Here is a 72089-nt window from a genome sequence, read left to right as displayed (position 1 = left end):
TTGAGAAGCCACACCAGCCACTTTAATTTACGGCAAGTTAGATAAGTAATTAAAGATAATTGAGGCTCACTGTAGACCATTTTGATAGTTTTCGCTTTTGTGAAACTTAATTTAAACCTAGATTATAGATGTGATATGGCATAGGTCATCCTTCGGTCCATTGTAGAACTTGGAAATCCATTCAGGGAATATACGTTTTTGTTGAACGCAGTTGGTTTTTACCATCCTGTATTAAAACACTTCCTTTTATCAATAGTGCAATTTATAAAGAATGCTTTGTGAGTAGAATAAAATTTCCAATGGTAAACGTAACTGCTTTTTCGATGTTATTTTACCAGCTAACTAAAAATAGGAAAGCCTTGAACCCCTTCCACTAAATTTAGTTAGAATTAAGATTCTTTTACAGGGAGTGCAGTGGAGTTGACGCTGAAATCATTAAGTACTTGATTATATCATCGTTAGTCTCACTGAACCCTTCTGAATTCTACATGTCATGTGTGGTCTGGCGTCTTCTTACCAGGAACAGGTCCCAAGTTCAAACTAGTCAATTTCCTAAAAAAAAACACGCTCAGAGCGTCGTTGCGCGAAAGTGGTAGGGAGACACGATATAGAACAAACAGACACCACCCAGAATGTTAGAGCTTTGATTATCAATCTAATACGCTGCACCTAGACCATGGGTGCGAGGTTGCTCTTAGGAAAGGTATAGGCGCCAGAGAGGGGATTTTTAAGTTTCGGCTGATAATGAGAGCAAGACTAAAGGAAAACCAATTAACGTTCATAGGATGTATCGACCTGTAAAAAGCGTTCGGCAGTGTAAAATGGAGAAAGATGTTCTAAATTATGAGGAAATTAAGAATATGCTATAGGGAGAGACGGATTATATAAAATATACGCAAGAACAAAGAGAGTATAATAAGAGTGGACCACCAAGAACGAAGTGCTCGGATTAGAAAGTGTGTAAGACAGTGATGTAGTCTTTCGCCACTACTGTTCAATCTGTACATCGAAGAATCAACGACGAAAATAAAGGACTGGAATTAACATTCAAGGTGAAGGGATATCAATGATACGATTCGCTGATGCCGTTCCTCTTCTGGGGTGAAAGTGAAGAATAATTACATAAACTACTGAATGTTTTGAACAGTCTCATCACAGAATATATGGCCTGAGAGTAAATAGATGAAAGACGAAAGTATAGAGAATTAGCAAAAATCAAAACAGATAGAAACCTAATATCAAGTTCCATGTTCACGAATTAGGTAACTTTATAGAATTCTACTACCTAGGCAGCAAAATAACCAACGGCAGATGGAGCGAGGAGGACATCAAAAGCGGACTAGCAATGGTAAAAAGGGCATTCCCGACGAAGAGAAATCTACTGCCATCATACACAGGCATTAATTTGAGGAAGGAGTTTCTTTGAATGCACATTTGGACACAGCATTGTCTGGTAGTGAACATGTACTGCGGGACGCCGAAAGAGAAGAGAAATGGTTCAAATGGCTCTGAACACTATGGGACTTAACATCTGAGGTCATCAGTCCCCTAGAACTTAGAACTACTTAAACCTAACTAATCTAAGGACGTCACACACCCATCCATGCCCGAGGCAGGATTAGAACCTGCGACCGCAGCTGTCGCGCGGTTTCTGACTGAAGCGCCTAGAACCGCTCGACCACCGCGGCCGGCAAAAGAAGAGAATCGAAGCATATGACTTGTGCTGCTACAGACGAATGTTGAAATTTATGTGGAATGATAAGACACCGAAGGATGTGGTTCTCCACGAAATCGGAGAAGAGATATGTGGATAACCCTGACAAGGAGAGAGGCAGAATGTTAAGACATCCGTTATGACATCATGGAATGACTTCCAGGGTACTAGAAGGAGCTTTGGAGGGCTAAAACTGCAGAGGCAGAAAGAGGCTAGGTTACATCAAACCAGTCAGAAGACTGATAACTCAAAAAAAAAAAAAAAAAAAAGATAACAGATCCTTACTTTAAGTAAGCAATATCTCAAATTCTTAAGCGTAGTTAGAGAAGGGCTAGACACATCATTGATCTGGCGTATAGCAGACAGATCTAGTGTATCGCAGATAGACTGGTCGTTACAATCACAGGAGAAGCGAATTGAAGGTCAAGGTTGGTAATCGAGTTTTCGTTCGCTACTTCAATATTTAGATGCGAGGTTGGTCTCGCACATCTGAATCCTGTGTGAGGTATTTTTAACTATTTGAGTCAATTGCTGGTTCGTAATCTGTCCACCGGGAAGAAGTCTACGATCCATATTAATGGTAAGCGGAGGAACGAAGAGTAAGTGTGGTGGCAGCGAGGCGAGTGCACCAAGCTTTTCAAGAGCATTATGGGGAAGTGTCTGTTACTGGATATGCTGTGTAGGTGGTAGCCCGACGAGCTGTAGCAGCTGGCAGCCAGTTTCAGTTGTCACTATCATCGTACTCGTCGGTATTTTGCTTTCACGATGGCCGATGGGGAGCGCTGATGTTTGACGCCTTCCGTTTGTCCATTAAAGGTTTATTTGCGAAGGATAAGGCAAGTTTTCTTGTCATGAAATTATTAGTGTTCCGAACTCAGCATCTGAGCATTGTCTCAAGGAATTCCTTCTGCATTTTCATTGCCACAGTTTCTTTTGATTGTCTTTCAAACTAGTGGATTCACCTCCTACTGCTCAGGCAGTGAGTAATGTGACATTATTTAAATTTGCCTGTAAATAATTTGTCCTAAACTCATGTATTCATTTGTATTGAATAGTTATGGAAATCATGGTATGTTCTATTATAGCCCACGTAAAATTCAAAGTTTAAGCTATGGTTATATCACTTGACAGTTGTTCCCTTGGGTGTTGTTGGCTCCCTGATGGAACTGTAGTAAAACTACTGAAGCTCAATTTGCCTTGTTTTAATTTCTTAAATTTTACGTGTAGCATGCAGCGCAGCGTTGCAGGATTTGGTGATGTGAATCTGTGACCTACCTAATTTTTATTTATTTACTTTTTTTGCTAATGATATGCTTACAATTTATATAGGTTAAATTTACCTTGTTTTTAGATCTGAAAGTTTAGGTGCAGCATACATCGCAGCACTGCAGGACTTGGTGAACATGTAACCTACATTATATTTTTTTGCAAATTACTTGTTCAAGATTTCTGTAAATTTCTTGTGCTTCCTAACCATCAGGCTAATTGCTTTTTGTCATGTTTTCAAACTTGTTCATGTTATTGAGGTTTCAAGTTAGTAAGGCCAATGCATTTCGATCGATAATTAAAATTTCTGTCAGTCTCAAGCATAGTGGCCTAGTACAAGGTTTTAGTAACGAACATTCAATATTCATACTGTAGTTCAAATTTGGCCTACCCTTCTGCTAGTTTTCGCTCTTATATCTTTACTAGTATGTTTTTGCGTCCTAGGTTGGCCTCTCGTCCTAGCTGTTAACGTATTTTCTTGGCTCGGGCTACCTTGTTTGCGTCAATCGTTGCTAAGTATGTCGCCGGGGCCTGTCGGTTCAAGTGTCTTCCGGAAGAGGCACCTAGACATCGGCCGACACATGTTGTTGTGGGTAACCATTCCAGAGGGTCTCCGTCTGTACATTGTACCTGCTGACACTAATCCACGCAACTAATTGGCAAAAATTATTTGGTCGCTGTCGTTAGAATGTGGCCTTGGACTTTTAATAATTCATGTGATAACTGCACCTCATTTGTTTCTAGTGTTCCCAGAGGTTTCTTACTGTAGTGTTTCATGTCCTTGCATCTGGTCTGTTACTGTGTCGGTTAACAGTTTTCTGGGCCTAATCTCCCGTTAATTATATGCTGTCCTAACCCTTTCGTCCCTGAGGCAGTATTATTAATAAAACATTAATTATTCTTTCAGTTTTTATCCAGTTAATTGTTGTTCATTTAGTAATGCTTAAGTGGCTGGCTCATGATGGTAAACTAATTGGATTTTGTCTTCAAGTAAAAAAAATTATGTACAATTTCAGTCTGAGTATTAGCAAACCTGTGATCCTTGATTTGGATGTTATTAAGTACAATCATATTACATAATATTAAGGCTGGTAATAGGAAGTTTGGATTCAGTGATGGTTTAAGGTAGCCTTCTTTTAATTAATTCATTGTAAGATTAAACTGATCTTTTCTGAGTGGCTTTGATAAGTATATACTTGTCTTTGAAATTAAACAGTGAATGCTCTTGAACATCGCTGGAATCAAGAACTCCAATGTGAATGTTTTCCTAGAAATTCCTTGGGGCGTAATTTGCCCACTTTAGATTGTTGTCTCAAAGCATGGCTATTTTGGTAAGACGTGAAAGGGGATACCGCTCCTTACCTTGTTAGCATCATTCACCGATTTTTGTATTAGTAATTATACCTGTTAGATACTAGTGCTAACTGACTGTGTATTTCAGACAGCCATTACAAGCAAGGTGGCCAGAAGTTGTGTGAGAATTGCTTTTCTGAAGGGGGCAGTTAGCAGCTGGAAGCAAGTTAGCCCCAAGCAAAAAAGTACATCAATAACTATGATGTGAGACACCTCTAGGATACAATAAAATATTAGTAGAGATTCAAGAGGGAAAACTCGCGTTCAGTGCGCAGAGGGGTATGTTAAATTTGAACTATTATATGACTTCTTATAATTCATTAGCAAGTGGCTGGTGGTACCGTAGCAGAGTTATCTGCCCGTTTGCGAGCAATCTTGGCTAGACCCTTAACCCTGACCCCTGACCCTGCTCCCTGACAGTCTTGGCGAGGTAGGCAAAGTGCTTAGTATATATTTAGCACCTCTTCAAGCGTTACATCCCAATATGAAACTCTGGCTGGTTACGAACCTACACCATTGCTGGTGTATAGTATTCAGATTCAACTCATCCATTGGGTTAATCACCTTGTGGATATAAAGCATCGGCAAATTAGTTGCGAACAAGATAATTCTCTTGATCAGCTGTGCGATCAGTTACAGGGGGCCATAGGTGTTCTTGGTGTAGATGATATATTTGGATGTAGCGAGGAAAGTGAATTGGCCATTGGCCAATTATTCCCACCTCATGGTCAAGAAGGGGACGTGGCAGGTATTAGATTGGTTATTGACTGTTTCGCTTGACTGCCTAATCCCATTTTTCATTTGCGTCAGGGAATTAAGCTTTCCGTTGAACAGATTGCTCCAGTTAAGGCTAGTTTTGAATTTCATACCGATGCCTTGAGGAAATCGAGTCGTGTCGTTAGCCAGCTCTGTGCCTGTCAACCTGGTAGGATATTTTTGGAGGTTTTACGCGATTTGAGAAATCGCATTACTGAGATAAAATTTTCTCCCCCCACTGGAAGTGAGCTTGAAGGTAGACAGTTTAAAATTACAGGTTACTGGAGAGGAAATGATTAGCATATTTGAAAGCATGAAACCTTATGACAGTCTGTATGTAAACGTCTCCCAGAACCAACTTCGTTTATGGAGGTTCATGCTACATTCTCTGGGGTCGAAGATCCTAGGTTTTCGGGTGACCAGCGACAGTTGGATAGTGAATCTCACTCATCCCCACTCCAAGTAGAGGAATACTAAGTGTCCCTTTGAATGAATTCAAGCCAAAGGGGTGTTTCCTATGTGGGGACTGGGGACACTTTGTGCATGGCTATTCAGTAAGATGCGGCCTGCGTCCAGACAGCTAAAGCCATCAAAAACAAGGAAAGAGACTTGCTATGTCCATATAAGTGAGATACCTACTAAATGCTCTAGTATGTTTATGCTCAGCTTAATTGGGAGCCAGTATGTGCTTTGCTTGTGTCTGTTATCGCTGTTCCCCTGCTGGACTATGACTGGTACCTTCAGTTTAGAACCATTTGTAAGATGCCCTCCTTGCGAACATCCTCTCAGAGATGTCGCTCTGTCAATGGACGGGTGTCAACTCTGGTGGGAGATTTGCAGGACAAGCTCAGTACACTCAGTTTTTGATGGTCTGTTGATTTAATTATGACTGACAAGCTGTCAATTGACTTTATTTTGGGATACAATAGTTTGCAGCGAATTGGCTGGTTCTGGATTACGGAGGTGGAAAATATACGGGATGAGTTAGGAGGAAAGGTAGTTGGTGGGAGGGGTGATAGTATTAGTGATTCTGAACGAAAAACTTAATACTGACGTATGCCCTATTCCGAATGATTTCCGAGATAGAAAATTTTTTTATATCACTTCTGTACGTTTTTGTTGAATAACTCGAAAAACGCATCCTCCAGCGAAAACGTGTCGCAATACGAAATTAAACTATATTAAATTTCCCACAAAAAATCTCGTAAGCATTTTTTTCTCTAGGACTAATGGTTTGTGCAATGAGAAAGAGCGAGATTGTTGAAAAACTCGTTCGACGCGAATGCTCTGTAGCTTACCTAGCTTTTGTAGGCCAATCTGAGGTAGTTTCCCGACTCCACAAGTGTCCTGTATCAAACTGTTCGTCTCAATTTGCTACCTCAATATGCTACCTCAAATTGGCCTACAAAAACTACGTAAGTCTAAGCATTCTGATTTTGTTGCTGCTCGTCTGGTGCTGGTTAAAGCTACCCAACTTTTGCCGTTTTCTGCCAATTCCCCTGATCTCCTAACTAAAAAACCGTGAGCTAATAACAAAATTAAGTTCAAAATCCACCTAATGGGCGAGGTTCTGATCATGCAAGCACCGCATGGGCTTTCTCCTACCAAGATGAAAATTCGGGGGAAGGATTAATGGGGCGGGGTGATTTGAATGTCCACACCACCTTATGCTTCCCCTATATTTCTTGTTAGGAGCTGGCTATAGCTTATCGGTTCGTAGTGGAATATAGATCATCAAACGAGGAAGTTGTTTTGGGATTTGTTCCGCTCCACATAATTGTTTTACGTAGTTCACAGGTGAGTGTTTCTTTATTGTGCTCAATCTTAACCAAGCGACTTCTCATATCCCATTAACTGAGGAGTCTATCCACATGAGTGCCTTCTGCTCGGAGTGGAAATTAGTTCAACTGGATTTCTTTTGGGTTCTCGACCAGAGCTCCTATATTTCCATACTTCTTAGTCAATGTGCTGAGCAATCTCAAATTCAAGTGAGTTTACCGTTATTTAGATGACGTCGTTGTCTATAGTGCAACATTTTCCGAACATCATGATTTAGAAGAAGGGTTGGTCTGCCTTAGACGAACTGCGCTCGCTATTAAACCGACAAAAATAGCCTTGTCCTGTAAAAGATGTGGGGCATTTAGTTGGATAATGGGGTGAGTATTGCCCAATTGCATACTTCTGTGAAATTTTCCCCCTCCGAAGGCCAAGAAAGATGTTGCCAATTCTTAGGGACAGCAAAATATTTTCACAAATTTACTCCAAATTTTGCAGTATGAAGGATGAGTTGGATGACGACCAGTTTGGTATTAGGAAAGCGAAAGCCACCAAAGAGAGAAATTTATCGTTTCCGTTGATAATGGAAGGAAGACTTAAGAATAATCAAGACAATTTTCTAGGATTTGTCGACCTCGAAAAAGCGTTCGACAATGTAAAATGGTCCAAGGTGTATGAAATTCTGAGAAAAATAGGGCTAAGCTATAGGGACAGACAGTTAATATACGACATCTACAAGAGATAAGAATGAATAATAAGAGTGGACGACTGAGAAAGAGGTGCTCGGATAAAAAAAAGGGCGTAACACAGGACTGTAGCCTTTCACGCTTACTGTTCAATCTGTGTATCGAAGAAACAATGATGGAAATAAAAGAAAGGTTCAAGAGTGAGGTTAAAATTCAATATCAATTATAAGATATTATCAGTACAGACCAGACTGAGAGCAAATCGGGGAAAGACGAGAATAACGAGATGCAACAGAAATTGGAACAGCAAGAAACTTAACATCAGGTTTGATGAAGTTAAGGAATTCTACTACCCAAGCAGCAAAGTAACCAACAACGGACGGAGCCAGGAGGACATCATAAGCAAACTATCAATGAAAAAAAAGTATACCTGGCCAAGAGAAAACTAGTATGAAACACAGCCCCTAATTTGTGGAAGTAAATTATGATAATTTACGTCTCGAGCACAGCATTGTATGATTGTGAAACATGGGTTGTGGGAAAACCGCCAGAGAAAAGAATCGAAGCATTTGAGATGTGGTTTTACATACAAATGTTGAAAATGAAGTGGACTGATAAGATAAGGAATTAGGAGACCTTGCGCAGAATTAGAAATGAGAGGAATACGTGGAAAATACTAACAATGCCAAGGGACATGATGACAAGAAATCTGTGAAGACATCAGAGAAAGACTTCCATTGTTTCAGAGGGAGCTGTAGAGGGCAAAAGCTTTAGGGAAAGACGGAGACTGTAATTCATCCAGCAAACAATTCAGAATCGTAGGTTGCAAGTGCTGCTCTGAGATGAAGAGTCTGACACAGGAGACTAATTCGTTGTAGGCCGCATCAAACCAGCCAGAAGACTGATGATAAAAAAGGGATTAGCCTTCACCTCCAAAAATAGAAATTCCCCCTCCCTCTCCAGGAGAGGACGGGAAGGAGAAGCTTGTCGACTGTCATTAACGTGACTAATATGGGCACTGGGCCTCTTACCAGGTGCGAAATTCCGAACCAGGTGATTAACTGGGATCTAGAAGCTTAATTCCTAGTCAGTGGGAGTCCAACTTATAAAAAGACAGCAGCAGCAGCCCTTCTTTTCGTCCTGACACTGGAGCTGGGAAAAAAAACAACAAAAAAACAACGCCATCACCAATGTTGCTCTTAGCTCTTAAATTCGCTTCTCCCATGATTTTAATGAACAATCTGACTACGATACGCCAGGTAGAGTCCAGCCCTTCTCCAATTAAGCTTGATAGCCAAAGGAGTTACTTTATTACTTTATCAGGAATTAGCTCATTTATGGATCATGAACCGTACAAAGGAGACTGGAGTGTGTAATCAAACATTAAGGAGGCAGGATTTGCTTTGATCGCTTCATGCTGAGAAGAATGAAAGATATAGCTGAGCCAAGGAATTGATACGTCCCATGTCATGTCCGACCTTGTGTGAAATATAATTATCACAGATTTAAGATCTGTGTTCGCACTCTCCACGAAGGAAGACTGAAGGTGATAAGAGGTTGTGGTAACGTGCTGGACCGGGTTTTCAAAACAATACTTCTTAAATTCCTTAAGAAATAAATGGGGGAGCGTTGTCGCTCACCAAGCACTTCAGTGGACCAAATATGGAAAACTTCTTGGAGAAATACTACGGCTTGCAAATAATCATTTATACCTAGTGACGGCATCCTATACAACGAGAATATCGCTATTCCCATACAGAGTTCAATGGAGGGGCCCCGTGTACTGAATAAAGGGCCTATCAATAGCACAGCTCTCCTTGGGTTGCCTTCTAGCGGGGGTTGGGTTGGGGTGGGGTTGGGTTTTACAACTTTACTTAATTCACCCTCCTCCACAGAAATCTAATATCCTTATACATGGAGCACCAAGTTACATGCTCTCGGATCTTGGTAACAGTTTTGTGAACGCCCAAGTGTACAACGAGCAAGAAATAATGGGTATAATGGAATATTGGATCTACCAATTCATTAGGCCAGCAAATTTTAAAATACTTTTCTCTCTTTCTTAAAACAGCTTTATTTAAGGCATATATGGAGACTTGCTCTCCCCAGTTAAGCTATCCTTAGTACACATACTCAAGGGATCCCATTCCCAATTGCTCTTAAGGCATGAAACAATTCTTGCACCTCCCTCAAGATACAAGATGTGGTACCCTACGTCGGTACCATATGGGCGTCACAGCAGGGAACGGAAATCTGCGTTTCCACCCATCACCTATAGCAGTTGTGTCTGGTTTAATCAGCCCAATGGTGCACACCCAATGAGCGAGGTTTCCAGGAGCTCCGTACCAAGAACACTCTCTGCCGCCATGATATAGGATACCCAGCGGCAAGAAGACTATCCACTTGCGGCTGGGGCTGCTTAGCTGTGGGACGCTATGCGGACGCCACCTAGTAATGGCTCTGACTCCATCCTTCATGTTTTAGTAGAGACAGCCTCTTTCTTGCTGACACTGAGAGCTGGTACTACGAGGGCTGTCCAGAAAGTAAGTTACGATCGGTCGCGAAATGGAAACGACTATGAAAATCCGATAAAGCTTTCCAAAGACGTGTTGGGCAGTGTCTCTAGTATGAATCTAGGTAGAATTATGTCCCTCTTTTTATTCCTGAGCTCTTAGTGAGTGCGTAAAGGTGTTATAGAAAATACTGTCTCCCGCCAAGTACGAGGGCCTGGTGAGAATTTTTCCCTGAAGCTATGCAATCAACATTACATAACTGTCGTGCGGTTTCTTCTTCAAGACAATTCTCAGCCTCATTCTGCAGGGGGAATGAAGATGTTCCTGCATCGTTTCAATTGGAAATGTTTGGTTACCCACAATACAGCCCGTAATTGTCTCCCACTGAGTTTCATCTCTGCTCAAACGAACCGCTGGCTATGAAGACAACATTTTGGCACAGACAACGAGCTTTAGGCCAGCGTAGAGAATTAGCGAAAAGCACTGGCGGCTGCCTTCTATGATGAGGGTATTGGAAAGTTGGTATAACGCTACGACGAATGTCTCAGAACGGCGACTACGTAAAGAAGTAGCTGAAAGGTGTAGCTAACTGTTACAAATGAAACATTTCTGAATTTCACTGTGATTTTCATTTCGCGATCAATCGTAACTTACTTTCTGGACAGCCCTCGTATATTAACTGTAATGATTCTTTTTACGCTTAGAGAAATACAAATTGAGTAAATCTTCTGTTTCCTGTGTTACCTTTTCGGTGGTTGCTTCTGCTTCCTGCCAGCTGTCCTAAGACGTCAGCTGCCACTGGATTCTGTCGACTTTCTCTTATTACCGTCGAATACGAAGTCGTATAGAACACCGAGACTCATACAAGCGGTTGTGCGTTACACTCTTCGTGCCCATAGTTACCTTCTTCAGACTTGCGGCTTAAGGCATCTGCTTGATCACAAACCGCAAGGAGGAAATGTGGTCAGCCCACCTCGCAATACTGCATATTTCCTAGGATGCGCTAGCTAAGGAACGAGGCTTCGTGACCACCTCATAATGTAGGCAAATGATATGTCTTTTCCACAAGAAAAGACCAAATAGTTGCTGTAGTTTCTTCGCCATTATCGAGGGAAGCCGATAAACTTTAGCATAAAACATATGTATCCAGTACTCGGAGTTTCTGGAGCAGAGTAAGAGAACGCCTTTCACGTTCTAGTATCGCTCCCTGAATTTATTCCGTAACAGACTTCCTGTTAAGCGTTGCCATTTTGAGTGGACAACGATCAATACTGATACCGAGAGACGTATGCCCATCCAGCACAGTAGCCCATGGAACAATAGCGTCTTAAAAACCTCACAAACTAAGAAACCTTCAATTACCTTCATTAATTAGTGCACCTGAACTCAGACAATAATTATCGACTACAACCTTCTGTCGAGGTATCTCCGCAGAATTGCGGAGTAGAACCATTACGTCATCCGCGTATGCACGAACAGGTAAAGTTCCTTCGGAAAGCCGGCCAGAGTGGCCGTGCGGTTCTAGGCGCAACAGTCTGGAACCGAGCGACCGCTACGGTCGCAGGTTGGAATCCTGCCTCGGGCATGGATGTGTGTGGTGTCCTTATGCTAGTTAGATTTAATTAGTTCTAAGTTCTAGGCGACTGATGGCCTCAGAAGTTAAGTCCCATAGTGCTCAGAACCATTTGAACCCTCCGGAAAGGGTTCAACCTTCCAGCTGGGATGCTAGCATCCGAAGTAGGGGCTCCAGAGACAACACAAAGTTATTGACAGTAGACTTCCTTGAGGCACTCCATGACGAATATTTATCGGGGGCGTCAGTTGGACATTAACAACCACAGAAGCTCAAATACCCGTAACACGGATTTGAGAGCACACGCCATGTGTCAGCAGTAAAATCAACTGCCTCTAGAATCCGAAGCAAAAAGTCGTGATTAACACGATTAAATGCCTTATCAGAGTCTAGGAAGGCAAGGGCACGAGGGACGGACGTTACAGCAACAACCGAAACCACATCACTACACTCGACTGTAGGAGTAAGAATGGTTCTACCAGGTACGCAGCATTGATGTTAGCAGCAATCATCTCCATTAGAGCCGACATCCTACTATTAATTGCCCTCGACAGTCTTATAATCACAGTTTAACAAGTATATAATATTTTTTCCATAATATGGGGCCACAGACATAATATATTTCTTTAATGTTTGTACCGCCTTTAGATTGTTGTTTATTTACGGTGTTACATTTACACTTACACAATCATGATTTCGGCTTCAAAGTGCCATTATCAAGTGTTTTAAGTGTCGTAAATTACCTAAGAATGGCATACTGTCCTGTTAAAATACACTATTAGACACACTGTCGATGAGTACGCTTTGCCAGAAATATCGACTCTTATACAGTGTGTCTACTAGTGTATTTTAATACGACAGTATGGAATCTTAGGCAATTTGTAACACTTGATAATGGCACTTTGAAGCCGAAGTCATGATTGTGTAAGTGTAAATGTAACGCTGTAAGTAAACAACAGTCTAATGGCGGTACTGTCTTTAAGAGATTTAACAAAGTAGTTTGTCAAAGCTGTCGGGGCTAGCCACCACAGGGCGTTTAGGGATAAAAACAATTTTTTCCACTTTAAACGAGCTGGGTACTACTCTGCCCTGTAACACTTCATTCAAAAGAGGCGTAAAGGTAGCACCCAACAGCGGCCAGAAGCACACATAAAATTCCTTGGGAAGTACTCCAGATCCGGTGACGTTTGAGAAGGCGATCGCTCAATAAGTGTGTAAACGTCGTCAGGCTGAAATGCACGTAAGAGCGTTTTATTATGTACAGGTGTAATGATGACTAGTTGGTCGTAAAAGGGTTGCACTGGACTCATTGATGTCTTAGATGTCTACATAGTATTGATGTAAGACACGCACTATATAACTTGCTCCGATACGATGCAACCATTATTTGTCGTGTGAGAATGAACACAAGCCCGTCGGCGAGGGGTCTGATACCGGAATAAATGATATAAGGAAGTCAGTTCTTCCGTCACCAATGATCAGAATTCTTCTCATGGTCAACAATTTTGCCTTTACACTATTCGAGAGGGGCGTGATTCGCTGCAACATAACGTTCACGCAGGATGGAATAGTAATATTCTTAAGTTCTCCGAACGTCTCGTGCTTTGGCAGTACAGAAAAGTATCAAAGTTTGCCCGAGCCTCGGTTTTTCCAACTGTGTCCACCAGTCAACAACGGAACAGTACTTCACAGTGGACCTTCAAGTACGCTCCTACATGGCACGCATCAGGTCGATCGAGAGAGGGGTCAGGTAGGTGAGCGACGTTTAACATCCACGAAATGGAAAAGAATTTGGCTGGATGCCGTTCTAGATTGAGGGTTGCAGTCACAGCAAAGTCATCCGTAAAGCACGCTGAGATGACTGCAACACTAAGAACGCAATCGTGGAAGCAGTCTAACAAGTACATCTACATCTACATCCATACTCCGCAAGCCACCTGACGGTGTGTGGCGGAGGGTACCCTGAGTACCTCTATCGGTTCTCCCTTCTATTCCAGTCTCGTATTGTACGTTGAAAAAAGGATTGTCGGTATGCTTCTGTGTGGGCTCTAATCTCTCTGATTTTACCCTCATGGTCTCTTCGCGAGATATACGTAGGAGGGAGCAATATACTGCTTGACTCTTCGGTGAAGGTATGTTCTCGGAACTTTAACAAAAGCCCGTACCGAGATATTGAGCGTCTCTCCTATAGAGTCTTCCACTGGAGTTTATCTATCCTACCTATCTAACCGGCTACTAGAAGTCGCAGTAAACTGAGTAAATTTAACTAACGTCGAGTATTTACATACACAGATGTCTTGAAGGCGTAATGAGCGGGCCAGTTCATGTATTTCCCGACAGAAATTAAAATTTGGAGATTGATCTGCAGGACGCAACATACAGTCAAAATCATCACCCAACAAAATACCCGGAGGACTCTTGCGTAACAGATAAATAGCATCCTCTTTCTAAAAACGCGAATGATCCACTGCGCGACCAGTCCATAAGCAGCATATAAAAGAACTAAAGTGAGGTTAAAAAGGTAACAACTTATGCCCCTGCCAGAATCCAACATTTCCACCTCAGTTGTAGGAATGCCTTCGTGAAAGAGTAAGGGCGGACCCCGTAGAATATTCTGGTGCTACACATGATAACCAGGTAAAGATAAATGCCTAAAGAACACCTCCTGTAAGAAGACTATGTCCGCTCATGAACCATAAACGAACTGATGCAGCGAAGTCAATCGCAATTCTGATCCCACATGATTAACATTTAAGGAAAGGAAAGCGTAGGCTTGTGTCATTGATCACAGTTATACAGAGATGTTCGGAACGTCTGAGCAGAATTAGGTAGACACCTGGGAGTTAAGGTCCATTATGGTATCCACAGAGGAATGAGAGACCGGCGGACCAGAACCACCGTCATCGCAACCTTTTTTCTTTGATTTCTTACGTCCCACCACATGGTCAAGCTGTATACGTTGTTTCTGTCGGCTACGTTGCATGGCGGCTTCTGCAGACGGAGGTGTGGGAGGGGTCATAGGCAGAGCATCCTGCCCCTCAGAACTAGGGTCATGTAATGCAGTTCCAGTCACAAAGACGGAAACATTCTGTGGAACTGCCAATGCAACAGGTGATACTTGGTCGCTAATTTTATTCTCCTCAGGAGTTGCTGTACTCGGCATATTTAGGGAACCCTGGGCGGATGAAGAGGAAGGACGAAGGAGCACGAGGACATTGCATCGTCTCGGACTGTAACGGAGTACACGAAGACAAAGAGGGGCACTCTTCTCCCTCTCCACACACAGGCAGCTCAGAAGAAGCCACTTCGCGAGCAGGACGGATGCTGGAGATAACGTCTTCGCCACTCGCCGTACCACAGCATCGAGAGGACCAGGGGGACAATCGATGCGGAGGTGGTTGGCGCAGAAGGCACAGCCAAATCCTCACAATCACCATCCTGAGTGCGACGTCGCTTGTTTGTCACCGTTACATGTTCTGTCCTGGAGGCAATAGGATTCTGAACCTGTCGCAGAGGTAAAGCCGGAAATTGATTGACACTATTATCAGAGTTGACTGTTTGTTCAGTATGATCCGAAGCAGAAGTACGTCCGATAGCGGAAGTGGAAGGAACAAGATCAGCAACCATCAATTTGCGACGCTCCACTAATGACAGCATTAATACAAAAACGCTCCGCGGGCACTTAGACCGAATTTGTCCACTTTCGTTATATACGAAGCATGTCACCTCTTGACCACTATAAGTAACACGGACGCGGTAACCACACACTTGTAAATGTGATGGAATATTGCGTTTGACATGCACTTCCACGCAACGAACTCCATTATAACACTGTAATCTGTGTTTAGTAGAACAGCGTTCACTACGGACGTTTTTCACGTAACCATTAGGAGTCAATATGTCTTTTAGAAAGTTGTCATTTACTTCCGGCGGGAGGTTCAACACTTCAAATTTGGTGTACTCGATTTCAGCATCTGCGAGTGACTCCATACTAACAGGATTATCGCGATGCTTAAACGGTAGTTGAGAACCATGTCGTGACAGTAATCTTTCAAGGTGAAAGGGATCCATAATTTTCTCGTAAAACACGCACACTTCTGCATCAAATGGTTCAAATGACTCTGAGCACTATGGGACTTAACATCTGAGGTCATCAGTCCCCTAGAATTAGAACTACTTAAACCTAACTAACCTAAGGACATGATACACATCCGTGCCCGAGGCAGGATTCGAACCTGCACCGTAGAGGTCGCACGGTTCCGGACTGAAGCGCCTAGCACCGCTGAGCCACAACGGCCGGCACTTCTGCATCAAAATAAGCGGTGTCGACCTTATCAGAGTTCATATAAATTGTATCGACACGCCAGTCGTGGGTTTCTAGAGACCCGGGCTGGACGATTAGCGTCGTTTTATCGAAAGTAAAGCTCAGAGTACCTTTTTTTGGAATACACGTGGAAACCATGGTAGCCGTGGCGGAGCGGCCGACGTCGCTGCAAGTAGACAAACACAGACAGTAAAGGCGGAGCGGAGGCGCAACTACTCACTCGGCATACAGAACAACACTAACGAGGAAAATTCGAACACAAGCGACGCTGCGGCAAATTACATAGACCGTCCCGCTCGGCTCTCGTAGTGGAACCCACCACTAGGCTATGGGTGCTAACCGAAGCTGTACGGCTGGTCCCGGCGGAAGTTCGAATCCTCCCTCGGGCATGGGTGTGTGTTTGTCCTTAGGATAATTTAGGTTAAGTAGTGTGTAAGCTTAGGGACTGATGCCCTTAGCAGTTAAGTCCCATAAGATTTCACAGACATTTGAACATTTTCTTTGCTAACCGTAGCGGCTCGTTTCCAGTTAATCCATCGCTGTTTGCGTAACTTTATTGCACTGACACGCTGTGTTGGTAGGTGACTCTCTGGGCCCGGGAGATAAGCGAAGAGAGGGCAACACCAAATACAAGGTTCAAATGGTTCAAATGGCTCTGAGCACTATGCGACTTAACTGCTGAGGTCATCAGTCGCCTAGAACTTAGAACTAATTTAACATAAGCAACCTAAGGACATCACACACATCCATGCCCAAGGCAGGATTCGAACCTGCATTCGGAGCGGTCGCTCGGTTCCAGACTGTAGCGCCTAGAATCGCACGGCCACTTCTTGCCGGCCCAAATACTAGGAAGTGTGTCCGTCTTCCCTTAGTTATATAGCTTTGTGAGTTCTATTTCTCTGAGCAATAAGGCTGATAAATTGTTAATCATTCTTGTAAGTCTGAGCCAGTTAATTTTCTTAAGGGCGGAATTTCTTATTCAAGTAATTGTGCTTAATGACCTGGGACTTTTTTTAAGTTCACTTATACTCTGAGCATTAGCAAACATATGAAGCTCAATGTTGGTGTTATTAATTAGAATCACTTTCAGTACTCTTAAGATTGGTAAAGCACACTCAGGATTAATTGTTGATTTAAAGTAACTGTATTTTAATTGGTTACTTGCTCAATTAAACTGTTCTTTTCTGAATAGCCTTGATAAATGTATATTTGTGTTTGAAGGTAATTGGTGAATGCTGTTGAACCACCTTGGTGTCAAGTTCTTCGGTGTGAGTGTTTTCCGGAAAAATCCTTGGCGCTTAACTTCTCCATTTCAGTCTACATAGTTCTTAACACTGTAGGATAAGCAAATTAATGTGTACGCCCAATGTATTGGAAAGGGGCAACTCCATTAACGCCCATATCTGATTTCCAGGACTGTTACGACGTTTAAATCTTCATTCCGCGTTGTTCTAAAACTTTGAGACAATTATTTTGATATTTCTTGAGACTACACTAGTCTTCTTCTATGTGAGGAAGTATTTATATAACTTCGCTCTTATTGATGTTTAAAATAATGAAATGCTGCATGTATGCAATTCTTCTCCCAGTCCCAAAATTTTAACTTTGCTTAGGTGTAAACCAATGTAAACGAACTAGAATATCCCTTGTAAAAGTGAGCGTTTGTGAGTGTCTTCATCCCATCGCATTCAAAATGGTTCAAATGGCTCTGAGCACTATGGGACTTAACATCTGAGGCCATTAGTCCCCTAGAACTTAGAACTACTGAAACCTAACTAACATAAGGACATAACACACATCCATGCCTAAGGCAGGATTCGAACCTCCGACCGTAGCGGTCGTGCGGTTCTAGACTGAAGCACCTAGAACCGTTCTGCCACCGCGGCTGGTCATTGCATTCAAACGGACAGCCAGAAAAGTATGTGGATTTCGAAAGCTAACACTTCCCGTGCAACGTCTTTATGTGTCATCTGCTGACAGAAGCCCGCCCAAGATTCAAATGCTCAAAACGAGCATACTCTGTGGATGTCCGATAGAATCACAGTGAATTAAAAGGATATCTTGGTATTGTTAATGCCCAAACAATGACTAGAGAAAGTCAATGTCGCTTGAGAGCTACATTATCAATTACACCATTAAGGGAAGGGAAACGATGTAAGTATTTTCAGAGTGAGAAAGTCAGCGTTTTCTCGCGTGGCTGAGAAGAGGTTAATCAGCAGTCGATCATCTGTACGTAGAATGGTTGTCATGCATGGTACAATGTGGAAAGTGACGTGGAGAACAGCAGCTACACTGTTGCTACTACAGTCATGGAGTGTGCGGCTGGACCCGGCGGAGGTTCGAGTCCTCCCTCGGGCTTGGGTGTGTGTGTGTTTGTCCTTAGGATAATTTAGGTTAAGTAGTCTGTAAGCTTAAGGACTGACGACCTTAGCAGTTAAGTCCCACAAGATTTCACACACATTTGAACTCCTGCTACTCATTGTGGGCGGAGCTCGCTGCCACCGCTTATAATTTCTCACGTACAGCCGGTGTCACTACAGACGGAATATTCAGCAGTCATGTATGGACGGTAGATTATAAGTTTTCATCGCTTTCTTCGTGCTTAACTGCACCATTGGACATTGTACTGCTGAGATCTATGGTCTACATGATGTGGGAAGGTCTCTCTGCACACGTGCGGTTCCAACTAAGTTCACGTGTCCTGATAACACATTTTAAATCATACCTCTGAACATCTGCTCGGTTACAAATAATATCACGTGTCCTGATACCACATTTTACATCGTACCTCTGAACATATGCGCTAAGTGTTCCCTGAAATGTAGATAGTGAGTTCAGTTCCATTTTCATGGCCATCTAATTTGCCTGAGATTATGTTAAAAATCTCGTTTTGTGACACGAATTGAAACAGAAGTGTATCACTTTTACAAATCACTGCAGTCTGCGATACTTTTGGAACAACAGTGAGATTGTTCAAACTGTAGGGAGATTATGCTTGCGCAGAGGTAGGACCTTTCTGGAGGTTCGCTCATTTTTCCATCATTCCTCTCTCCGAGTGGAGGGTAGGTGATCGCCTTCCTGAAATTCGTGTTATAGATGAGATATTCGGTTCGAACTTTACAATAGTTCGAAATTGATATGTACAACGTAGACCAAGGTAGAGAGTTTGAAAGGCAGGTATAAGGAAAATACAGACAGTCAGTGATGGCAATCATCGTCCCAGCTGGCTTATTATGGTGTCGAAAGCAAATAGATTAAACAACATAATTCATGTCAGTGTAGCAAACCCTTTGGGTAAGGGATTGATCCATCTGTGTGTAGCCTTTCCGGAGCTAATGTAGTCCCTTATTGAATTATCCAGGAGGGAAACATTCGTCATGGTAGAATTTATTGCTAGTATCTAAACACCAATATATTTACAAGAGAAAATCTGTATACGAAAGTTACTGCATGCAATGATAGATGTGTAGGCGTGGTAAGCTGCAGAACTTACAATGAGAAATGACCCATCTTCAGATCATTATTTTTATGTGTGAGTGAAATTACATTGGAATATGTAGGTGATTTCAAGAGAGATAGTCTTACGTGTGATACAGTCAGTAGACCAAAACAAAAATCTGGCGTTCGTACGAATGAAGAAAACGAGATTATATTATAAATAGTGAGCTGCTTTAAACTGAAGATCTGCTAGACAGATGTGAAATATGTGTATCAATACATGCAAAATGGTTTTAATGCCCGTGGCGATGAAAAAACTCCTAAATATCTGCCACAGCCAAACTACTTACACATATTACTTGCTGTCTGGAAAGAAATATGGGGGTTAAGAAACAGCAACGGCTTATTGATGTGGGCATGAGGACATGAAGAGAGAGAAAGGGGTTAAGAAAAGATTAATAGACAGGGAGAGAAAAGGAAAGATGGACAAAGATATGGGGAAGGAGGAGGTGAAAAAAAATAGAAGGAGTGGGAAACATACACAGAACGAGGATGAGAAGGAAATGGACGGAGAGAGAAGGGAAGAGGGGGCATACTAGGATGGACAGGGGGAAGGGGAGGAGTAGAGCCGGCCGGAGTGGCCGAGCGGTTCTAGGCGCTACAATCTGGAACCGCGCGACCGCTACGATCGCAGGTTCGGATCCTGCCTGGGACATGGATGTTAGGTTAGTTAGGTTTAAGTAGTTCTAAGTTCTAGGGGACTGATGACCTCAGAAGTTAAAGCTCATAGTGTTCAAAACCATGGGAGGGGGAGGTAGAGAGCGACGGGAAAGAGTAGATAAAGAGCGGTGAAGAGGAGCTCGAGGGGAAAGGAGGCGATATACGCACGGGGAAGGAGATGATGGACAGAGAGGCGGGTTGGGTGGAGGAGGTGTACAGAGACACATCGGATAAAGACGGAATGTGGGCCGAAGGAGACGGATAGAGAGAGGGAGAACGACGATATGGGATAACATAATTGGAATAAATATTTACATGGGCAGCGCAGGAGACAACTTTAGGTATACGACGCCGCTAGAGACATTCGTCTGTATCTCGACTGACCGTAGACATGAAAACTGCACGAAATGGAAGTCAATACCATTTCCCCACGACAACTCTGGCAATATTACGATTCTGCAGTGGCTCAGGGGAGAGTGCTATCCATCCACAAATCAGAAATCACGTCCATCGCACATAGCCAGCCGACCAACACTGAGAGGACGCCGGTAGAAAATACAAACCCAAATCCGTCACAGAGTATTCCCTCCAAGCACTCTGATGACGGGCACACGACACGAGACAATGCAGCAACCAGATTGCTTGTAGTCAGTCACCAACTACCAAATCTTTAAACAGTGGTATAAACGAAGCAATGGAAGAGTCCGACACAGCAATTGCGGAGGAAAATACTGAATCTACGTTACAGCCTAAAAATCCTGTAATCAATCAGAAGTCCCAAAAAAGAGGACAACAGCAAAAAGAGCGAAACATTACTAGCGCAAAAGGAGGCGGTAACACTTATTACGAGAGACTAGCTGGCCGAGAAGCATCTCAGATGAAGAATGACAAACGCTGACGAGCAGTCGGGAGAAGATATTTCTAACCAGGCCCTGTCGGCACCATTGCCCACAACATTCACCACGTCAGCGGAACAGAAGGACTTCACCGACTACGAGACTCCAGAAAAGTATATTTGGACACGCGATCGAGATGTTTGATCAAAAATCCAAATCTGTAAGCGATTTCACAATTCGTGGTTGTAAATGTCCTATACGTCAATACATGGATTGCTCTACAATGATTAGTATAATATTTACATTTTTTCTGATAAAATACCCAAAACTAAAACGGTTCAAATGACTCTAAGCACTGTCGGACTTAATTTCTGAGGTCATCAGTCCCCTAGAACTCAGAACTACTTAAAACTAGCTAACCTAAGGACATCACACATGTCCATGCCCGAGGCAGGATTCGAGCCTGCGACCGTAGCGGTCGCGCAGCTCCAGACTGTAGTGCCTAGAACCGCTTGGTCACTGCAGCCGGCTAAAATACCCAGATAAATACAATCATGTCAGATATAAAATGTGAAGTAACTAATAACAATGAGTAAATAAACGGTCTACCTTAATCGAGACATGAAAAGTTTGTGTCTCGTAGAACTGTAATGAAACAGTTTAAAGAGTCACTAGTTGAGTTATAGGGGAGTTTTCTCCTTTCAACAGACTCCGACAAAGAAAAAGCGCATTACAACAATTACTTCCAGCGAACCTCATCGTCTGTACCAGAGGTGACATCATATTGGTACAGGAAGTGATAAATGAAGGATGTAGCATACCATTAAATAACCTGTTATACGCTGATGACCAGATAATTATACAGGAAGAGAAGTACTTAGATTGAGCCAAGGCGCAGTACATAATAACTTAATTACACCTACAAGTAAGATAAAATTAATGGTTTTCTAAGGGAACGAACCAGTCAGATCGAAAATGACTGGAAAAAACTGTAGAACAATTATCCCATTTAATATTAGCTTTAACAGTAATAAATACGTTGAGAAGTTGGTTAATAAATATAAGTCTATCAGCGAATCATTTGTAAGAACTTTGGAAAGAAAAATAAGAAAACAAAACGCAAGTGAAATTTCTTAAGGTTATGGTTGCACCTAACCCCGTACATGGTTCTGACTCATGGACGAAAACCAAAAAAGAAAAGTCACATTTATAAGCAGCAGAGACGTAATCAATGAGATATGTAAGATGCTGTAATATAATAGATAAAATCAGGAACGGAAGAATCATATCGCTTTCAGACATCTTTTCAGTTAATAGCAGGATAAAAGAAAATAGAATGGGAGGATCATGTTGACAGAATGATAGAAAACAGACTCCCAAAAAAGATAATGAGTTATCGGCCGACTGGAAAGAGAGCACTGGGTATACCTCGTAAGAGACGGATGGGTGGATGGATGGGATGGATAGATGACAGACCGGAACGGTGACTGCAAATTTACTCCTTGGTAGGAGACGATGATGATGTGACAATTACGGCGTAGAAAAGATACCGGGTTATTGCACTCAAATACAAATCCGTAAACTGCATATGGAACCGAGATCTTGGTGAAAATGGATGTAGAAGTCACCCTTGCACGAGGGATTGGGAACACGATCGACGATACACGTCTTATTAACATCTACGTGCCCCTGGACGTAGATGACAGACAAGTGCGGGGTCGTTACTTCGTTAGAGATATTTGCCACTTTGAACGCCACACTGAGCGAACCACCATAATAGGAGAATTCAACTCCGTGCTGTCCAACGAAGACCATTTGTGACTGACCAAACAAATGACGCCAATTGTAGGCTCTTTATACATAAATAGGGCAGCTGTCAGACACGTGGTGCCAGCTCCACCGAAGCGAGAGGTCACCTTCCACAGCCCACAAGCTCGAAACAGAACTTATTCTCTACATATCGCGATGCTGCACCCTCCAAATCGATCACTGCCCACCAGTTTTTCAGACTGCAGTGCATAATTCTGCTGCATTCATTTCCTGTCACAGTTAAATACGGCCACCGTGGAGTTTGGAAACTAAACATCGAACATCTCCACGTCGTTAGTCTCTGCAGCACGACTGTCCTTTCGTAGGACCACAATTTGCGGAAAAAGTTTTATTTTATTTTATTTACACGTCAAATTCCGTAGAACCTATTTAAGGAGCATATCTCCAAGGTCATGGAACATCTCAGTAAATGAAATTGCAGTATAAAAGCAATAAGACATAAAAATAAAATGTTCTTGAACCCGGAAAGAAGTCTATGAGATTAGGTAAACGCAATCAACAATAGAACAAGAATCAGCATAATTTTTCAAGGAATTCCTCGTCAGAACAGGAGTGAACCATGAAGAAACTCTTCAGATTAGATTTGAAAACTGGTGGACTACTGCTAACATGTTTGAATTTGAGTGGTAGCTTACTGAAAATGGATGCAGCAGTATACTGCACACCTTTCGGCACAAGAGTTAAGAAAGTCTGAACAAAATGCAAGTGTGATTTCTTCCGAGTATTAACTGAGTGAAAGCTGCTTATTCTTGGGAATAAGCTAATAGTCGGCCGTAGTGACCGTGCGGTTCTAGGCGCTACAGTCTGGAACCGAGCTACCGCTATGGTAGCAGGTTCCAATCCTGCCTCGGGTATGGATGTGTGTTACGTACTTAGGTTAGTTAGGTTTAATTAGTTCTAAGTTTTAGTCGACTGATGACCTCAGAAGTTAAGTCGCATAGTGCTCAGAGCCATTTGAATAAGCTAATATTGTTAACAAGAACTGACAGTAAAGAATATATATATTGATCGGCCAGTGTCAAAATAACCAGACTCGTGGACAGGGGTCGACAAGAGGTTCGTGAAGTTACACCACTTACTGCCTGAACCTCGAAATGTATCGTTTTAGAATGGAAAGAGTTACCCCAAAATATAATACCACACGGCATAAGCGAATGAAAATCAGCGAAGTAAACTAATTTTCTTATCGAACGATCAATCACTACAGATACCGTTCGAATAGTAAGAGTGGCAGCATTAAGTCTTTGAACAAGGTGGTGAACGTGGGCTTTCCACGAAAGTTTACTATCTATCTGAACAACTAGAAATTTGAACTGTTCAGTTTCGCTAATAATATGCCAATTCTGTGAAATTAAAACGTCGGGTATTGTTGAAAAGTGAGTTAGAAACTGTAAAAACTGAGTCTTACTGTGATTTAGCGTTAGTTTATTTTGTAAAAGCCATGAACTTAGATGATGAACTGCACTATTTGAAACTGGGGAAATGTTGCACGCAACATCCTTTACTACCAAGCTAGTGTCATCACCAAACAGAAATATTTTAGCGTACCCCACTCAGACCACACATCACAGCCATTCTCAACATAGTGAATGAAGCCCTTTTGCTGTCTGTTGCTGAAGTAAGAGGTGAACCAATTGTGAGGTAATCCCCGTATTTCGTAATGGACCAACTGCTGGAGAAATGTTTTGCGATAAACACCCCAAAACGCCTTATTTAAATCAAAAAATATGTCTAGTGTTCGAAACCCTTTGTTTAACCCATCCAGTACCTCACAATGAAATGAGAATATAGAATTTTAGTTGATAAACGACTTCTAAAGCCGAACTGTACATTTGATAGCATATCGCCTGATATAAAATGGACAATTATCCTTATATACATAACGTTTTCAATAACTTTAGCAAACGCTGATGGCATGTAAATAGGTCTAAAATCGTTTACATCATCCTTTTCTTCCTGTTTATAAAGCGCCTTTACTGTTGAGTACTTTAATCGTTCAGGAAACTGACCATTTCTAAAGGAAAAATTACAAATATGGCTAAATACAGGGCTAACATGTGTAGCACAGTACTTTACTATCCTGCTGGGCACTCCACCATATCCATGAGAGTCCTTAGTCTTCAGTGATTTAATAATTGACTCAATCTCCCTCTTGTCTATATCACAGAGGGGTATTTCAGATATCAATCTCGGAAAGGCATTTACCAAGAGATTTATATGATGTTTCTATTTAATTATTCCACAATATTCAGGAAATGGTTGTTAAATAAGGTACAAATATCTGATTTATTAGTAACAGAATTTTTTTTACCACGAACGGACTTTATATCGTCGAGGTTGTGCTGCTGACCAGATACTTCCTTCCCAACTGACCATTTGGTTGGAATTTTATCACGTGAATTAGTTATTCTATCTGCATATCACATACTCTTCTCCTGACTAATAACATTTTTAAGCACCTTACAGTAATGTTTGTAATGGGCCACTGGAGCTTGATTATGACTACGTCTAACTTTTTGATATAATTCCCGCTTTGTTCTACATGATTTCCTTATCTAGCTAGTCAGCCACCCAAGCTCCTATTACTGCTATACCCCATTTAGAACGTTCTAATGCAAAGAAACTCTCAAAGAGCATGAGAAATGTGTCAAGGAAAAGCATTATATTTATCATCTATGTTCTACATCTACATCTACATCCGTACTCCGCAAGCCACCTGACGGTGTGTGGCGGAGGGTACCCTGAGTACCTCTATCGGTTCTCCCTTCTATTCCAGTCTCGTATTGTACGTGGAAAGAAGGATTGTCGGTATGCTTCTGTGTGGGCTCTAATCTCTCTGATTTTATCCTCATGGTCTCTTCGCGAGATATACGTAGGAGGGAGCAATATACTGCTTGACTCTTCGGTGAAGGTATGTTCTCGAAACTTCAACAAAAGCCCGTACCGAGCTACTGAGCGTCTCTCCTGCAGGGTCTTCCACTGGAGTTTATCTATCATCTCCGTAACGCTTTCGCAATTACTAAATGATCCTGTAACGAAGCGCGCTGCTCTCCGTTGGATCTTCTCTATCTCTTCTATCAACCCTACCTGGTGCGGATCCCACACTGCTGAGCAGTATTCAAGCATTGGGCGAACAAGCGTACTGTAACCTACTTCCTTTGTTGTCGGATTGCATTTCCTTAGGATTCTTCCAATGAATCTCAGTCTGGCATCTGCTTTACCGACGATCAACTTTATATGATCATTCCATTTTAAATCACTCCTAATGCGTACTCCCAGATAATTTATGGAATTAACTGCTTCCAGTTGCTGACCTGCTATTTTGTAGCTAAATGATAAGGGACCTATCTTTCTATGTATTCGCATCACATTACACTTCTCTACATTGAGATTCAATTGCCATTCCGTGCACCATGCGTCAATTCGCTGCAGATCCTCCTGCATTTCAGTACAATTTTCCATTGTTGCAACCTCTCGATACACCACAGCATCATCTGCAAAAAGCCTCAGTGAACTTCCGATGTCATCCACCAGGTCATTTATGTATATTGTGAATAGCAACGGTCCTATGACACTCCCCTGCGGCACACCTGAAATCACTCTTACTTCGGAAGACTTCTCTCCATTGAGAATGACGTGCTGCGTTCTGTTATCTAAGAACTCCTCTATCCAATCACACAATTGATCTGATAGTCCGTATGCTCTTACTTTGTTCATTAAACGACTGTGGGGAACTGTGTCAAACGCCTTGCGGAAGTCAAGAAACACGGCATCTACCTGTGAACCCGTGTCTAAGGCCCTCTGAGTCTCGTGGACGAATAGCGCGAGCTGGGTTTCACACGACCGTCTTTTTCGAAACCCATGCTGATTCCTACAGAGTAGATTTCTAGTCTCCAGAAAAGACATTATACTCGAACATAATACGTGTTCCAAAATTCTACAACTGATCGACGTTAGAGATATAGGTCTATAGTTCTGCACATCTGTTCGACGTCCCTTCTTGAGAACGGGGATGACCTGTGCCCTTTTCCAATCCTTTGGAACGCTTCGCTCTTCTAGAGACCTACGGTACACCGCTGCAAGAAGGGGGGCAAGTTCCTTCGCGTACTCTGTGTAAAATCGAACTGGTATCCCATCAGGACCAGCGGCCTTTCCTCTTTTGAGCGATTTTAATTGTTTCTCTATCCCTCTGTCGTCTACTTCGATATCTACCATTTTGTCAACTGTGCGACAATCTAGAGAAGGAAGCACAGTGCAGTCTTCCTCTGTGAAACAGCTTTGGAAGAAGACATTTAGTATTTCGGCCTTTAGTCTGTCATCCTCTGTTTCAGTACCATTTTGGTCACAGAGTGTCTGGACATTTTGTTTTGATCCACCTACCGCTTTGACATAGGACCAAAATTTCTTAGGATTTTCTGCCAAGTCAGTACATAGAACGTTACTTTCGAATTCATTGAAAGCCTCTCGCATAGCCCTCGCATGTTATCGGTACTATAAACATCCTGCCACTCTAGTACCTTTACAAGGTTTACAGAACTCTCTGTTGCTGTTGGATTAACTTTCCTATGTCGTTTGTAATTACATGGGACATTTGTTTGAGTACAACAGCCTTTTACTGTTAAAATTTGTGCCTCATGGTCTGAATAGCCATTCACACTTTTACTAATAGAATGCACATCTAGTAATGAAGAATGAATACAAATATTGTCTATCACGGTGCTACCGTTCCCCTGAACCCTAGTTGGGAAAAACAAAGTCTACATCAGATCATCTACCAACGACCTTTCTCTGGCACCATCATATACAAAATTTATATTGAGGTCCCACATATAACTAATTTCTGATACTTCCTACAAAGTGAATCAAGAACCCTCCCTACCTTGAACAGAAATGCTCTGACATCAAGAGTTAGGGGCCTATAAACAACAGCCGGCCGCTGTGACCGAGCGGTTCTAGGCGCTTCAGTCCGGAACTACGCTGCTGCTACGGTCGCAGGTACGAATCCTGCCACACGCATGGATGTGTGTGATGTCCTTAAGTTAGTTAGTTTTAAGTAATTCTAATTCTAGGGGACTGATGACCTCAGATGTTAAGTCCCATAGTGCTAGAACCATTTGAACCATATAAATAACAACTATTAGAAGTATAGTTTCACTAAATTAAATTGCCCTTGCACAATATTCAAACATCTATTCAGTGCAGTACCGTGATACGTCTATGAACTCAAAAGGAATACTGTTCTTTACGTAAATATTCACTCTCCCACCCCGCAAGGAATTCCTTGAAAAACAGCCAGCTAATCTGTATCCTGGCAAAGGAAACCCTTGAATTGTCAAATAATTTTAGTGGTGGTCCTGTACACCAATAATTTCAGATTCAACATCTATAAGTAGTTAACTAATTTTTCTCTAATAACTCTTTTATTTTGATGAAATATACTAATTCCATTCTGGCAGGTAACATGACGTCCTCTGAAGGTGAACCCTTAGTTAGAGGGATTTCCTTTAAGCAGGTATACTTATCAGCTGACTTCAGTCTAAAAAAGGTGCAGCTCTAACACCAAATACTACAGGAATTTTTCCGTAAGTTACCCCACTACCACCCAGTACACTGTCACCTATAAGCTTTGCCAGCCTCCCCTTTCCATACCTACTGAGGTGCACGCATTGCGCAGTTACACCCAAACTACTGATAGACCCAACTGGCACCACTGAAATGTGACCCATACCCTCTACCAGCAGCGCCTTTTCCAGCCCCATGTTAACGCGCCTAACAGCTACATTAAGATGAGAGCGATCGTGAGGCTGAAACAGTTGCACAAAATGCACATTAGTGTCACCACAACATATTCCCGGTCCCTATCAAGACCCCTGTTCCACCCACTGTCGCTACTTCATTCTCCTCCGTAAAATTCCTATGTAACTCCCTATGCTCTCAGTCACCTGAGACAACTCCGCACTAGGCAGCAATATGATGTGGTGGATCTTTTGTGTGAAACCTGGCATATACATCCTTTCACCAATTGCAGTAATGATAAAGCTTTCTCATTGAGATGTATTTAGGAATACTACGTACAATACCTACGGGACTAATTAACGTTCCCCAAGGCGCAAGCACAGGTATGTTACCACAAATAAATCTCATGTGTTTACGTGAGTGTGTGTGTGTGTGTGTGTGTGTGTGTGTGTGTGTGTGTGTGTGTGTGTGTGTGTGTGTGTGTGTGTGTGTTTGTGTGTGAGAGTGTGTTTGAAGTTAACGGAAGCTCAACAGCGAGGTTTTCAGCTTCCTCATAAATAATAAACGAAAGTGATATTGATAAAAGAGCTAAAAATGTTGTCTCAGTGAGGCGTAAGCGTACAAAATGACACTCTCACTCACTCCCATCTGCTTCTCCTTAACCCACACAAACACTCCAATTCACATGCCGTAAGGCACTGGAGAAAAGAAGAAAGGTTCTAACCACTTATTAAAACGCAAAGAGAAGACGGAGGAGCTAAAATAACTGTACAAGGAAATGTGACTAGCCGATCACTTACAGAAACAAAGGGTGAGTCTGTTTGTAAAATAGTTTAAAGGTGCTAAAACTGAAAATAAAACATCAAATAGGGGAGAGGAGGTTAAATAGCAACACAAGGGAATGTAACTGGCTGAGCACTTGACATTTTGCGGCGTTCCGCCTGCATGGTTGACAACCCATTCGGCGGAACATCGTCGCGGTTTGCCTACATGATACGCAAGCGCTGTGCACCAGAAAACAGTTTTGCAGCAGTTCAGCTCTACGCGCCCCTAGCCTCGCCACCAATGATCGCATACCAGAGGGGGATCCACTTCCATCCGCGACCCACGTAACCTAAAATAGTTCCTACGTCATCCTGCGACCCGACAGTATTTAGTCCCGTGCACCACCGTGCAGCATCAGTTCAGTCGAACCAGAGCTACAGGCGGACATCCACTCCACTAGACGCCGCTGACTGCTACAGAGTAGTTACTTCCTCGACAGACACTGCCTGGACTCTGCAGCTCCACCTATGGTCTTGTCACCGTCGTTGGATGTCGAAACCTGATTCACGAACTTTTGTAGAACACTGACTGTATTCTTCTTTTCCAAGGATCTGTATCACTGCACACATACTGACAGTAAACTATTGAGATAGTTAGTTTCCGTGAGAGGTAGTAGAACTTTGTAAATATTTTGTGGAAACTCGACCAAGTATGATACTTGATTTGTTGAACGAAGACCTTCAGCCTGTCAGTCACTTATAACAATTTATTTACTTCAAACTAACGGTGAGGGCCTGATGTTAGATACTCAGCTTCAAGAATCAGACCCCTAGACAAGAAGAACAGGAGGCACCTGAACGTGACAAGCTAAGTAAACTTGAAAGTTTATTGTAATCCTCGCTCCTCTCAAATCGTCATAAAAGACTTCTCATTAATGACTTTGATTGGGCATTGTTTAATGTGGGCAATACATGGAAGAAAGGGAGGAGAGTGCAGATTACCTGCTTTAGGTGGATTCCTTACATTTTCACTGCATCCATTTAAATTTCTACTAACTTACCTCCTGCTCCTATTTGTGGATGATGATTCAATGTCTCTAGAGTGTACTGACTTCCCCCAATTAAATTACTGTTTTCATTCAGCACTTTTGCATACATTATAAACCAAGCTCTTTCTTCAGCCAATTCCGATGGGATCTGCTGTGTAAAGCTACTTACTAAAGTAATATGACTCATTGACATAGACAGCGCTCAGATTTTGTTTTCCTTCCGACGTTACTCATCTAGTCGCTACTAGCTTAGTGTGGTGTAGATGTCGCTAAGCACTTGTTACTGGATCAGATGGAACTAATTAGCACAAGCCTTAACAAACGTACTCTCCCGGGTGACGAAATTACGTTTTCTCAAACCCCTTGGAAGACAATGACACCTGTAAACTTTACGTTACAACGCTTAAAAAGAAAAGCATAGCTCAGAAAATGTTCATATCAGCATCTAATCACGGCAACCATATTATTAAAAAGGGCAAAGTGTTTCTCATTAAGGAAAAATTAGAAAAGAATGAATTTTAACAATAATTCTTTATTCTTCACAATGTGTTAACGTTATATGTAAAAAAGTGATAAAATACTAGGATCCTGTCCAACAGCGTTTCTTTCGCAAAAATGTGGCTATTGTAGCTGAAACAAGACTCTGACACATTGTACAGGTGGAAATGTTACGCCTACATTTAACGCAAACAGTAATATCCCTTCAGGGAAAGACAGTACCCCCATTTATTTCTGGAAATAGTTTTTATAAGGGTGAGCATAGCCAGTAACTCTCACAGTCACACTGTGTTCTGATGCTGCATTTGGAATATTTGATGGCGGTATGATATTAGGTACATACTTTGTAGTAATGTTTTCATTTCTGTTGTGACAGATATTATCCACAAAATGAGATTTTCACTCTCCAGCGGAGTGTGCGCTGATATGAAACTTCCTGGCAGATTAAAACTGTGTGCTGGACCGAGAATCGACAGCATGTGGTAGAGCACTTGCCCGCGAAAGGCAAAGGTCCCGAGTTCGAGTCTCAATTTCTTCTTCAAGTGATCATGGTGTCAATTCTGGTCACATTCTAAATTAGCTTATAAATGTAGTACATTTGTAAACACAATAACGCAATTGCGCTCTTTTTCTTTATGAGTGTGTATCTTCTGGGCGCCCCCATGATTCAGAGTGGGTCCAGGACAGGATCGGGACAGAGGTCGTAGGCGGATCCATCACACGTTACACGCTGACAGGGTTCAAAGATCGCTTCACCCAAGATATGTCCAGGACTGTGTCTGAAGGTGAATTCACCATTAGTAGGTTTGGGGTAGATTCTGGGGGGCCCGTGAGAGGAATCTATACACACATATAAAGAACAATAGCTCGGTCGTGCTAGGTATTTTTAACTGTGCAAAATTCAGAAGCAAAAAACTCTACTAAATTCGAAAGCGGGTTTCTCTGTAATTCAGTTGATCTCTAAGTGTGTTATGGAGGTATATCGGTATGCTGAACTGTTTCTTTTGTATGATACGTGTATACTGTGCAGAATGGAGAAACTCCAAACATCGTCACCTGATTCAGCAACGTTATGCAGTTCAATGTATGATATGACAGGCTCTGTATTAGCTCACCCTAAATATGGAAGACATGATGTGAGGCTATCGTCTTTCAAAGGTTAGTCTTTAGCTATTAAGCAACGACGTGACAAACGAGTTGAAGATGGATTATTTTATACCAGTGGTGGAGACGAGACTCTCCGTTTGATTGTGCTGGATAGTTAAATTATTGAGATGAAATGAAGAACACATGGGGTGAATATATTGTAGGGTTTTCCAAGTGTTTACTTGTGCTTCTTGGGAGGGGTTAGTATTTTATAGATAATATTTGTCAGAACAGAGACGAAAAAGTGACTCCAAATGATGCAGCTAATATTTAATCTCCCCAAAAATCATCTGAAAACAGCATCAGAACGCCACGCGACTGTCGAGAACTTCTGACAGTTCTCATTTGTGTGAACTCTGGACACATGTTGGCCCTAGTGTAAAATGTGGGCCTACCCTTTCCTCGTGTGTTGTGTGTCAGAGACCTGTTTTACCTACAATAAGTACATTTTTGACGAAAGCAATGATGTTGGAAGAGATACTATTATTTTGTGATGGACTTTTCATAATTTGTAGACATACAGTGGCAAAAATAAAGCATTTCGTAAAATTGGATTCTTTTCTTGCTTCTTTTTCCTGCAACAATCACAATTAGGTCTTAAAAATGCCTCTGCTCACTATGAGACTTAACATCTGAGGTCATCAGTCACCTAGAACTTAGAACTACTTAAACCTGACTAACCTAAGGACATCACACACAGGCAGGATTCGAACCTGCGACCGTAGCAGTCGCGCTGTTCCGGACTGAGCGCCTACAACCGCTAGACCACCGCGGCCGGCTACAATTAGGTCTGATCTTAATATGATTGCTACGGTTACAGTGTGATCTTAACACCTGATCAGCGTTGAATAATTATCAAACTTTAGTGTCGAGGCATAGAAATGACAGACAATACAACCGTTCTAGCAGAGTATGCATTCTTTCTTGGGGTTAAGAAAACATTGTTTCTTCTTGCAGTACCGCACTGTGCTATACAGTATCATTTGATCCAGTAACAAGTGCGTTGCGACATACACATCCCACTAAGCTAGTAGCGATTAGGTTCTGAACCTGGATGTGTTGGAGGGTGGAAAAGAAAATCTGAATGTTTCCCATGGCCTGGTCTCACATTACCTTATTAAAAAGGATTACAAAGAAAATCTAATCGGAATTGGTGGTGGAAGGTGCTTGATTTCTTAATGTATGCACTATACGTTGGATGGAAGGATGATGTCATATGTCAGTACTTCAGTAAGGGTAAGTCTGTGTATTCTAGAGACATTGTACCATTTTTCACAGTTAGAAACAAGTGTCATATTTGGAGGAGAGATTGATATGTATGTACAATAAATATAAGAGGGTCCTCTAAGGCAGAACTGGTGAACGCTGACGTGAACCATCAGTCTGTAATACTGCAGTGGCCCTCTACATGTGACTAATAAGTTCTTGTTGCGGATAAAAAAAATGAGATATGTTCCACAGAATGGATTTGCATTACTACCTAATGTTTCGCAGAAACATCTTCCTTCAATGAAAAACACCTGGCCGGCAGGTATGGCCGAGCGGCTCTAGGCGCTTCAGTCTGGAACCGCGCGATCGATACGGTCGCAGGTTCGAATCCTGCCTCGGTCATGGACGTGTGTGATGTCCTTAGGTAAGTTAGGTTTAAGTAGTTCAAAGTTCTAGGGACTGATGACCTCAGCAGTTAAGTCCCATAGTGCTCAGAGCCATTTGAACCAATTGAAAAACACTTAGTTTTTAAGCTCTGTCTTACAGCTATGGAAATGCACACCTGTCTGAATGCTAGCGAAAATAAAGTGCTGTTCAAAAATGAGTGTGAGATGTTAAAAAAAATTGATCAAATGTATCTGAGCACTATGGGACTTCACTTGTAAGGTCATCAGTCCCTTAGAACTTATAACTACTTAAACCGAACTAACGTAAGGACATCACACACATCCATGCCCGAGGCAGGATTCGAACCTGCGACCGTAGCGGTCGCGTGGTTCCAGACTGCAGCGCCTAGAAACGCTCGGCCACTTCGGCCGGCAGTGTGGGATGTGTATGATGCACAAGACCGTAGGTTTAACGGAACATTTGTTAATGGTGACAGCAAGTACCCTACGCAGCATCACTGTGCTAAAATAGCGCCGACAGAGGTCCTGAACCAGCGTTACACGAATCTGATCACTCTGCACCGCTGCATTACGTTACACGTTTTTCTTCGTAAGTAAAAACATTTCAAAATGAGGTGGTAGTCTGTATTCGCGTACATGACATCGAAGTCTGCAGCCTTAATGGAATATTTGTAACTGGTGGGCGAGAGTACCAAACACAGCATTAGACTACTTAAACGGCATCGCAGATCTTTGGAGTGTAAGTTACACGCATCTGATTCCATTGCCCCGCTGGATTACTGGGTATTATTTTCTTCCTAAGCAAATTACGTTTAGAAATCAGAAGTGAGTCTATACGCACGTATATGCAATGGCAGACTGTAGTTGCAGTTGAACTTTTGGTAATAGTGTGTCGGAGCCCCACACAAAATAAATATCACTGACTGACGTCTGGAAAGTATGTGACAGTGTTTCGTAAATAATTGTTTCAAAAATGTTCAGATGTGTGTGAAATCTTATGGGACTTAACTGCTAAGGTCATCAGCCCCTGAGCTTACACAATACTTAATCTAAATTATCCTAAGGACACACACACCATGCCCGAGGGAGGACTCGAACCTTCGCCGGGACCAGCCGCACAAAATAATTGTTTCTTGTACGCTTTGATTTCCACGTTTATTGCAAGAAATAGTAGGTATACCATCTTGAACTGACCCTTCTTTGGCCGTAGGTTGTTTGTATGACTGAAATCACAAGCAGCACAGCCCCATATCAATGCTCACACTATTTTAAGGAATACAATACCACTACTGCCATGCATACCTCTTGTTGCAGACCACGTTTGTTTACGACACTTCGTTACTTTTAAAACATGCTCTGGTACGACCTTCGACCATTTACTTTTAACGTTGCAATACCAGGCACAATGAATATTGATGCGCTAAAACTGCTGCTATCGGAGACAGGATGTCGAGATAAAGTGTGTCATACTTAGCCGTTATCTGCACCACGGCATATATGTCAGTTTGGCGCAGAGCTTCTCTCACTCTATTTGAACGAGCGCCACAGTCATACCTCACCATACGGTCTCAATTTCCACAATAACTCTGAGCTCGTTGTCAGTTTCTGTCCCGACATTAACACGCATAGACTAGTTTGTGGTTAAATGATACGTACTGGAGAATAGTGACATCGATTGGAATGCTCGACACTACATCGTCGCTGTCCACCAATAATGTGATTTCACATCTCTTAGTGTTAGGTGGTTGATATGCGACGCAAAAGCATCATCTGGATTCTGCTAAGATCGTATAGGCTCGATTACTCTATTCTGGGAAAGAAGACCTATTTCCCCAGTAAACATAGGGTGGTTTCGGGTATCTGATGAAGTATACAAACAATCATTTTTATCTTGATCAGCGCTTGAGACTGAGTGGATAGGTAATCGATAACGCTAGTGCAGTGTACCATCCACCACGTACTGCACAGCAGGTTGAGTCATGCTCGTTTTATATGTACACTCCTGGAAATGGAAAAAAGAACACATTGACACCGGTGTGTCAGACCCACCATACTTGCTCCGGACACAGCGAGAGGGCTGTACAAGCAATGATCACACGCACGGCACAGCGGACACACCAGGAACCGCGGTGTTGGCCGTCGAATGGGGCTAGCTGCGCAGCATTTGTGCACCGCCGCCGTCAGTGTCAGCCAGTTTGCCGTGGCATACGGAGCTCCATCGCAGTCTTTAACACTGGTAGCATGCCGCGACAGCGTGGACGTGAACCGTATGTGCAGTTGACGGACTTTGAGCGAGGGCGTATAGTGGGCATGCGGGAAGACGGGTGGACGTACCGCCGAATTGCTCAACACGTGGGGCGTGAGGTCTCCACAGTACATCGATGTTGTCGCCAGTGGTCGGCGGAAGGTGCACGTGCCTGTCGACCTGGGACCGGACCGCAGCGACGCACGGATGCACGCCAAGACCGTAGGATCCTACGCAGTGCCGTAGGGGAACGCACCGCCAATTCCCAGCAAATTAGGGACACTGTTGCTCCTGGGGTATCGGCGAGGACCATTCGCAACCGTCTCCATGAAGCTGGGCTACGGTCCCGCACACCGTTAGGCCGTCTTCCGCTCACGCCCCAACATCGTGCAGCCCGCCTCCAGTGATGTCGCGACAGGCGTGAATGGAGGGACGAATGGAGACGTGTCGTCTTCAGCGATGAGAGTCGCTTCTGCCTTGGTGCCAATGATGGTCGTATGCGTGTTTGGCGCCGTGCAGGTGAGCGCCACAATCAGGACTGCATACTACCGAGGCACACAGAGCCAACACCCGGCATCATGGTGTGGGGAGCTATCTCCTACACTGGCCGTACACCTCTGGTGATCGTCGAGGGGACACTGAATAGTCCACGGTACATCCAAACCGTCATCGAACCCATCGTTCTACCATTCCTAGACCGGCAAGGGAACTTGCTGTTCCAACAGGACAATGCACGTCCGCATGTATCCCGGGCCACCCAACGTGCTCTAGAAGGTGTAAGTCAATTGCCCTGGCCAGCAAGATATCCGGATCTGTCCCCCATTGAGCATGTTTGGGACTGGATGAAGCGTCGTCTCACGCGGTCTACACGTCCAGCACGAACGCTGGTCCAACTGAGGCGCCAGGTGGAAGTGGCATGGCAAGCCGTTCCACAGGACTACATCCAGCATCTCTACGATTGTCTCCATGGGAGAATAGCAGCCTGCATTGCTGCGAAAGTTGGATATACACTGTACTAGTGCCGACATTGTGCATGCTCTGTTGCCTGTGTCTATGTGCCTGTGGCTCTGTCAGTGTGATCATGTGATGTATCTGACCCGAGGAATGGGTCAATAAAGTTTCACCTTCCTGGGACAATGAATTCACGGTGTTCTTATTTCAATTTCCAGGAGTGTAGAATGCTTGCACGTGATGCAGTTGTCTGCAACAGGCGGGAAGACCTATGGTGGGGCTGTAAGTAACTAGGTCTATGGAACATTAATAAGTCTATAAATCTCGTATGCTGTCATCAAAAGCGTTAACGGCTTTAAAATGCGTAGCTGTAAGCATCTGAAGCGAGCTGAACAATAATGTATATGTCGGGCTCATATTAATTTGCTAGATTCCTAAGAGATGCAACCAAACTTATAAACTGACAGGTCGGTGAACTAAAGCAGAAGAATATGACAGGCTCAAATTCATTTGAAAGGATTTTTAAGGAGATGTAATCCACAGTGTAGGAGGTGACTGGCAGCAGTTCGTGTCAGTATGTCACCTAGAGACTGTGGCAAATCGGACCGAGGTGTAAGAGGCGTTAAGATGACTGCTGTTGCTGGAGGAAACATCGACACTGATTTGGACTGGCCTAGACTTGTTGGTTAATTGACTCCCGATGTACGATAATCGGATGATCGTGTAAGTACTGTGTTCGCTTCTATGTAACATTACGCACATGCGTACTGTCAATGTGGGTATATTCTGCTCTCGACGGAATACAGTAACATGGTAGGTCCACTCTAGCGCTGCGGGATGAGGAATGAACAGTGCTGTGATTAAGTGCCGAATCATTCCCTACTGGTTCAGTAGCTCTGAATTACGCGTGGAGGAGTGAGGTGGTTGCACCATTATAATGACTGAATGGATAGCGTATCGGAAGTTCAGTGATACTGTCAGATTCGTATTATGGGGGTATGCCCTACTTGGAAGAAGCTGATGTATTTCCCACGAAACATCATGACGACGGAAAAGACTCTGACACCATTAGGCATCGTGTTTCTAGCGTAGTTATTCTTAGAATACGATAAAAGTCACTGAGTTATCTAGAGGGAGATATTTATAGACATTCATCCGATACCGATGAATTAGAGCTGCTGTGCTTCTGAATTTCGTTTAGTAGTTCATGTACTAAAGCTGCATCAGTAGAGCTTCCTCAGCCATTAAAAAACCTACATCTGGCTTGGCAATAATAGTAGAAATCAGGTTATATACATAGGTACACAGATATTCATATTATAGCCGATCGTTACGAATGTGAGAGCAATTGCAACGAGAAAATCAATAATACTGCTACGATACAGTCCGCACCATGCAGTGGTTTGCGGTATATAGTCTATGTTTAGATTTAAGCTCTTATCTATTGCAGGACTGCAAAACTGATAGGCTACCATGATTTGCAAAGGATTAACGAAGGAAGGGAGTTGGAGCTGAACGTAAACAGATGTAGCTATACAATCTAAATAGTCAAAGAGACCTGCTCCATTACGTCACTGACCACAAATAACTACGAGCAACACAAATCGTAAAATACATGGACGTAAGCGTCTGAATAATCGTAAATTTCCTCAAGTACGTTAGTGTGTTAGTTTTCTCGTTGTGATAGCACTTTGCATACCCAGTGACGGATAGGGGGTTGCACAGTACTTCAACTGATGGAGCAGTGATGTCAGAACGGTACGAGAATTCGAGAGAATTAGCAGGTGTCTGTAACTTGGTTGGGGACACCTAGAGCCGGCCTCATTCAAATGAAGACAGGTGCCATATACCTCAAACTCGCAGAATCGTGAATGGTGAGAACATAAGGGTAAGCGGTTCTCTGACAGTAGGGGAGTTGAGAGGGGAGCTCTATACTGCGTCCTCTAAACGTTGCGAGCAAACATATTACTTCCTCCCACATACGTCTTGCGAGGTGACTCCAGTGAGAAAATTTGACGCAAATACGAATGTTTTTACCATAGACATTCAGCAGCCGAAGTTCCGTCCTTTGTTTTCCTAATAAATAAGAGACAACATTCTTCCTTGAGTTCTTGTCTCTATAAATGGATGGACTGACATTTTAATAGATAAATTTATATCTATGTCTACATCTACATACTAACTCGGCAAGCCTCCGTACGGTGCGAGGTGGAGGGTACGTTGTAGGAGTACTAATCATTTCCTTTTATGTTTGATTCGGAAATAGAGCGAGTGAAAATAGGACTGTGTATATGCCTCCGTATGACCCCTAATTTCTCGTATCATATCTTCGTTGTCCTTACATGAAATGTATATATTTAAATGTCGGTTTTTCTCCTACAGTACGCTTTAATCTATATTTTCCTACGTGTGGTTCTAGCTACCATTTATTAGTCTAGATAGAAATGTTGTCTGGTCATTTTGCATCCTACTATAGTCACTCGACTTTGATACCTTCCTCTCCAACACATCGTCATCATTATCAGCAAACAAACATAGACTATTACAGACTCTCTACACCAGATCATTTACGTACATAGGAAATAATAGCGTTGCTATCACGCTTCCCTATGTCTCTGATGGACACTCGACGTCTAGGACAACACACTGGGTTCTATCACCTAAAAGGTCTTCGAACCATCAACGTAGCTGGGAACCTAAACCATACGGTCAAACCTCCTTTAACAGATTGCACTCGGGCACTGTGTCAAATGCTTTCCAGAAATCTAGAAATTTGGAACTGCATTTATATTTCTGACTCGTATATCAAATTTTGTGAAGTTAAAGCATTGCTCTGCATCTCAATAAGTTTGATGAATAGAAAGACATTCTTTGCACCTGCCGTTGACGAGCAAATGAATGTACCAGCAATGAAAGCAGGCTTTAACGTATTTATATTATATTTAAAGTCAGTTTAATAATGATTATCTAATTGATGGTAACCGTTTACAGCAATAAACTAAACAAAGTTATTGAATTACTCTGCAGCCCAGAACTTCTGACCGTCAAATAGACAGTCTTTCCCCACGTATATTACGAATTATTCTAACTGCAGACAAAGAACAAGAATGTTCGATAACTGATAGGAGTGACAATGTATATCTCATCACTACGATAGTGGAACTGAAACGGACGAATAGCTATCACCTACAATTGGAGTGTAACTGGAACACATTCTTTCGAAGTGGTGGAAAATGAATACTGTATTTGTCAAACTTCAACTGAACGTAAGTTTCGTAAAACATACAGGGTCATATACCTCTGATTACGTAAATAAGGTTTCAGGAAGGATAGAAATTCGCGCATATGGTCTGCTCAAATACAGAGCCTCATAACACGCTCACGCTCTGGAACATGCGGTGTGGTGCAGAGAAGACCGTGTGTTCCACAATACGATAGGGAGGAGCTCGTTTTCAAGTTTTCAGATGAACACTAAACTCACACACAATATTTTTAGCGCAACGCAATCTGACTTTCAAAAATCTCCACAAAAGAATGGCCCTGACTAAGAATAGCCTATACGTTTCATGAATCATTTACTTCACAAAAATCTTGGTTACTCGATCTACTGCAAAAGAGCGACCGCCAATACTGCCAGCTAAATAAAAGATTCTAACTACTGAAGGCACTAACTACTGATAGGCATACTAAGCAAATGAAATATTTCGATAGAGAACAAACAATGTATTTACCTCTAAAGTAGTAATGTATGTATATCAGTTCATGACATACAGTCTTACAAATTTACTGTCTCTGATGGACACACGTCCAGATCATCCGCTCTCAAAACTCCGCCATCTCTCTCCCACCATCCACCACTGTTGGCGGCTCACCTCCAACTGCGCAACGCTACGCGCTGTTCACATCCAACTGCCCAACACTACAATAGAGAGCATTTCAACAATGCCAACCAGCCGCAGACTGCACACAGCACACTCAGTGATTTTCATACAGAGCGCTACGTGGCGTTACCAACATAAAAACCTAAACAGCCTACTTACACACTTTAAGCTAAAGGCATTGAACATCTGGGTAAACTTGAAGAGAAGTCCTCCCCCAGAGGGCCATTTTTCCATAAATTATAGTAATTACCATAAGAGTTATTAACCACTAACTGATATTAGCACAGCAGTAATTGACAATTAATTTTAAACAATACATGCTCAAAAGTGAACTGTTTGTTTGTGTAAGGACCATTATATTAGGCTAGCAGAAGTGGCTGGTTTAATTACTCAAGATACAAATATCCCCCACTGCTCCACAATGCCAAAACATAGACTTCTAATGTCGCTGTGCAGGCATTGGCACATAGAACGAGGTGACCAAATTTATGGGCTATCAGTACAATGCCAGATCTCCTTTTGCCCGTCGTATTGCGGCAACTCGAGATGGTATTGACTCAAAAGCTCGTTGGAAGTCCCTTGCTTCCTTTATAGCCGTCAATAATTGCGAATGCGTTTCCAGTGCAGGATTTTTTCCACGAAGCTATCTCCAGATTATGTCCCATAAACTTCCCATGGGATCCATGCCGAGCGATCTTAGTGGCCAAATAATTTTCTCGAGCTGTCCAGAATGTTCTTCAAATCAGTCACGATCAACTGTGGCCCAGTGACATGGTGCATAGTCATCCATAACAATTCCATCGTTTTTGGGAACGTTATATCCATGAATGGCTGCAAATGTTCTCCAACTAGCCGAACATAGCCACTTACAGTCAATGATTGGTTCAGTTGCATCAGAGGACTTAGTCTATTACGTGCAACCGGCAGGGTCAGGAATTTTAACCTGCCTCGAGATGACTGTGTGTTTGTGTTTTCCTCATCATTTCATCATCATTCACGAGTGTGGCGAGATTGAGCTGAGCAAAGGTTGCGAATTTTTGCGGACCCTGATAACCGTGCAGTTGAACGCCACACACACCAAACATCATTATCATCTATTGCATGTAAACATAACCCACACCATTACGGATCCACCACCAGTTTTAAGAGTACCTTGTTTACTGAGCCGTGGTAGGGGAACAAGGGGGAACAAATGGTAGCACCAAAATGTTTTCTTTAACAGGGTGGCTTTATTGGAGTGAACAGTAGACAATGAAATTTAAATAACAACTCTCCAAAAATATGGCTTCACAGGTAAGATTAAATTTATGATAGTTAATTTTTTTTAAGAACTTTCAACAAATATCCCTGAATGCCTTTAGTAAAACAATAAGTGATTGGCCTAACGAGAAAGTGCAATCCACCCAAACATTTCCATAGATCATAGATACAAGTTGCACAATTAACCCCAAGGATTTGCCAATATGAAATTTCCCCAAAACGTAAAAGATAAATCATTACACTAAAATGCTGCATCAGCTATCAACATAAAAATTCACAAGGAGCCCAAGGCTAGATTTTAACATTTCTGACATCGCAGGAGTAGGCAAGATAAAAATAACTCAGTTAACAAAATACAATTACACCAAAACTCAAATACAAGTTAAAATTTAACACACACGGCGACACCCGCCAGGTTACAGTAGTTCAAAATATTATTCAATCTCATAGGTGCGCAGATGTCATTACCAAGGGGAGTGTGCGAACCAACTTGAAGCAACTATAACATGGAATAGATCAAATTACAGATTCGGCAGTCTATGCAGAGAGGTCAGCAACAAACGGTAAACAAGTCAGGAAACGATCACCGTCGCCCACATACACACTCGTGCACGGGCACAGAGGAGCCAACCTTAAGCCAGGAAGATACGACAAGCAGGGTGCGGAAAAAAATAACCTTTACGTACCACGCCCGGGCGAGGAAAACGGAATTCGTACAGGCACAGGCCTGCAAAACCCCAGACAAACACAAAGAACCCCATAAATTCAAAAACATAATTTAATTCAATCGCTATCCAATGACATTTTTCTCCTCAGTTTATGGATGTGCTTAATTTGAATGCCGTTAATTGCTGAAAAAGTTGGCAATATATGGGATGTAATATTGTTCTCTAGTATATGTCAATCTATTCTCTTACCACACATGTGTTTGAGGTGTGTTGCAATATTATATGAGTGACAAAGTTATCAGTGTAATCTTAACTATAAGTTTTTTTGGTACGTTTAGTAACAATATATCCAGTTTTTAGTCCCTGTGTACATACGATCACATTTGGAAATGGAACGTACTATTTCGAATCCTTCGTATACAAGGAGAAATTTCATAAGTTTTTCTATAGAGATACCTATTCGGTCTGAACGAGGAGATTGAGACTGGTTTGTGCTTTTGTGAATGTAGATATTGTGCCCTTTGTGTCGCTCTGTGTAAGGGCTGTGGCATACAAAATTCGACTGCACTGTGCAGGCTGCTGTTTTCTGCAAGACAATGCCACGATAGCAAGACACTGCAGAAAAAATTACTGTTTGTTAGATGCAACACGATAAGATAAAAAAGCTGGAGGTGCCCTTATTTATGTATTTCGTTCGAACTTGTATTTTGAGATCTGGCAGCCCATTGTGCAGATGGCGAGATAGGGACAACAGACGCTTTGTACAAGAAACAGGAGAGGTGGTACTGAAGGAGACCGCCAGCCGATCAAAGGGATGCCGGTCGCTAGTTCTTGCCTTTCTATTGGAAAATTTCACGGTGGAATAAACTCCTTCTTCGAACTCCAAGCGAGAGAGCAATACTCTACCACGTAGCATTTCCACTGACCAGAAGGCGAATGGACTGCGCTTGGTTCCCATCCATTCGGAGACCCGGGGCAAAAAATGGAAAAATTGGATTTTTATTTTTTTGTTTCATTAAAGTCTACGGAATCTCCTGAACATTCTGATATTATTATTATCATTATTGTTATTATTATTGTTTATTGGTGGAAATATCTCGTTGGTATTATCGCCCTTTACTGTACATCTGCATTGTCAGTTTTCCTCCTCGCGACTTACATTGACTCATTTGAACGGTCATGTTTCCGAAACTGTTTACTATAGAAGGCTTTGGTTTTGTTGTTTTGTAGTTAACAGTCTGCTCTACACAGTGTATTGTTTCCGTAGCTCTTTGTTTGAATGGTGCGAAGTGTTTCATGAATAACTTCCTGTTTAGTGGGTTTTAGTTCGCGTAGCAAGCAGACATTGACAGGATTTTGCAGAAGAAAAACTCACAAAATCATGCGGAATATTCAAGAGGCGAAGAAACAAAGGTAACAGGTTTAGCTGATGAAGCTTGTTTGAGTATATCACAAAACATGTGACCACAGAGGCAAGGAAAAGGAGAATGCTGCTGTTACTTGACAGAACTGGTAGTGAGCAGGGTGTTTTTAATAAAATAATTTAACAATAAGGGAAAGAAATTTCATACGAAATCTTTAAACGACGTTTTGCATTTGCTTGATGTGCAAAGCGATTTAGAAAATTCGCAGTTCTGACAGGAAATACGCAAATGACGAACAATTCCTTTCCTGTCTGATTCATCTTCAGACAGTGTTACTGCACCACTACAAGGAGAACAACTTACTGCTTCACTTAGAAAAAGTGATACGTCCCCTTAGAAAAAGTAATGAATTACTGTGCTGATAAACCTTTTACATTATTTGCTTTTCAAACAGCTGAGCAAAAGTAAAAATACTCAGACACTACTCTCTTTACTTATTCTGATCAACACTAAACTAACCCACAATATTTTTAGCGTAGCAATCTGACTTCCTAAAATCGCCACAAAAGAAGGGCCCTGACTAACATTAACCTATACCTTTCACAAATCACTTACCTCACCAAAATCTTCGTTACTCAAGCTACTGCAATACAGCGAGCGCCACTACTGCCACCTAAATGAAAGATTCAAACTACTGAAGACACTAACTACTGATATGCATAGTTAGCAAATGAGAGATTTTGATAGAGAACAAACAATGTATTTACCTTAATAGTGTTCAAAAGTCATATTATATATATATATATATATATATATATATATATATATATATATATATATATATATATATATATATATATATATATCAGTTCATGACATCCAGTCTTGCAAAGCTACTGTCTCTGTCCAGATCATCCGCTCTCACAACTCCGCCATCTCTCTCCCCACATCCACCACTGCCGGCGGCTCACCTCCAACTGCGCAACGCTACGCGCTGTTAACAGCCAACTGCCAAACACTACAATAGCGAACAACAATGCAAACCAGCCACAGACTGCACGCAGCACAGCCAGTGATTTTCATACAGAGCGCTATGTGGTGTTACCAATGAGAAAACCTAAACAGCCTACTTACACACGAGCCAAAATACCGAACTCCACAATTATATTCGTATCCATGTCTTTTTCTACACTGAGCTCTTCATAAACTCTAAAGTCAACTTTCCGTTTTGAAGCACTGGGGTACGAGGGTATGGGCACTGCACTTTTTTTGTAACTGCTGTTGCTTGTAGTTCATTTTCTCAGTTTATACATTTTTCACTAAAATGCCCTGTTTTCTCAGAAATTATTCATCCCATTACACTGAAATTTGTACAAGGTCCAGGACAACTATCCAGTAAGCCATGGATCTACAACCAAGAATATACGTTCAGCTCAGCTATTTTTATGTAAAATTATTTTAACAAAATTTTTGCAAAAATACAGCAATTGAGTAAAACATTTGTAAGACCTTTTGTTTAGAAGCAAAAACTTCCATCGTAGATCAGTAGAATAAAGAGTCAATAATTAATATATGGCAGAAATTTCAAATCTGTATCTACGACAGTCTCTGAGATAATGAGTCATTAACATTGATGAATTAACATGGTCTATATAGGGGCCAGGGCCTCTCCTTGAGTAATTATCGAAAGGCTACATGTTAATGTAAGCCATATATAAGCCATTGCAAATGTGAAACTCTGGTACATTAATAACAGTTGTAACCGCTAGAATGTCGAACGTAAGCATACAAACGTGTGTGCAATGTGTAGTACATGTGCCGGATGTTAGTTGGTGTGATGGAGTTCTACGATTGTTGCACTTGATCGGTCAGTTAGTGAATGACACTTGAGCTGCCTTACAATGATGTCGAGTCTGTGTTCGATTGAAGACAGACCTGAAGATCGAGTAGGCCAAGGAAACAGGTCGGCGCTCTCTTGAGCGTATTGGGTTACAACAGTGGTATGTGGGCGAGAATATTCCGTTGAAAAATACCTCCTTAAACGCTGTTGATGAATGGCAGCACAACAGATCGAATCAGAAGACTCTCGTACAAAATTGTAGTCAGGGTGCGTGGGATAAGCACAAGGGTGGTCTGCTGTCATAAGAAATGCATCCCGGACCATAACTCCAGCAAAAGGTCCAGTATTGCAGTGTCTCTAGCATGAAAATAGGTTGGTTGCAGGCGCTCAATTAGCCTCCTTTTAACCAACGCACTGACATTACTGCCACCGAGCCAGAACAAGATTTCATCAGAAAACAAAACTGACATTCTCCATGCCCTCCAATGGACTCTCGTTTGACATCACTGAAGTCACAAGTAGCGGTGTTTTTGGGGTCAGTGGAATGCGTGTTACAGGAAGTCTGTGTCAGAGCTGTTCTTGAAGTAAGCGATTTGTAGCAATTCTTTGTGTCACGGCGGTACCAACTGCTGTTCATATTTCTGCTGCATCTGCAGTGCCGTGTGCCACAGCCGTACGCAGAACACGATGGTCTTCCCTCTAGGCGGTGCGACGTGGCCGTCCGGAGCCTGGGCCTCTTGCGACCATACCTTCCCGTGACCACCGCTGCTAGCAGTCACGTACAGTGGCTAAATAATTGCAAGTTTTTCTGCAGTATAGCTGAAGGAACTTCCAGTTTCTCGTAGTTATTCTATAAGACCTGATTCATACGCAGTGAGGGCTTTGCTGCCTTAAAAGCATTCTTCACAACGTACAATCACAAAAGTAGATAACGATCAAAAATGGCTCTGAGCACTATGGGACTTAACTTCTGAGGTCATCAGTCCCCTAGAACTTAGAGCTACTTAAAGCTAACTAACCTAAGGACATCACACACATCCATGCCCGAGGCAGGATTCGAACCTGCGACCGTAGGGGTCGCGCGGTTCCAGACTGTAGCGCCTAGAACCGCTCGGCCACTTCGGCCGGCGTAGATAACGATCACGACCGTTACAGTGGGTATCTTACGTAAACTTAATTTTCATCCTCATAGTGGAGCTACTAGCACAACTCTTACGCGACTCACGTGAAATTTGAATACATATTGCAGATGTAGATCCACGACTACAAACTTTCGTTTATGTTGCACAACTCATTCTTGGTGTTGGTTTTTTTTTGCGTCAGTGTATACATAAATACATACGCCTTGATGGCGATTCAAGATCATTACCGTCAGGATACACCCTCTTCCCGAACTCTTGAGGGACTCCAGTCTGAGGCAGCATGCAGTGTGTCTGGTAGACAGGGGGCGATCTGTCAGTAGTCTGCGACAGGCTGGGATTTCCGGTTGGACAAGAAAATGTGTTCGCATAGCGGAAGCGGTTAAGGCGACCACTTGCGTTATGTAGAAAATCCGTGTCCGAGTACCGGTCTGGCACAAATTCACACGTGTCGACTGCGCCGAGGTAAAAATTGCTGTTTTGAAAAGCGCGCCGCAGCGCGTAGTGTGAAGCAGTCACCCTCCGTTTCCGGCGGTGGCGCCGCTGTGGCAGTCGCAGCTTTGGGGTCTCCTTCTGGTGGGAAAGGGGAAAGGTTGCCTGTTCACGTGCATTTAAGGGGCGCTATGAGTTCGCCAGTCAGTCAGTCTGGGTCAGTCTCTTGTCCCAGCTTGCTAGTCTGTCTCTCGTCCGCATTTGTCAGGCAGTTAGTGTCTGTCTGCCGTACGGATCAAGCTTTAAAGCCGGCAAAATGAAAGTCTTTCCACTCCGCCCGTAAGAGAACTCAGCGAGTGATCGCCCGGTCGCGGCTTAGTTCATGCATCTGAGTCTGCGCGTTAGGCCGCCAGTGTGCTCGAGTTTGCTCAGGCAATGGTCATTGGCGGTTGGATCGATCGGTTGGTCGGTCGCGCGCTGAGACACTAGATAACTTGTCCGTCTTGAGCGTCGGAGCATGTGAGGTCGCCACGTGGGTCCAGTGGGCCGCGGCGTATAGCGAGGGGTAGTGACTTCGCGGTTGACACGAGAGCAACAGGAGTCGACCTACGACATCAGTCTGGCCGGTGCGAGCTGCGACACCGTTAGACGGGAGATCGGCGCGCCTTCCAGGTCCGTTGAAGCGGCTGGCAACGGACGGTTCGGGAGAGCGATTTGGGGGTGCTGCGCTAGGTCTTCCTGAGAAATCGTAGTTTATTAGAAGTTGGTGATATGCTGTTTGATTTATTCTTGTCAAATTCTACTTGTTTTCTTGGTGAGGTCACTAGCCGTTTTGCTTTGGAGTCGTCCCACCATTCTTCTCCGTTCGCCCACCCGCGGGAAGGAGGTTGTTTATAAATTGGGTGGTCCATTTTTTCCTTGTGGAGTAGGGGAGGGTTAGAGCAACCTGCGGTTCGGGTTGTTCGGTAATCTTCCTATCAATCTACCGTACGTTAGTAGCTGCCTCTGTCATGTTTGTCGGATTTTGCGTGTTAGCTAATTTATTGCTTGGTGTGTAACGGCCTAATACCTCAAATTTATTTTGATCTTTGGAAACTTCGATATTATTGCTTATTATCTTGAGAGGTGGTATCTGTACTATAGAGCATCTTAACTATTGTTTGATCAATCTTGTAGAATTGTATATATGTTTGCATTTCATGGGCTTTTAGTTAAATGATCATTTTAGAACATAAAGTTGCCACCCGTTCACCATAAGACTTTTCTTAGAAGTTAAAATCAAGTTGCACCTTCTGTAGCAAGGTTAACATTTTAATTGTAAGTGTTTTGTACCATTTTCATCCCTCCTACGGGGGGTGAATAGTTTGTGTGCCTGTGCAAATTGTTAAAACTGTTAGTTTAAAGTTACCTGGTGTGTTGCATTTTTGCACCAATGTAGTCTTTCAGAGGCTGTTATGATCGGTCGTAACTACGGCAAATTCAAAGGGGAGCGGGAAGGTTCTCTGCCCGAAAGCTCATACAGTCAAAACTTGTTTCTTTCTGCCTCTGGATAAATCGTAACTTTGATATTTAGAGGGTGCTTTCAGATTATAATTTTAAATGTTTGTTTTAAAAATGCTTTTAGGCTCTATTAAAGTGAATAGAATTCCCATTTGTTAAAAGGAATTTAGTTATGATTTCATCAGTTACAACCTGGAAACTACTTTCATGCTTCCATAGTCTGATTAAATGTGTTAATGGTCTTGATGAATCGCTAGTAAATAAAATAAATTCTTAAGAATATTCTTTGAAAATATATCACGGTTCATCGACATTGAATTTATTTAAATACTCAACTACAACTGATGTCAAAACTTTTATTTCTTTGCACCTAATATAACGAGGCGCCCTCGGAAAGCACACGTTACCCTGCGACTCTATTCGACGCAGTTCGCCAGGCATTCGGACGACCATCGGATTCGAGCGGCCGAATACCGAATGTCACCGGTCTTACAAGCCGCTCTGGAGTAGCGCAGGATGGCCCATATGGAACAGAACGACCTCTATGAAGAAGAGGAAGGACTACATTATGGACCCGGAGTAGCAGATTGAACGTATGTTGCATAATATTGCACATATATCTATTCAAAACTTCAAACGCGTTTTTCTCGAAATAACATTTTAATATCTCACGGTGTGGTAACTTCAAATCTACTTAACCGATTGTGATGATTCTATGTTCCGACGAAGCTGACTAAGTTGTCTAGGAGTTGTACCACTTTTAATCTGCTCTATCAACTATAAATACTTTTATTTGGCCGACTAAGTCGAGAAATCGATGAAAATACAACGTGTCTTGTTTTTTTATCAGATGGCTGCCATTTTGTTTCCTATTCTCCAAATAACTTAAGGGAGGTACACCTCTTAAAGAGTCTTACATACTTCGCTAACGTCAACTCAATTTTGATTTCGTACGAGCCGGTTGACCTGTGACATACGGTGCGTGGAGGTCTACATCGAAGTTTTTTTACGTTCCGACGGCACTTCCGCCTTTTCTGTTCGACATTTCCTGTCGAAAAAAGTCCAGTTTGTAGAGAAAACATCAATAAACATTTTGACCCAATTTGACAATGATATCTATAACACATACCAAGAAAAAAATTCTCAAAGAGCATGCTTTTTTCACGCCAAAGATAGAAAACCTCCCTTTACCAACCCGACCAAATGCCTTCACCTGTAGCCACTCTCCAAAATTTGCGAGAAATGAACTGTATCAAGTAGTTAATCTCGTATTTTCTACTACATCCTCTGTGGCAGGTAGGTTATTGTCCCACAAGGTTCTTGTCAGGGTCAGACCAGTTCCTCGTAGGGTCCATTTCATCTCTGCCCATATGTTTTCATAGGGCTTAGATCTGGTGCCCAAAGTGGCCAGTGGAAAAGGGTAGTTTCATTCTGTTCTGGAAACCACTCCTGCACTATCACTCATTTCTTCCTGATGGAAACAAATTATCCAAGCATGAACAGATGTCGCACTGATGGGAACTTAATAATGTGTCTATACTGGGCAGCATCCAGTCGATCAACTTTTCTGTTGTGTGGGGTTAACTTGTATTAGGAGCCCGATTTTGCAATATGTTGTTGTTGTGGTCTTCAGTCCTGAGACTGGTTTGATGCAGCTCTCCATGCTACCCTATCCTGTGCAAGCTACTTCATCTCCCAGTACTTACTGCAACCTACATCCTTCTCAATCTGCTTAGTGTATTCATCTCTTGGTCTCCCTCCACGATTTTCACCCTCCACGCTGCCCTCCAATGTTAAATTTGTGATCTTTTGATGCCTCAGAACATGTCCTACCAACCCGTCCCTTCTTCTTTTCAAGTTGTGCCACAAACTCCTCTTCTCCCCAAATCTGTCCAATACCACCTCATTAGTTACGTGATCAAACCATCTAATCTTCAGCATTCTTCTGTAGCACCACAATCCGAAATCTTCTATTCTCTTCTTCTCCAAACTATTTATCGTCCATGTTTCACTTCCATACATGGCTACACTCCTTACAAATACTTTCAGAAATGACTTCCTGACACTTAAATCTATACTCGATGTTAACAAATTTCTCTTCTTCAGAAACGCTTTCCTTGCCGTTGCCAGTGTACATTTTATATCTTCTCTACTTCGACCGTCATCAGTTACTTTGCTCCCCAAATAGCAAAACTGCTTTACTACTTTAAGTTTCTAATTTCCTAATCTAATTCCGTCAGCATCATCCGACTTAATTCGACTACCATCCATTATCCTCGTTTGTAATATAATACATGAAAAATGACTAGAAACAATTGTCATATGTAGAAGAGATTGTGTTTTTGACATCACTGAACGAAGATGCTGCCTGAGTGGCAGAATCGATTGTGAGTTGGGGCGCGCGGAGGGCAATAGGAGTTGCCATTGCACTCTGCTATACGAGGTAAGTAGATAGGAGGTAAGGCTTAAAGCTAGTGGCCGGCTGCGAGAATTTAGTTATTGGTCTATGATGGACGTTGCATAATAAAGTTTTTTTTAACGATTAGTGATTCTGTAACTCAAAGGTAAAGCAACTGCTACAAATTTATAAGGCAATGAAATTTTGTATTTAGTTTTAAGTATGCAGCAATGCAGGTTATGGCTTTCGCTGTTAGGTACATCCCACTGGTAATATTTGGTGTGTTTAGTAGTCCTGATACAGAGAAGTTAAATTTAGAAATCTATGTTGTCAAACGATGTCAAACCTTTTCTCATGTAACAATCCAAGTATTTTTAATTACGATAGTAAATGAGAATTGTAGAACAGCTGAGAAGTTAATGTAAATGTTTCAAATCAGATTTTGTGAAGGAAGAACTTTGTTCTCAATACAATTCTCAAACTGGAGCATTTGGTCTTAGCTTATGCCCTTATCAGTGCCTCATCCTCTTCCGTGTCATGTTTATTTAAATCCAATGAATATTTTTTAAAAGAAATGATTTTTCTATCAGAATCGGAGAAATATTAATGTGCTAGAATCATGAAAGTATTAATGATTGTCACAGTTTCAGGAAGGGCAGCTTTTCACAACACTGAGCAAATATCGAGTATTTTCTCCGAATATTTGCAAGGATATTCATTTATCAGCTAACCTACTGTTATTATTTGTATGACTTTATTTTACGGCCAGTATTGCACTTCGCCATGCCAAGAATGAATATGTTCTATGCTTAGTATGGAGAGAACAGAATATCAAGATTACATCCGTTGCGACTCTAGAGTGAAGGAAAATTATTTTGACTGTTCATTTGTACATGGCCATAGAACACGGTGCTCACGAGACTGGGTAAATTTCAGAGAGATTGATTACATTATAGGCATTGTATATTGCTTTTTCATACTCAGTTATTTAATTTTTTTCGATTACAGTAAAACAGATCAAGCACACCATCTGTTCAACATCACATCACACAGTAAATTTGCGTAAGACTGACATTATGCATATCATATTCATTTCAAACAAAAACATTAAAACTTTTTCTTATAATCAATGCTGCAAGTCCATGGAACACATTCAGTGCAATCCTGCTGCAATTACTCAACAACTAAGAAATATGTTACGGAACTGTTTCAGGATTATTTGTGGAAAAAAAATTTGGAAGTTTGTGATAAGGTCTTATGGGACCCCTACTGCTGAGGCCAATGGTCCCTAATCTTATACTACTTTATCTAACTTAAACTAAATTACGATAAGGATGACCCACACACCCATGTCCGAGGGAGGACTCGAACCTCCGACGGAGAGAGCCGCGCGGACCGTGGTAAGACGTGTCAGATCGGATTCTTTGTGCCTTGCAAAGTGTGGATAAGAATGAAACATTAGGTGGCGCCACTGTACCTTAACCATTAGTATTTAAAGAAGTGCCAATATGCAGACCATCCGTTTTCTTTTCTTTAGTCTTATAGAAGAATTGAACTGCGACAGTAGTGTCTTGTACGTTTTGTGTTTGAAATATTTTATATTTTGATAAATAATATTATTATTAAGAGCATGTGTCACAGGAAATATTGTAAATCACCGGAGCTTTAAATAATTCCGTTCTTACTTCCTTTCTGTGTCCAAATTTGTGGCCGGCAAAAGGGGAGTCATTTAAAGCTCCGGTGCTGTACAGTATTTCTCGTGAGAGCTGCCCTTCAAGACAGTTGGACCAAACGAGGAGATATTTGGACGAAAGATTTGGGGAGTATACTGCTAATTCCAGTAGAAAGTTAGCTCTGAGTTATCACTTGCAGGAGACGGGACACACAGTCTCTGATGTTGCCACCAGTTTTAAAATACTTCACTGGGAGAAAAAGGGTAATGTTCTAAATATTTTAGAACAACTTGAGATTTTTATAGTGTTGAAAAGAGTCCCAAAAGATGACATCACTCCCAGACAGATTTACACCACAGAAACTTTCTAGCCAACTTTAGTTGTTAAATGAACGGTGTTTTCCAGGCATACCATTGTTTTTATTAATGTAAAAGGATTTTCACTGTGAAAACAATTTTATTAATTGTAAGGTCACTGCACTGGATAGTGCTGGCACGTAAGACACTAGATAGAACCAGGAATCCTTTTGAAATTAGTTGTAACAGTAATTCTATAGTATGTGACTCATAAACGAAGGGTGTTATTTCTCATTATTACACTTTGTTAATTTAAGATGTTCAGCCAGCCCCAACATTTCAATAAAGGTATCTGGGTACTTAATGTTTGCGACACTGTGAATGCGCGGTGCTACAGATATCCGTTGGCGCCAACAACTGCGACGCTTCCTTCCCAGCCTGTCTACAAAGGAGGTAAAGTGTGACACTATTGACAACTGGTTTTCTTTTAATGTTACAAACGTGGCAGTTTGGCTAAGTAGGGGAAGGCCACTCAATCTGAAACTAAAGTTTCATGAAAAGCTATTAACAGAAGCTTGTGGTACATATATCGCGAATCTAAATGCTGTAAGGTATCAAACCAAATGTTATAGCTAAGGCTAAAGCCTGTTTTATACGATATACAATCGTTTTTCTGAACGCTTACATAGTGGTCACATTTTACTACCAAATGGGAAAACTGGCCAGTCTTTTGCCATCATTCCAATATAATTAATTTTTTAAGAGAATGTGCAAACTTACAGTTTTTGTTTCATCATCGTTTGTTATTCAGAGAAAAATAATACAGATGAGAAAGAAACGTGATGCATTACATTGTTGGCACAAAAAGGTCAACAAATCAGAAACATTAATTATTCTTGCAGATGTAAATAGAGAAGTCTACGACTAACTACGGTTACTATTTCAGACTCGTTCATTCATAATTTATCCACATAGAAATCCACACAGAAACAATATTAAGTCACGTACAAAATTCGCACTTGAAGTCGTCCTCATCACATCCAGAATTTATATCTCCGCCAACTTATTCATCTATCAGAATCTTTAGATCTCTAAAACGCTTCACTGCAGTAAAAGTGCTCTTTGTCACTGTTGTCATCAGTGGAAATTTCTTCTTATATTTCTTCTCAAAAAAAAAGTCACCTGGTAGCAGAATGGTCGCACTTTTAGCTTCCTACCTTTATTTTAATACTGTAGAATATTGGCCTCGTCTGTTTGTTTTTCTTCGAACGTCTTTTTCTTTCTTAAAAGATCTTCATCTTTCTTCCTTTTATCCCCACCCAGCGAATTTTTATAAAGGCTTGAAGTGAATATTGCAGCCTGTCCTTTCCACATCTTTTGGATTTCTGTGGAACCCACCTTCTGCATACTCAGAGGGACGTTATTCAGTGGTTGGACCCTAACGGGATCCTTCTCTTCGCTTATAAGTAATAAGACTAGGCCGCCAGCACTTGGAGACGGTTCATAAGTTGGTTCCGGAAATGATCCAGGAAGTCTGTTGGAAGAAGACACAGCAGTTTGGCGTCCAGAGGGACCAGCACTTGCAGAACGCTCAACAGTTTCTCAGCAAGAAGAACAGTTATTTGAAAGAGGAACAATATTAGTGACGCTATGTGAAGGAATTTCAGTAACGTTAGCTGCAGTGTTCATCCTCCACCGCCGGCTGGCGTGGTCGAGTGGTTTTAGGCGCTACTGTCTGGAACCGTGCGACCGCTGCGGTGGCAGATTCGAATCCTGCCTCGGGCATGGATGTGTGTTATGTCCTTAGGTTAGTTAGGTTTAAGTAGTTCTAAGTTCTAGGGGACTGATAACCGCAACAGTTCAGTCACATAGTGCTCAGAGCCATTTGAACCATTTTGAACATCCTCCACCGGTAAAAACGTTAGGGTCTTGAGGAAAAATTCCGCATTCGCCAAAGTCGTTCATTGCTGTCATTGAAACCGCTGCACAAACAAAAGCTTCACCCAAGATTGCACGCAGCGGTCCTGTTCATTCAAATCTATGAAATAATAGTCTGTTTATTTTAATGACCTGTAGATTACTAGAACATGTCTGGCTGTTTCGTTTTAATCGCTACCACCATTCCAAAAAGATGGTTTTGAGCCCTATGGGACTTAACTGCTGAGGTCATCAGTCCCCTAGATTTTAGAACTATTTAAACTTAACTAACCTTAGGACATCACACACATCCATGCCCGAAACAGGATTCGAAGCGGCGACCGTAGTTGTCTCTTGGTTCCAGATTGTAGCACCTAGAACCGCTCGGCCACTCTGGCCGGCTGCCACCATTCCAGATATGAGGTGTGGCTTCTTGGGCTCTGACTGTCACAGGTAATGTGGAGGGAGAGGGTATGGCTTGTCACATAATGAGAAGGCCTGTGACAGCAGGCATTTGCCCCTGACATGTAGTCTAACCGCAGCAGAACTTACACTTTTCGTGGCCATTACAGTGAAAGTGGATAAAGCCGTTTATATTTATATTACAAGGGCCCTTTGAAGGACTGTAAAGGATGACCTTTGTTTGCGTAAGATAGATATGTGGCGTATCTCTAGATGATGTGGCATGTCACTTATTAAAAAGACCATAAGGGCCTTCCTGTTACTAGAATAGTGCTGTTAAGGAAGACACTGATACCAAACTAGCAAATGTCCTTATAAATAGAAGCGGAGGGGTGTTCACCTGTAGAAATATCGGAACACGTCATCCACCTGCATTCTCGTATGTTATTTGAACACTCGATACGCCAGGAAGCGCCCACTTTTCAATAGTATAAGTACCTTACATATACAATATGGATAAATTTATTCAATTATTCTCCCTCTTAAGTGATATCATGAATAACAGGTAATGGCTCAGAACTGTGAAGTGTTCAGACCAACTTTATACTGCAATGAACTAAATCCATCTTGGTTTTCAAAAATATACCTAAGCGAAAAGCACAAGTTTTAAAGAAAACGAGGGCAAAAAGTAATTTCTTGTACAGTAATAATCGGAGCTCCTCTCCGTAGCCGTTGTCCATTTAACACGGTTTTTCAATTGAAGCTACTTTATTGCAAAGTGTGCGGAAATTGCTTTGTAATTGCTTCTTATAAGAGAACACTACACATTTCTTTATAGTTCTCAAGAAGGAGTGTGTTCAACAATGAAAAATGATTAAGAACAAGTACAGAGATGTTTCACTTATGTGTGCTATGGAGAGTAGGTAAATGTGGAGTGCAAGTATACATAAGGCGAAAGTGTTTGTAACCAGTTCGTAACAGCGGTTATTTATAAGTTAGTTATACAAAAGCAATCTTGAATTGTGAAAAAAGTAAATAACTTATAGATATATCTGATACAGCATTGAATGCAACATATTTTCAGATTTTAACTACAGATGTTCTGTTAAGTCCATCTTCTGTAACACGACAAAAGTCACACGTGTAATGAATGTCCTCCCAAATCCCGTACATGTTCGATTACGTGACGTGGTTTTCTGCTCACTTCATCCCCTAACGTTTTACCGATTCACATTACCGAAAGTGTGGAACGTGGGTTCGTCGCTGAACACAGTGTTATTAAGGAAATCATCTTCAGTTTGAATTTTGTTAAACAATTCTACACAAAAATCAGCGCAAATCCTTTGTCATTTTCTCTTAAAACTTGCAACAGTTACAATTTGAAGGTTTTAATGACAATCGTTTTCGTAACACTTCCACACTGTAACACTAGAAAATTCAATTCAATGCTGGCACGCTTCGTTGATATATCGGGACTACGGATGTGAAACTGCCGAACTTTTCGAATTACTGCGTTAGAGACTGCTGCCCACCACTGACCTGGTGTCGTGTGTGACACATAGTTTCGGTGAAATGATTGTACCACTTAATAACTGTTTGCCTTTGAGGTGGTGACTTGCGACAATCAGTCCTAAGTTGTTTCTGAACCGTAGTAGCCCATTTGGACTCATGGAACCATAAATAACGGTGTGCACGTTCTGCACCGTTTTACGACTCCGAGATGACTAGAAAATACTCATTCATGCACGTCACCTAAGGGAATATCAGGAATCCACAATGTTAGATGGGAATAAAACTAGAAGATATACTGCATTCAGGGCTATATCAAATATTACTTTAAGTTATTTATCGTTTTCACAATTAAAGGTTATTTTTGTGTAGGTAATTTAGAAATATTCTGTATAATAAAATCAATAAGCAACAGGAATTAAAGCCTATAACGTTTCAGTATAGTTTTGACCTAAATTATTCTAACAATCATTAACGTAGGTATAAAAGGCCTGTGATTTTAATATATGTTCCAAGATTGCATTTAACATACCGAAACTTTCAGAAACTGTAACAAGTGGTGAATGTAAAGGAACTTACGGGAAAAGAAAATAGCGATGCCCTTTTATCTTTTGCTTGTACTGCGGCCTTTTTGTCGAAGGAGTTCGAGCTGAGCGGATTTAAGTGTATATTAATATATGAGTGGTAAAGGTTGTTTAACTGTTGCGTCGGCACCGTTTAAATTCACGCCTTTTAGCCATTAATGCAGTTTCATCACATGTTACCGGTAAAGTAGGCGACGTTGGCGGCAGATTATTCGGACACGAACAATCGGGTATAGTTAGTGTACTTTAGTTAATTACTCTCCCTGAGAGGTTCATTCCGATCACTTCTCGGCTGTAAGCAGTATTTTGCAATTCAGACTGCGCCGTTCTGATTGCATTCCGTTTCCGAATAACGACGTCTGGAGCCTATTCAGTTGCCCAATACCACACCGATTTGTAGATAAAGAGGGAGAGGTAAATAAGGTAAATTGTGGTGTTAAATCAGGGAATTTTCCTGTGACGCAGTATACTGAGCACTTTTCAGTACAATCACTTATCTTCAACGAACGTTCCCTCCATGTTACGGTAGTTCTATTGTTTCTAATTTGCCTAACTTGTAAACTGTTAAATTATTGCCGTGTGCGTTTTGGCTCTCATCTAAAGACTGGAGAGAGAAGTTTTTCAAGCCCAATCCAACAGCAATGTAACTGATTTTCGTTGCACTTATTCAGTTAGGACATAGAAGGGCTACTTTCCATATTTACAATGATTTCCCTGTTACGTGCAATGGCGACGCCATTAACAGTGTACAGATGTTACCAAGTGTACGACATAGTGTGTGTGGGTTCGCAGCAGGTGTGATTTCAGCAGGCAATGAAGTTCTCAGTCCTCTCGTACGTAATAACTGCTTATGGCGCTGATATTTCCCGAGCAATGAATAACCATATTAGGCACAGCGCCGTGTTGGGATTCCCACGCAGGTCCCAGCGGCGGCCAGGCCATCACGAGAGGATCCGAGACTAGACGCTCCATTAGCCTTAATAGTTTTAGGGGCCGGTAATTATCCGCATTTACGCCCGCGGAAGCCGCTGTTCGTGACCACGACACACCCACCATTACACGATGCACTCGCCCCAGCTGCTGCCTCCCCAACAATGTTCATATCGAAGCCCAGCACTCGCCGAAACTGCAGCGCCATTCCCGGTGTCAGGGAGCGGTGGCGGCAGGTCTGCCGCGTTCGTTTTTGTTCCGAAATGATAAAGGCAACTTCTTATTTCCTTCGTCGCAATGCAACTTGGACATGTTTATTCAGCGTCACAAGAGGATTCGCTAAGTCTATTTTACGGAAAGGCACTTGCATCCTTAAGCAGATGTGATTCTTTGTGGACCTAAATTCCTTCATATTCCGCAAGCCACCTAATGGCGTGTAGCAGACTGTGCTTCTGTTACCCATAACTCGTTCCCTCTTCCCAGTTCAACTTGTAAAAGGCACGAGGAAAGAATAATTGTCGATTAGCTCAAATTTTCTCATCGAGGCCATTTCACGAGATAAATGTTGTCCGAGTCTTCCCGTAAAGTGCTCTCTCGAAATATCAAAAGTACACCCTTCCGTGATGCACAAAGCCTTTCTCGAGTTTCATGATCATGTCCGTAATCCTCTCACGCCCAACTAAACGATACCGTGACGAAACACCCCGCTCTTCGCTGGATCTTCTGTATCTCTTCTATCAGCCCTACCTACTAAGGATACCACATTGACGAATAATTCTCAACAGTCGCTCTAAGCCACTTCCTTGACGGATGAGTTACATTTTCTTAAGACACTTCCAACTAATCTCGCTCTCCCTTCTGCTTTTCCGACCATTTGTTTCATGTTGTCACTCCACTTAAGCTATTCCACTTAAGATTTTTTTTTTTCAGCCAGGGTCAACTGCCAGAGCCTGCACCATTCGTCAGTTCTCTGCAGATCATTCAGCAAACCGATGCTGTCTTCCGGCATTACTAATTTCTTATAGAAAATCTTTGCTTCCGACGCTTTCTAATAATTTATGTACATTCTAAACACTTCTTTGGATACTCCTAAAATTAATATTCTCAGTGTTGTTCCATTAAGAGGGACGTGTTGAGTTCTAGAAAATCTGGTCCGATACTTGGTAAGTTCCAATTTTCTCACTAAACATCAGTACGGGACGGTGTCAGACGCCCCCCTGAACTCAAGGAACAGAACATCAATCTCAGCACCGTTGTCTACAACTCTATGGGTCTCATCGTGGAACAGAGCGAGCTGAGTTTTGCAAGATCTCTGTTTGCGTTATCCATATTGATTTTTATATAGGAAATTATCTTTCTCCAAAAATGTCATAAACCTTCTGCATACAATTGTTTCATAGTTCTGCAACAGAAAATGATATGAGCCTATAATTATATACATCTGTCCTACGACCATGTATAAAAACGGAAACAACTTGCGCCCTTTTTCCAGCCACTAGGTACCCTTCGTTGCTCTAACCGTCTGCGATAAATTGTTGATAGAAGGAGAGTAAGTTCTTTCATGTAGTCTTTGTAGAGTCTTGTAAATACCTCAAATGCTCCTAACGCATTTCCACTATTAAGCGATCGTAGTTGCTTTTCTATTCCATGATCCGATACCTCGATATCTGCCTTTTCGATGATTTAAAGGAGCGACCGCGTGACGATCATCCGCGGTGATAAATTTTCGGAAGCCCGAATACAGTATTTCGACGTTATGTTATCTTCTATTTAGGTCCCAGTATGGTCACTCAGTGAATGATTAACGCATTTCGAACCGATGACTGGAACCCTTAGGGTTTTTCCTCATATGCATTGACAAAATTTAACTTCCAAAGACGCTGAATGCTTTTCTTATTTCTCTCTTTATCCTGCTTTTCGCTTCATTCAGCTTTTGTTTGTCAGCTAGGTTTTGACTTCTCTTGAATTTGCGACGAACATCAATCTGTTTTCGCAGCAGATTACTATCTCAGCTATTAAACCACAGTGGGTCTTTCTCTTAAGACCTTACTCTGTAAATACTTGTCTAAGGCGTCGTTAACGATACTTTTGAATTTTCTTTTGATCTTCATCCTCAGCACTGAATATGTGATGCTGACTATTCAGATACTCTTCCATTCGTATCGTGTCACTCACGCTAAGGACAAATATTATCCTACATTTCTTAACATTCCTTGAGAAACAGACTGTCATAGTTGTCACAGCCTTATGATCACTAATACCTTCCTCTACGTTACCTGATTCAGGGCTGTTCGTTGCTAGGACGTCTAAGACACTACCTTCAAGAGTTGGTTATCTACTAGAAGCAATTTTCAGATAAAACACGATGTAATTTTCAGATAAGACATTCAAAACAGCATCTCATAAATCTCAGTCTCTGGTACCAATTTTTGTGGCATGTCTCTTCCAATCTATGGTTCAAAATGGCTCTAAGCACTATGGGACTTAACTTCTAAGGTCATCAGTCCCTTAACCTTAGAACTACTTAAACCTAACTAACCTAAGGGCATCACCCACATTCATGCCCGAGGCAAGATTTGAACCTGCGGCCGTAGCGGTCGCGCGGTTCCAGGTGCCTAGACACCTAGAGTACCTGTAGTCTAGGGGTAGCGTCTTCGATTCATAATCAAAACGTCTTCGGTCCCGGGTTCGATCCCCGCCACTGTCTAAATTTCGATAAATAATCAGCATTCGCGGCCGAAGACTTCCGGCATAAGAAGTCAGCCTCATTCTGCCAACGGCCTTTTCAAAGAGGGCGGAGGAGCGGATAGAGGTTCAGGGCACTCTCTTCTCCTAGGAGTGGGAAAATGCCCCTAAAGACGGAAGAATCAGCAATGATCAACGACATGAGGATGCAGAAGGCAATGGAAACCACTGCATTAAAGACACGTAACGTGTATCCAGAGGACATGTGGCCTGTAGTTGAAGAAGTGTCATTGTGATCTCTCCATTGGCAAAAGATTCCGGAATAGTCCCCCATTCGGATCTCCGGGAGGGGACTGCCAAGGAGGTGGTTACCATGAGAAAAAGATTGAATAATCAACGGAAGGATAATGTTCTACGAGTCGGGGTGTGGAATGTCAGAAGCTTGAACGTGGTAGGGAAGCTAGAAAATCTGAAAAGGGAAATGCAAAGGCGCAATCTAGATATAGTAGGGTTCAGTGAAGTGAAGTGGAAGGAAGACAAGAATTTCTGGTCAGATGAGTATCGGGTAATATCAACAGCAGCAGAAAATAGTATAACAGGTGTAGGATTCGTTATGAATAGGAAGGTAGGGCAGAGGGTATGTTACTGTGAACAGTTCAGTGACCGGGTTGTTCTAATCAGAATCGACAGCAGACCAACACCAACAACGATAGTTCAGGTATACATGCCGACGTCGCAAGCTGAAGATGAACAGATAGAGAAAGTGTATGAAGATATTGAAAGGGTAATGCAGTATGTTAAGAGGGACGAAAATACGAGTATAATAGTCATGGGCGACTGGAATGCAGTTGTAGGGGAAGGAGTAAAAGAAAAGCTTACAGGAGAATATGGGCTTGGGACAAGGAATGAAAGAGGAGAAAGACTAAGTTCTGTAACAAGTTTCATCTAGTAACAGCTAATACCCTGTTCAAGAATCACAAGAGGAGGAGGTATACCTGGAAAAGGCCGGGAGATACGGGAAGATTTCAATTAGATTACATCGTGGTCAAACAGATTCCGAAATCAGATACTGGATTGTAAGGCGTACCCAGGAGCAGATATTGACTCAGATCACAATATAGTAGTGATGAAGAGTAGGCTGAAGTTCAAGACATTAGTCAGGAAGAATCAATACGCAAAGAAGTGGGATACGGAAGTTCTAAGGAATGACGAGATACGTTTGAAGTTCTCTAACGCTATAGATACAGCAATAAGGAATAGCGCAGTAGGCAGCACAGTTGAAGAGGAATGGACATCTCTAAAAAGGGCCATCACAGAAGATTTGTAGGAAAACATAGGTACAAAGAAGGTAGCTTCGAAGAAACCATGGGTAACAGAAGAAATACTTCAGTTGATTGATGAAAGAGGAAGTACAAACATGTTCCGGGAAAATCAGGAATACAGAAATACAAGTCGCTGAGGAATGAAATAAATAGGAAGTGCAGGGAAGCTAAGACGAAACGGCTGCAGGGAAAATGTGAAGACATCGAAAAATATATGATTGTCAGAAGGACAGACTCAGCATACAGGAAAGTCAAAACAACCTTTGGTGACATTAAAAGCAACGGTGGTAACATTAAGAGTGCAACGCGAATTCCACTATTAAATGCAGAGGAGAGAGCAGATACGTGGAAAGAATACATTGAAAGCCTCTATGAGGATGAAGATTTGTCTGATGTGATAGAAGAAGAAACAGGAGTCGATTTAGAAGAGATAGGGGATCCAGAATTAGAATCGGAATTTAAAAGAGCTTTGGAGGACTTACGGTCAAATAAGGCAGAAGGGATAGATAAAATTCCATCAGAATTTCTAAAATCATTAGGGGAAGTGGCAATAAAACGACTATTCACGTTGTTGTGTAGAATTTATGAGTCTGGCGACATACCATCTGACTTTTGGAAAAGCATCATCCACACAATTCCGAAGACGGCAAGAGCTGACAAGTGCGAGAATTATCGCACAATCAGCTTAACAGCTCATGCATCGAAGCTGCTTACAAGAATAATATACAGAAGAATGGAAAATAAAATTGAGAATGCGCTAGGTGACGATCAGTTTGGCTTTAGGAAAAGTAAAGGCACGAGAGAGGCAATTCTGACGTTACGGCTAGTAATGGAAGCAAGGCTAAAGAAAATCAAGACACGTTCATAGGACTTGTCGACCTGGGGAAAGCGTTCGACAATATAAAATGGTGCAAGCTGTTGAAGATTCTGAAAAAAGTAGGGGTAAGCTATAGGGAGAGACGGGTCATATACAATATGTACAACAACCAAGAGGGAATAATAAGAGTGGACGTTCAAGAACGAATTGCTCGTATTAAGAAGGGTGTAAGACAAGGCTGTAGCCTTTCGCCCCTACACTTCAATCTGTACATCGAGGAAGCAATGATGGAAATAAAACAAAGGTTCAGGAGTGCAATTAAAATACAAGGTGAAAGGATATCAGTGATACGATTCGCTGATGACATTGCTATCCTGAGTGAAAGTGAAGAAGAATTAATCTGCTGAACGGAATGAACAGTCTAATGAGTACACAGTATGGTTTGAGAGTAAATCGGAGAAAGACGAAGGTAATGAGAAGTAGTAGAAATGAGAGCAGCGAGAAACTTAACATCAGGATTGATGGTCACGAAGTCATTGAAGTTAAGGAATTCTGCTACCTAGGCAGTAAAATAACCAATGACGAGCGGAGCAAGTAGGACATCAAAAGCAGACTCGCTATGGCAAAAAAGGCATTTCTGGCCAAGAGAAGTCTACTAATATCAAATACCGGCCTTAATCTGAGGAGGAACAGAAGAGAATCGAGGCATTTGAGATGTGGTGCTATAGACGAATGTTGAAAATTAGGTGGACTGATAAGGTAAGGAATGAGGAGGTTCTACGCAGAATCGGAGAGGAAAGGAGTATGTGGAAAACACTGATAAGGAGAAGGGATAGGATGATAGGACATCTGCTAAGACATGAGGGAATGACTTTCATGGTACTAGAGGGAGCTGTAGAGGGCAAAAACTGTAGAGGAAGACAGAGATTGGAATACGTCAAGCAAATAATTGAGGACGTAGGTTGCAAGTGCTACTCTGAGATGAAGAGGTTAGCACAGGATAGGAATTCGTGGCGGGCCGCATCAAACCAGTCAGTAAAATGATGATAAAAAAGAAAATATTCTGCAAGTTTTCACTGAAGTGCTTTACCATTACAGCTCCTGATCAAAGCGCTCAGTGAAAGCTTCCAATTATTATTTTTGACATACCCGGATGTATAACTTCACCCAGAGTACTTCACATTCGAAATTGGTGACGACCTCTTTAAAAAGGACCGACTTATTTACTGCAATAAATAAGCCGCTACCACTGATGACTGACTAATCCTAACGATAAACATTACAGTCTCAACTCAGAGTTTTATTGCTGTTCTTTTCCGGTTTTCACAAGCCTTCTGTTCCTAATACTCTATAGCCATTTTAACCTTCAATAAGCGATACTAATTACGGGAACTTTCCCTAGATGCTCCTGCGGCTTACTAATATTACATTACACTTTTTATATCCTGTCTGCAAGGAGAAACATTTTGTGATAAAATTGTCGCTGGTGTAATTCCGATTTAAACAGGCAGTTCGTCTCTGTTTCCAAGGGAGGATTTTTCTAACCTAAAAAACTCCCATGTGGTTGCCACGCGTTCTTTGCTTCCCTAGTAGCCGCTTCCTGCTCGTCGCGCATGCTGGACATTTTAAGCACAACTCCGTAATCCTCCACCCATTATTGTAAGTGGAGGAATCTCATGCCGTCGCAGAGGCGTCTCAGCCTCTGGCTCAGACCATGCACTCTTCTCCAAAGAAGAGAACCGTGATCCACCTTATGTAATTACACTACTGTTTTTTGAATTAACACCATTTAGGGGAGTGCGTCGTACACTGGTACACATTTCAGTCATTACAAAAATTTCTCCTCAATATTAAGATTTCTATAAATATGGGAACATGGTCATGCTGCCAGGAAATAATTTTTATCGACGTTTAAAAGCAGTGTAATCGAAAACTTTGTCAATAACGTATTGAATCGTTTACTGGGATTGGACAGAAGTATACAAACACCGCGATAAATGCTTGCTTCAACATAAATGCAGATCATAAGCAAGCTTGCAGATTACGCTATTGTGTTTGACCACAAACGGCACTGCAGTACATTGTAAATTTCAGTCTTGACCAGTACAACGTTTTGTACAGTTGTGAGTGCATTATGTTGGAAGTACCGAAAGTAAGAGCATTCGAGTGCGCACCACTTGTTCTCGCTCGTATGGTGGGTGCTTCTGCAAACAAGGCAGGCAAAGTGTTTATTGTCCCTAGTGGCACTATATCGAAAATTTATACCGCTTACAGAGAAAGCGTGAAATCATCATCCGATGATCGTGACGGACGGTTAGTCGAGATGATTGGGACGAAAAATAGGCCGAAAGCTGCGAAAGTCATTGAAGAATAGTGTCACACTCACAAACCATGAAGCCACCAAAACAACACAAAGCTTTGAAGTGTTGGCCGAATTGGAAACCCAAAACCATACTCTAGTGACGGAAATTCCTGTAACTGGATAACATGATGCCGAAGCTACACTCCTGGAAATGGAAAAAAGAACACATTGACACCGGTGTGTCAGACCCACCATACTTGCTCCGGACACTGCGAGAGGGCTGTACAAGCAATGATCACACGCACGGCACAGCGGACACACCAGGAACCGCTGTGTTGGCCGTCGAATGGCGCTAGCTGCGCAGCATTTGTGCACCGCCGCCGTCAGTGTCAGCCAGTTTGCCGTGGCATACGGAGCTTCATCGCAGTCTTTAACACTGGTAGCATGCCGCGACAGCGCGGACGTGAACCGTATGTGCAGTTGACGGACTTTGAGCGAGGGCGTATAGTGGGCATGCGGGAGGCCGGGTGGACGTACCGCCGAATTGCTCAACACGTGGGGAGTGAGGTCTCCACAGTACATCGATGTTGTCGCCAGTGGTCGGCGGAAGGTGCACGTGCCCGTCGACCTGGGACCGGACCGCAGCGACGCACGGATGCACGCCAAGACCGTAGGATCCTACGCAGTGCCGTAGGGGACCGCACCGCCACTTCCCAGCAAATTAGGGACGTTGTTGCTCCTGGGGTATCGGCGAGGACCATTCGCAAACGTCTCCATGAAGCTGGGCAACGGTCCCGCACACCGTTAGGCCGTCTTCCGCTCACGCCCCAACATCGTGCAGCCCGCCTCCAGTGGTGTCGCGACAGGCGTGAATGGAGGGACGAATGGAGACGTGTCGTCTTCAACGATGAGAGTCGCTTCTGCCTTGATGCCAATGATGGTCTTATGCGTGTTTGGCGCCGTGCAGGTGAGCGCCACAATCAGGACTTCATACGACCGAGGCACACAGGGCCAACACCCGGCATCATGGTGTGGGGAGCGATCTCCTACACTGGCCGTACACCTCTGGTGATCGTCAAGGGGACACTGAATAGTGCATGGTACATCCAAACCGTCATCGATCCCATCGTTCTACCATTCCTAGACCGGCAAGGGAATTTGCTGTTCCAACAGGACATTGCACGTCCGCATGTATCCCGTGCCACCCAACGTGCTCTAGAAGGTGTAAGTCAACTACCCTGGCCAGCAAGATCTCCGGATCTGTCCCCCATTGAGCATGTTTGGGACTGGATGAAGCGTCGTCTCACGCGGTCTGCACGTCCAGCAAGAACGCTGGTTCAACTGAGGCGCCAGGTGGAAATGGCATGGCAAGCTGTTCCACATGATTACATCCAGCATCTGTACGATCGTCTCCATGGGAGAATAGCAGCCTGCATTGCTGCGAAAGGAGGATATACAGTGTACTAGTGCTGGCATTGTGCATGCTCTGTTGCCTGTGTCCATGTGCCTGTGGTTCTGTCAGTGTGATCATGTGATGTATCTGACCCCAGGAATGTGTCAATAAAGTTTCCCCTTCCTGGGACAATGAATTCACGGTGTTCTTATTTCAATTTCCAGGAGTGTATTAAGCCTTGAGTATGGAGCAGTGTAAGAAAGCTATTTGGCCGGGTAAGTCGAGTTTCACAATGTTTCCAACTTCTGACAGAGTGTCGTCCCAAGAATGAAGCATGGTGGAGGTTCGGGGATGATTTCGGCCACCTTATCGTGATATTCCGTGGGCACCATGATTCTCAGCTGTATCACTTTGCTGCTAAAGATTATGTGACCATACAGAAAGTACAGGGTGAATAAAAAGGAATCAGCCGATTTACAAAAATCGTAACTGTTATGTTATTTGAGATATGTGCGTAGACAAGGTTCTGTTGGAAAGATCAAGCTCTGAAGTCTTATGTGGTTCCCACTAGGTAGCAGCAGTGTGCACCCACTTCTAGTTCTAGTTCTAGTGAAAATGGTGTCGGGACAACAGAAAGGGTTCTGCAGATTGCTAACCAGTAATAACGGTTCAGCGTGACTTTCGTAATTGATACAGACTCCAAACTCATCCGCTATAATTTCTAAAGAAGTCCGCAGAAATCCTACCAGTCTGCATCTCGGTAGCTCAACATGGCCCCGGTGCCTTTTGGCGTGGGTTGCGTCGACGTTTACACGTGAAACCACACAAAATTTAGCTACTGCAAGCTCTTCGTGAATGTGAGAAACAACAACGAGTGGATTTCTGTAATTTCGTGTCTGGCACGGTGGAAGACAGTTTTCTTTCACCTTAGTGTTTAGTAAAAAGGCAATATTCCATTTAAATGGAAAGGTGAACCATAGTAATGTGAGGATATGGGGTACGGAACAACCACTTGAAGTTGTACAACATAAGAGAGACACACCTAAATGTAATGTGTTTTGTGGAGTTCCACGGGAAAGGTTGTGTCGTCCTTTTTTTGCCGAGAACACTGTTACAGGAAGCACATAACTCGACATGCTTGAGAACTTTCTGTTCCCACAGTTGTAAACTGAGTTTAACGACTTCATTCCCCAGCAGAATGGTGCACCATCACACTGGCATCATGAAGTGCGGGAATTTTTTAAATGAAAGGATTACTGAACGGTGGATTAGTCGCACTGGACCAAATGATTCAGCCTTACATTACTGGCCTTCAAGGTCACCTGATCTGTCTGTATGTGATTATTTTTTGTAGAGGTTTATAAAACACTCTGTTTATGTGCCTCCGTTAACAACAACAATGGATGAACTGAGACATCATATAACAACAGCTGTGAAAGCTATAACTCAAGATATGCTCGGTGCAGTGGGGGAACAATTTGAATAACACATTTACATACGCCATCTCCCACCTATGAAAAGGTATGAAGAAGACCGTTTGAGTTTTCCTTTCATCAAAAAACAAAATCCATTGTATATGTTCGTCAGTTTCATAAATATAGACGTGCCAAGCCGGATGATCCTTTTTGCTGCACCCTTGTATACTGGAAAGACATATTGGACGGGGCTGTGTTCATTGCAGTCGACAAAAACTGTGGTAACTTTTGGTCCTTTTGAATGAACATCAACAAATAAGGGTCGTAATAAATGTGGAGTTAAACCATTTCAGTGGCAAAAAGATTTCATTTTTTTCAAAATCGGGACCGATTTCGGGATAACAGATGCCCATCATCTTGTGTAATATTACTGGAAAAAAGTAAGAAATAACGCTAAGTAAGTTTTTCACAAATGTTTTTAAGCGTAAGGCAATGGACATTAATAATAACTATTTTAGCAAAGGTCTACCCGCGAGCGTAGGAATTGCAGTGAAAAATATATGAAACGTAGCAGATCTGTGGCGATTGTGGATCCAAGAACGGAAACACTACCTATATAGTTGATATAACTATTCGGCGTTTACAACGTGGCGTAAACATAACACAAGTTTCTTTAAAAGCTTACATTATTTCTGCAAGAGACTGAAAAGACATTTGGAAATTCTGGTAGAAAAAAACCTCGATGAACTCGAGAACCTCAACGTTCAATGGTGGGGTGGAGCTCCGTAAGATTGCGCTTCTTTGTGGCCAACTGTTAATGCTATGGGCTAGTCAAGGAACTACAAATTATGCTTTATGATTTTCACACTGATTGTACTATCAAAAATAGGGATGACTGCATTAAACACCTTAAACAGGTGAACATCGCCCAAGTCACTAAATTGGCAAGCTTGGATATTGCATACATGCATACAAATATCTGTATTAAAGAAGCGATTGATATCATCTAGTGCAACGTTCATTCTCAGACCTGACTTTACTTAGATTAGTGCTGCGTCATAATTATTTCTCACTTAATACTATAGCATATAGATAAATCGACGGGCTAGCCATTGGGTCCACTATCACAAACATAGTTTAAATGGTTCAAATGGCTCTGAGCACTATGGGACTCAACTGCTGTGGTCATTGGCCCCCTAGTACTTAGAACTACTTAAACGTAACTAACCTAGGGACATCACACACATCCATGCCCGAGGCAGGATTTGAACCTGCGACCGTAGCAGTCGCACGGTTCCGGACTGCGCGCCTAGAACCGCGAGACCACCGCGGCCGGCACAAACATAGTTGCTAATATTTATAATAACTACATCGAATATCCCTTTCAACCCATCCTCGGCACCTTCAAAGAACTGTTTGTTATAAAAGATATATCGTCACATTATATTACTTTATAATATAACCAATGCTCAGTTATTACTCATTCAATAGGTTTCTAATAAAATACATACAAATATTCGGATGTCTTAGGTTTACCACAAGGGCTTAACAATCCCATTTTTGGATCAGAAAATAATCCCACGTGATACACAAAACAGCACATACACAAACAGCTGTCGGAACAATGCTCGTGCCAAAAGTATCAAGCTTACTGAAGAAGACTACCAGCTCGACCTTGTTACTATAATATTTACTGCACATTCTGACGGTTATCACCAAATGTTATTGACTCAATCATCCACTTTATCACCCCTGAACACAGACAACAGGATTGATAAATAGCTTAGAAAAGCAAAGATTACATCAGTTTCCTACGTCCCCAGTTAAGTTGGACTGCAACTGACCTATCTTCAAACGAGAGAATGCAGTCGCTAAGGCCAATCAGGTATGTATCGCATTCAATGTAGAGTTTGCCGATCTCTCTCGTTTCAGAGAGCATGAAGACCTTAACAACTCAAAATCAGCTTTGACCAATCACCTAAAAAATAATGGCCCCTCTACTTCAGACGTATACTATGATTCCAGCACCCTACAAGTTGCAACATAAAAGCCATGAGGAAATCGAAATACTCCGTAGCATCAATACCCGGAGCGTCCGCCTCTGATAGCTGAGTGATCAGCGCGACGATATGTCATACCTAACAGCCTGGGTTCGATTCCCGGCTGGGTCGGAGATTTTCTCCTCTCGGGGAATGGGTGTTATCATTTCACATTTCATCCCCATCGACACACGAGTTGCCGAAGTGTCGTCGACTCGAAAGACTTGCACCAGGCGACCGGTCTACCCGACGGGAGGCCCTAGCCACATGGCATTTCCATTTCCAATACCCGGCGTATACTTTGAATTAACAAACCTCGCTTAAATACACGGCCCCACTCAAAAATTTTTCTTTATTGAAACAGCGTCCAGCTTCATCCATTCTCCTTTCTGGATTCGGATGGTTATTTTATTATGTTTGGTTGCAGTCTTATTCTTCTCAACTAAATGTTTGATCATAAATGACACGTTATTAGTACTTAGGAATGTTTTCAGGATTGTTCATTGTGTTTTTATTTATGGACGTGTAAATAATCGTTTTTCTTATAATAAGGTGTTTTACCTAATCCATTAGAGTATTATATTCATTTTATGTGCCTTCGACGTAATTCACATTACTTTACGGTATACTTTTTCAACTTTGCATTTTTAAATAACCAATTTGCTGTTGGTGTTACCATATCTTTTTACATTTTATGCATCTTCGGCGTCAGTTACATCACTTCATAGTATACTTTCTCAGCTTGTTTTTACGATTGTCAGTTTCATGTGAACGGCCGGGCTAGTCGCTCTATTCCTTCATGCGCACCACTTCGAACCCTGCCCTTGCTTGCGATAGTGGCCTCTGCTGTCTCCACTTCCGCGGCCCTCGGGGTCGCAACACGTGACGCGTATGTTTCAACCTGTTATTCTGTATGAAGCCTTTCCTTCTGTGTAGGCTCTGTTTTTGTCCTTAGTTTCCCAGTTGTCGTTTTTCTGCGACGTTTCTCATATTTTTCACCGGAATTAACCCAACCGCATGTAAATTTTAGTTTAGGTGGTTCTTATTATAAAAAATTACCTCATGCTTACAAGAATTTATGAGAAATTTTTCCTTGGAGTGATCTTATACATGTTTCCAGCGATACTAGACCTGAAGATGGGAATTTGTTACCTCGCAATAGGTCGTGATATTTGATAACTCAAAGCCTCTTATAACTCTAGCTGTTTATCATCATGCAGGATGATAAATATTGGACTGTATGAAATAAAATCTTCATATCGTCTGAATTGTTTGCTTTAAGAGATTCAAACAGCACGGCTGGCTCCGGTGCAAATGGCTATTGGTATGCGTTGTATGATTTGGTTTAACGTCGAAACTCTCTTTCATTTGGGCGGATTCGTCAATAAGCAAAATTGGTTTATTTAAGGGACTGAGAATCGAGCAGTCTTTTCACTCTCAGCGGGCGACTGTGTGCTGTGCAATTTTTAGTCAGGGAATAATCTTGGCGATATTCCTTGACGGCACGGTGACTACCGAACGGTACGTGAAGGT

The sequence above is a fragment of the Schistocerca gregaria genome, chromosome 7 (genome assembly GCF_023897955.1).
Source record: "Schistocerca gregaria isolate iqSchGreg1 chromosome 7, iqSchGreg1.2, whole genome shotgun sequence".
Classification (NCBI taxonomy): domain Eukaryota; kingdom Metazoa; phylum Arthropoda; class Insecta; order Orthoptera; family Acrididae; genus Schistocerca; species Schistocerca gregaria.
Note: the sequence above shows the minus strand (reverse complement) of the source record.